General features: G+C 36.6%; 4 protein-coding genes across 8 annotated transcripts in view; 3 read left to right on the top strand and 1 right to left on the bottom strand.

Annotated features, from left to right (window-relative positions):
* The first annotated feature begins 4,462 nt into the window (after window positions 1-4,462).
* On the top strand, window positions 4,463-8,182 carry has1 (hyaluronan synthase 1). Its single transcript, XM_051865907.1, has 5 exons — window positions 4,463-4,606; window positions 4,820-5,521; window positions 5,653-5,878; window positions 6,429-6,561; window positions 6,724-8,182. The coding sequence occupies exons 2-5, from the start codon at window positions 4,835-4,837 to the stop codon at window positions 7,397-7,399; spliced, it is 1,722 nt and encodes a 573-aa protein (XP_051721867.1). The 5' UTR covers window positions 4,463-4,606; window positions 4,820-4,834; the 3' UTR covers window positions 7,400-8,182.
* A 6,359-nt stretch (window positions 8,183-14,541) lies between these two features.
* On the bottom strand, window positions 14,542-59,683 carry spaca6 (sperm acrosome associated 6). Of its 4 annotated transcripts, XM_051865910.1 has the most exons (11): window positions 59,151-59,683; window positions 57,099-58,018; window positions 43,535-43,639; window positions 22,337-22,423; window positions 21,549-21,620; window positions 21,233-21,256; window positions 18,059-18,136; window positions 17,418-17,518; window positions 17,031-17,187; window positions 16,754-16,934; window positions 14,542-15,167 (listed from the first exon to the last, which is right to left on the bottom strand). In XM_051865910.1, exons 4-11 carry the CDS (start codon window positions 22,404-22,406, stop codon window positions 15,068-15,070), a joined length of 783 nt encoding a protein of 260 aa, XP_051721870.1. In that variant the 5' UTR covers window positions 22,407-22,423; window positions 43,535-43,639; window positions 57,099-58,018; window positions 59,151-59,683; the 3' UTR covers window positions 14,542-15,067. The 4 variants fall into 4 exon arrangements, with proteins under 4 accessions (XP_051721870.1, XP_051721871.1, XP_051721872.1 ...); XM_051865911.1 differs by lacking the exons at window positions 43,535-43,639; window positions 57,099-58,018; window positions 59,151-59,683 and adding an exon at window positions 25,075-25,235; XM_051865912.1 differs by lacking the exons at window positions 43,535-43,639; window positions 57,099-58,018; window positions 59,151-59,683 and adding an exon at window positions 23,827-24,467.
* Window positions 59,684-63,704: 4,021 nt separating this feature from the next.
* Window positions 63,705-69,087, top strand: si:dkey-79d12.5 (maternal B9.15 protein). The gene is made up of 5 exons (XM_051864549.1): window positions 63,705-63,943; window positions 65,789-65,969; window positions 66,712-66,849; window positions 66,940-67,240; window positions 67,468-69,087. Exons 2-5 carry the CDS (start codon window positions 65,797-65,799, stop codon window positions 67,660-67,662), a joined length of 807 nt encoding a protein of 268 aa, XP_051720509.1. The 5' UTR covers window positions 63,705-63,943; window positions 65,789-65,796; the 3' UTR covers window positions 67,663-69,087.
* Window positions 69,088-70,668: 1,581 nt separating this feature from the next.
* kcnn4 (potassium intermediate/small conductance calcium-activated channel, subfamily N, member 4) overlaps window positions 70,669-72,089 on the top strand; it is a 29,507-nt gene continuing 28,086 nt past the window's right edge. Inside the window, exon 1 of one of the 2 annotated variants that reach the window (XM_051864548.1) lies at window positions 70,669-71,490. In XM_051864548.1, coding sequence (XP_051720508.1) covers window positions 71,206-71,490 — 285 coding nt within the window. In that variant the 5' untranslated portion in view covers window positions 70,669-71,205. The remainder of the gene's footprint in view (window positions 71,491-72,089) is intronic. The other variant, XM_051864547.1, reaches the window with a different exon arrangement.

Genomic DNA, 72,089 nt, shown 5'->3' on the forward strand with positions numbered 1-72,089 from the left:
CTTTCTTCTAAAGTCTACACATTTTTGAACAGTAAATAACCATTGCAGTCCTGAAGACAGAGGGGACCAAAAAAGACCATTAAAGAAAAAGAAAAGGAAAGTTTATTTTCATCATTATACCAATGCCCAGAACTTCTTACCATGTCCTTTGAAGTTCAACAAATAAAAGCAAGTCAGCTGTGACTTAAAGAGCGAATAGAAGAGAACTTGCCCATACTGGATGGGAATGCATTATATTTAAAAGTTAAGTACATATAATCATGGGGTTAGTGAAATGTACTCTTACATCTGTTTTTCTGTCTGCCACTGATAAACACCTTGGCACATGTGTTTATACAGAGTACCTGACAATCTGCTGCCTGAAATCTACAGCCATTACTTAATAGGCTACATGATTTAACAATTGTACACACAAGACTGACTAACTAACTAACTTTATTTATTTACTGTGGCATTAAAGCAAACCCTCTATTCAATTTTCCACTGAGACTGCTATTAGGAAATAGTGAGAGATAAGAAAATGGAAGAAAAATAATTCTAGAAATGTCTAAAAAATAATCAAAATTGCACTGTTGCACTTGAGTTGAGCTACATGGTTCTCAACTCGTTATTAAAGATTGAAGATTGCATTAAAGTTTCTCAGGAGCTCAATGTGGTTTCTATTTTTTATAGAAAAATTGAAAGAAACGAATATGAAATTTTAAAAATAATATTGTTTCTTGTGTCTGAGAGCTCTTGAAGTGTTGTATATCCACATTAGTCCTACACTAATAACAACCTGCTATATAAGCTATACAATTAATGTCATCTGCCACAAATTAGTGTTTTGAAAGATAGATTATTATGACAAAAATTAGATCACTTTTAAAAGAAAAAGGCATTAGTCACAAACAACTCACGAAGATGAATATAAAAAGAAATAAGAAAAGCACCAACATTGCAAAACATTGTCATAGGAGTTTCTTTTATGTCATAGCCTATATAGCATAGGCCCTATTTAAAATCTCTTGCAAGTTCCTTTCCACAGCATGTTATGAAATAGTTTTTTTTTTTTTTTTTTTTTTTTTTTAAATCTTGCCTATTCCAACTTCCCCACTAAGTCAACTATCTAATTTGCTGATCAAAACAGCTTGTGGGTGCCCTTTAGATCCTTTGCTATAAACACATATAAATACCTTAGGTCGAGGGACAAGACTGCATTGTTTCATTTTCTTATTTATGATCTTGTTTGTTCATATACACTTAGGCTATAGAAAGGCATTCGGAAACAGAACAATAGGGGGCGACCGAGTCACAGAGAAAACAAGACGATGTGGTGCTGCCCTCTGCTGGTATAACATGGTGATGCGAAAAACGGGATTTGTTCTAAATCAAATTTGAAGATCTGGGGCCGTATTCACAAAACATCTTAAGGCTAAAAGTAGGTCCTAACTTGCAGATTTAGGAGATACTCTTAAAAATAATGGGCGTGTCAGTCCTAATTTTAGCTAAATTTTTGCTCTAAGAGTATTTCACAAAGCATTTTAGCGCTAAAACTAGCTCCTAAATCTGTGAAATGTTAGGAGTAGTCAAGAGGACTCCTAAATCACTAAGACTAAATCACAAACAATCCTAATCCGCCCAAAGACACTGTACACCATGAGACAATAGCGATAGAGCCTTAGGTGCTGAACCTTTTCTTTCATAAATGCAATTTTGATTTATAGATTTGAATCTACGATAAGACGCCAAAAATAAATCTTTAATAAATAAATAAATAATGTCTGATAACCTGTGGCAGTTCTTACAAATGATCGCATAGAGTAAAAAAAAAAAAAAAAAAAAAACTATTATAAGTGTATGTGGCGTGATGTCCAAGGGGATCGAGGGCTCCGAGCTTGGTGGGGAACGGGGTGGTGGAGGGATGCAGAAAACTGTTAGGTAATAGGTGAGTCGGCTCTCGCCTGTGTATATACAGGTATACCTCCACTCGAGCTGATTAGATAGACCGTTTGAACATACTCCCAAACTTTGCATCATTTGTCGCTTGAATTCTGCGTTCTCTCGAGACGCAGACATGTAAGAGGCTGACAATTAGCTCAACATATACTAGTTTAATTAGGCTTTAATTATTTAATTAGGCTGAGCCTACATTTTAAAATCTTTATTTGAATATGGCAACATTTGTATTTTAAAACCTTTATTTTAATATGGAAACATGATACCTCATTCTACAATATTTCTATGATTAAATCACGTCTCCTCCCCATCAGCCAATCACTGTCGGCATAGTTAGTAAGCGTGTTGACATCATCCATAGCAACGAGGTCAACCCCGCCCTTACTCTTAGCTTCAGACTTCAGTCTATTCCTTAGTAAATGTTGGTCTCAGCAGCTTTGTGAATAGGTTTTAAGAGAAAACTCTTAGCTAAGAACTTTTACTTCTATTTAGGAGAACTCTTAGTGGTAAGATAAAATATTTTGTGAATACGGCCCCAGTTGTATAAACTTAAACAACTTTCATACCTAACCCCATTAAAAAAATTCATCTTTGGAACTTTAAAAGCCAAAATTAGGGTTATCCAGATAAACCATTTTTATATAGGCCTATTATCCTATATAAAGATTTTAATCTCTGACAACTATATAATACTTAGAAATGGTCAAGTCAACTGAGCAAGCCTTTCTTCTGCCTCTTATTTCGGGGAACATCCCAGAAAGTAACAATAGCAGTAAATGAGTATAAGTAGGCCTATATAACATTATTGAATAATGTGGCAGAAACCCTGTGCATATGACTGGCTCGATTAATTAAAACTACGTTTGTAAAATATAACCTGTGCTAGTCAAGAACATTACAGCAGGTGTACAGACAAAAATTCACATTGATATCAGGAGAACACAATACTGTACCACAAGAGGGCAACATTCTGTTTTCTTAAATAGAGCCAGTGGAGTCGTATAAAAAGATCAAGCCGTGAAACTATAAAATATGCTCTTTAGAAAAGCCCTACTTATCTCAGATAAATGGAGAGTATTGATATTTTTGCGTAAAAAACTTATCTAATGAGGTGAAGGGATAGTTTTTCCTTTCTTATTATACACCCTCTAGTTTCCTCGATAAGATACTGCAACAGTGACATCACTGACAAGCCCAGAAATTATTTATAGAGTCAAATACGCACATTTAGCAAAAAAAAAAACTTTGAAATCTGTGTAGGAAACCAGGATTACAGGTCCTGTTTGCATAACTCCAAGGATTCAGAGAATGAATGAATGAATGAATTAGGTTTATATAGCGCATCTCCTATGTACTACTGTACACCCAAAGCACTTTACATTCATGCCAGGGGGTCTCCTCAACCACTACCAGTGTGCAGCATCCACTTGGATGATGCGACGGCAGCCACAGTACAACGGCGCCAGTGAGCTCACCATACACGAGCTATAGGTGGAGAGGAGAGAGTGACAGAGCCAGTTCAGTGGATGGGGATTTTCCCAGGATGTCTGACATCCAGGTACTGACCAGGCTCAACACTGCTTAGCTTCATTGGGCACCAATCTTGGGCGATATGGCTGTGTGAAAGCATCAACTTGAACAGGACACACACACACACACACACACACGCACACACTCACTGATTTTTCATGTTTTTGTGATTTATGAGGACACAAATTTGTATAATGACATGGGTATTACACTGGTACTACGACGTAAACATGAAATAGGACATTTCATGAGTCCTCATATTTAAAATAGCTTTAAAAACATAGTAAACAATGTTTTATTAAAAATGTAAAAATGCAGAATGTTTTCTGTGATAGGTAGGTTTAGGGGTAGGGGTAATGTAGGGGGATAGAATGTACAGTTTGTACAGTATAAAACCCATTACGCCTATGGAATGTCCTCACTAAGATAGCAAAACAAACCAGTGTGTGCGCGCGCACTCACTGATTTTTCATGTTTTATGGGGACTTTCATTTTGGTTTTTATACTGTACAAACTGTATATTCTATCCCCTAAGTCTATCCCTAAACCTATTTAGTAACATTTTCAAAAAACATCACTTAGTATGGTTTATAAGCTGTTTTTCTCATGTGTGTGTGTGTGAGTGAGTGTGTTATTTACATTACAATAAAACAAGAGGAGCAGCCCCTTCTACAATTTATCACACACACACACACACACAAACATTTATATATATATATATATATATATATATATATTCTTGATTTATAATGATTTTCATCTTTAAACATAAACGGGAAAAAAGTGCAAAAATCAGTGTGATACTCTAATTATCAACAGTGCACATCTTGTGAACCCTGACTATTCCCTAAGATACTCTGAACTTTAACCAACAAATATTCATCTTCTGTAAGTCTCACATACCCAACATTAAATGCAATAAGAGGAGTACCGAGTTTTGACGTACTGTGTTGTGTGAGTCATGGAAGTCCTTTGAGTGGGGCGTGATCTGAGCTAAGGCACATTTGTAGCTCATTACACATCTGCAGAAGGGATGTTTCCTGAGCTTATAAGAGAGCCTATAAGGTCCTGAATGAACAGTTAGATCTGGAGGTCAAGGAAAGGGTGAATAAACCTGGGTGAAGATTTGTCCGAATAGGTATGTGAATAACAGCTGATTTATTTAATTCTATACTATTTACATGTGTGATTACACATTATATTAAAAGTGTAATTTTAAAAAATCACACTCAGTTATTTTACCTGATGTTTATTCCAGGTTACATTTTTGATGATGATGATTACTAAAATAGTGTTTTTCCTTCCAAAAGTAATTCTTTTTTTCATACTTTTCTTTTTCTATTATTTCTAGCATTTTGATAATAAAATGGATATCAAGCCAGTATTAAAGAGTTTTGGCTCTCTGATCCGAGCCATTCTTACATTTCTTTTTGCTCTCCTGGTCCTTGGGGTGATGTTATGGGCGTACATTTATGGTTTCCAGATAGCTACATCTCCATTTAACATCATCTCATTGGGTTTCTATGGAGTGCTGCTAAGCTTCCACGTCCTAATTCAGAGCCTTTTTGCCTTTGTGGAGCATCGGCGCATGCATGCAAGACGCAAACCTTGCTCCTACACAAAATCCATTGGCTTCACAATATCAGCCTATCAGGAGGACCCCGCTTATCTCCGAGAGTGCCTTCTGTCAGTACGGGCTCTGCAGTATCCATCTGAGCTGCTACGCATTGTCATGGTGGTGGACGGAAACTCAGAAGATGACCGCTACATGATGGAGATGTTTCGTGAGGTCTTTGCAGACCAGGATCCTGGCTGTTATATATGGCAAAACAACTACCACTCTTGGAACCCCACTGGCCAAGAAAAAGATGCAGCTGAAGCTGATGGTCTAGAAGGAAATGATGGGGTGATGTTTGAAGACCCTCAGCGTTTAGAGGTTGAAGAACTCATTAGGACCAAGAAGTGTGTGTGCATCATGCAAAAATGGGGAGGAAAGAGGGAAGTGATGTATACAGCATTCAAGGCACTAGGATCCTCTGTGGATTATATACAGGTTAGTGATATTTACAAGCACATAAGCTTATACTAAGTACAAATTGAGCATTGAATTTTAGGGTAACAAGTAACGTGTATGAAAGAAATACTCCATAACTCTTCCATTTTCTTCATATTGTACTTTTTTAGGTATGCGATTCAGATACAAAATTAGACCCCTTGGCAACAGTAGAGCTCTGCAAGGTGCTGGAGAGTAACCAGAAATACGGTGCCGTGGGAGGCGATGTAATGATCCTTAATCTGAAAGATTCCTATATCAGCTTCATGAGCAGCCTGCGCTACTGGATGGCGTTTAACATTGAGAGGTCCTGCCAGTCCTTCTTTGACTGTGTCTCCTGTATCAGCGGCCCCTTAGGTAATTCAGAACCTCTTAGAAGTTTATGTGAATCAAAATTGACCTTTTGTACTATGTATAAATGCATGTTCTTGGTCTTATATTGAACGAGTCATAGATGCGCTTATTTCAAATAAAAAACTTTGTCTTCATTTAATATTTAATCAAAATATATTAAATCACATAACTTGTGTTGCCTCTGAAACAATGTTCTTTTGCCACGGATGTCACGACAGTCTATTGGATAATATTAAGCCACTTTGCTATTTAGCCATTGCTATAACATTCGGCTACATTTTATAGCAATCTAATCAATTCAAGATGGATAAAATCAAGTCCCGTTCTACAAATTTTCCTCATTGAATATTCCGTTTCATTCAAATACACTCAAAAAGTAAAATGTGTTACAAACAGCATGTTTTATTAATAAGTATTTAAACTATCTTTGGTTCACTAATCAAACACTGATTAAAATGTTGTTGTATGATTTTGACCCTAGTAGGCGTATTTTACTTGTTACTCTGATCCTAGTTTTAATAGGAATAACTGAGTATCATTATTTTTGCTTCAGGTCTTTATAGGAATGACCTTCTGCAGCAGTTTCTGGAATCCTGGTACAACCAGAAGTTTCTCGGCACCCACTGTACTTTTGGGGATGACCGGCATCTCACCAATCGAATGCTAAGCATGGGCTATGCTACAAAGTAAGTACTTACCGTATGGCCAAATATGATTCACCATTGATGAATTAGAAGTAAAATCGTTAATGATCGTCCTCCATAACAAGCATGACAGTCTGTTGAATACTTCTAAACTGTATTTCATTTCAAACACACGTTTTAACATTGCGTTTCTGTTCCTATAAGGTACACTGCCCGTTCTAAGTGCTACACAGAGACTCCTGCACAGTTTCTGCGCTGGCTCAATCAGCAGACGCGTTGGACCAAATCCTACTTTCGTGAATGGCTCTATAATGCCATGTGGTGGCACAAGCATAACCTGTGGATGACCTACGAATCCATTGTCTCAGGCATCTTTCCTTTTTTTGTTACTGCCACCATTATCAAGCTCTTCTGGACAGGCACTCTGTGGGACATTTTGTGGGTTTTGTGCTGCATCCAGTTGATTGGTCTGGTAAAGGCAGCTTATGCCTGCATCCTACGACAAAATGCAGTGATGCTCTTCATGTCCTTATACTCTGCCCTCTACATGACCAGCCTCCTGCCTGCCAAATACTTTGCCATTATCACCATGAACAAAAGCAGCTGGGGGACATCGGGCCGTCGTAAGATGGTGGGGAACTATATTCCCCTGGTACCACTTTCAGTGTGGGCAGCTATCTTGTTGGGAGGCCTGGGGTACACAATCTACAGGGAATACAATGAGAAATGGACAACAGATGGAAAAAAAGAAGAGATCAAGTTTTTGATATTTGGATCTGCAGCTTATGTCTGCTACTGGCTTGTAATGATCTGCCTCTATTGGATGTGGTTTCGGAGATTACTCCGAAAACGCTCACAGAGTTACACTGTGAATGTATAAGACAATTAATTGCACACATTTTTTATTTATTTAAGAAAACTTGCACTTTTTCATGTTTTTCCATGCAATTTTATTTATAGATTGTTTTTAAACTTGCAATTTTATTTATGATTTTTTTTATAAATTTTAGTGTGGTACATTTTTATGCAATTTATGTTGTCCATTAATACCATGAATTTAGAGTTCAGAAATGATGTGGAAACTACCTGTCTTTATGAAATACAATGATTATATTAAATGTGCAGAAATCAACCATATACAGTCAACAAGGATGCTGTGGGGTTTTAAATTAAACAAATATAACAGTGAACCAAATTTTACAGTTATGTTATTTTTAGTGAAGAAATTCTAACATTACATCTAACATCACTTTACATCATTGAGCTTACTGAAGTGATATTGATTTATGGTTGAGATAACTGAGGACAAACTAAGACCTCCTGTTACAACACTTATATACATATTATTTAAAGAATGCAGATAAAGAGATACATACCCGACACAGTGAACAGCACTGACCATGTGCTGCTGATGATATTTTAGCATATGTTGAATGACTACTAACACAAATATGACAGAAATATTTCATGAGAAGCAATTGTGATGTGTGCTGATTTACAATGCTTGTAATTCTTTCTGATGTAATGTGACAGGGCATTTTGTTGTCTTTTAGCTCTTGAACAGAGCATGTTGAGTCAGTATATTTATTGGCAGCATTATTTTGTAAATGTGAACTGTTATGTAAACAACACAAGAGAATAAATAAATTATTTTTTAATGGAAGACGTGCTGAAATTATTTCAAATACTGCCGTTTGACAAAATTAGTCCACCATGAATTATTATCCAATTAAAATAACAATACGTACAACATAAATATTCCTCATTTTGCACTGCTGGAATGATCTCAGCATTTTAAACATGGCTCTTGTTTAGAGTAAAAAAAAAAATGGACATTTGATGAAAAATTGTTTGTTATACTTCGATGGACAAAAATATATAAAATGACACAAAACTTGAATTTGACTACATTTTAAACTGCAATTTAAACATTTTCCAGCAATGTAGGATGTGGACTGCACCTCTAAACACAGTTTTTTGATTTATCTGAAAAAAATATATAGGGAGGATTCCCTGACATTTGTACATCCAGACCAGCACTGACATAAATCAGTTTGAGTGTCATTTAACAGCAGAATCAATAACACTGTAGGATAACAGCCCACAAATAAATTACGTTGGCCCATAATTTACCTATGGGATGGATAATGTATGCATGATCAAGTAAATGATTTATCCTTTTGTGTGATTTAAAGCATCTAGTCACACAAGAACACAGAGTGAATCAGAAAGGGGTGGGTGCCATTTGGGGGTAATTGCTTCATGCAAAACATTTTATGAAGAACGTTTGAGTGTTATAGCTTGTTTAGACTGTTACCAAAGGCAACCAAGGTGGATCCCAATTATAGGAGGTTAAAAAGCTGGTAATGAAAAAAAAAAAGCTGTAATGATCTCTTTAAAACAATATAAGGGTCATTGACGAATAAGGTTTTTAAAAGTGTAAAAAAAAAAAAAACATAATGGAGATATAATTAATTTTGAAGTTTTAATACATGTTAAGAAATAGATTATGTGGTTTTTATAATCAATTAACACTGCTTTTTTCATTTTTTACAAAAAAGTCATTCGGTTTAACGAAAATAACAGTTTTACCGTATGACACTAGGTTATACCGAATGACGATATTTTCAAACAATGCTAACAGGATGATATCTAGCTAGCTAGTTAGTTAGCTTGCTAGCTATCTAGCAAAAGGACAATCAAATTTGGCATTTGGCATTTGGAAGGTTAAACCGAATGAAGTTTTGACACTTTAAAATCTTTAAAATACCAAAATATATTTAAGCAAAATATAATTAAAACCTTTTGGATTCAATAAAAGAGATCTAGTTGTACTACCTTACATACTTTGGATGTCATATCTTCATTTTTTATTATTATTTAGGCCTTTGGACAAAAAAATGACCCATCACATCATTGACCTTTATACAATATATAACAACTGCTTAAATAGCAATATAAGCTAAAGAATTTTATACAGAACCAAAGGAAAATTACTTTTTTCCTTTGGTTCAAAAATGTAAAGATAAATTACAGTAGCAGTAAAAGTGCATCAAAAATGATTACAATGCCATTTCCATTTCTGTCATGTTCATGACTTTCAAACAAAAAACGATGCATGAAAGAGTGATGTGACTGAAAATGACCCCTTAATATGTCATAATTATCATGAGAGGGTGTGGTATTTAATAAACCATTTATCATTGTAAGAAAATTACCAGCAAATACACAAGTCAACCACATGTGTGTTTTAGGTCATTCAGTATGTTTCAACATGCAAGTTATTTTTTGTAATCTAGAATGGGTTTTAAACAGCCTATAGAATAGATAAGAAATGTGCATGGGGAAATGTTTCATCCTCATGCAAAATTCCCGATTGCCAGATTTCTATTGAAATTATTGGATTTTACCACACAGAGCAAAGTTAAATGTAGGTGGGGTAAAATCAAAAATCAAAAAAGGTCCATTGACCACTGTCAATAGTGTAGTGATGCATGAAGCACAGTTCACAAAAAAGTCACTTCCAAACAAAGCAGCTTTTTATGGGTAAGCATGCCAAATTTGCGTGACCAACTTGAAAACGAGTGAAATCTGCGTGGGGAACTTTTTTGCCCTCTATATATAATATAAAATATAAATCTTCTGTTGGTCACACATCTTCACGTGATACGAATTCATAGTTCAGAGTTCACCAAACTTGAATGTTGGAACGTAACAAAACGCAAAAAATTTTTCGCTTTAGCTTCCTGTCTCCCGCATTCAAATGCGTATAAATGGAAGTCAGTGGAACAAAAAGTGTAGTGTGACCACCCCTTTACTATTGAAATGATAAATGTGACCAAATATTTAGGCATTTAAAGCACATATTCTATGTGGAGTGACCAACTTGAACTTTTTTAAAAGAGTGAAATTCCAGTAATGGACCTGCCCTGTATCATTCTTACTCATTTCATCAAGAAGTCAGTTACTACTGACATCAACCAGAGAATTTCCAACAAGGGGTTTCTGTTTTCTCATGTTTTATTTGGCCTGACATACATATTGGCGCTAATAAAAAGATGCAATGACCTAAAACCTCAATGTGATAACGCTTGAGAAAAATGAAGAAACCTCTGTCTGTTACTGGTAGTCAAGCCATGGTAAAAATGACGCTTCACCCTCAACAAATGTTTGCAATTATATGGATTCCTGCCCACCCTGTCTCTTGCGTCAGAGGGTCTACAGACCCAGACCGCACATCTGGGAATGATTAAAAGAGGAAACAGAGGTCTCTGAGTAAGAGGAACTGTGTAGGCCTCATACAGCATGTTCATGCTCCTGTCATGTCTGTTTCACTTCTCACAGGGCACTCGATCACCACAACAGAGCTACATCACAACAGCAACCACAAATGAATCAGCTTCATTGATAAAGTAAATGCCTGTAACAGCCACCATTCACTGTACTCATATTCGTATACTACAACTATACAACAAATAATAACTGGTAATGTGATCTTGTACTTAGGTTAAAAACTAAAAATAAATATTAATACAAATAATAAATAAAAATCATTTACTCATCCTCGTATCATTCCAAACCTGAATTACTTTTTTCTTCCACAAAGAAGATATTTTGCCAAATGTTTTTTGTCCATATGTGGGGTCCAATGTTTTGGAGCCGATTAGTTTTCATTGTATGGACAAAACAGCTGAAACATTGTTCAAAATATCTTATCTTTTTATTTCACAAAAGAAAGTAAGTCATACAGGTTTGGAACAGCATGAGGGTGGGTAAGGCTATGTTCAGACTGTCAACCCAAATCTGATTTTTGTGTATATACGACTGAAATCCGATATAGCAAGATATATCAAGTGTGAACAGCAAAAAAAAAAAAAAAAAATCACATGAAATTTTTAGAAATCAGTTTAGAGCTACATTCATATGTGGTTTGAAATCCTATTCAAATCGCATTTCTGGAAATCCATTTCAGTCTGATTGGATTTTGCATGGTTTGTGTGACTTTCTCACGTAAACGTCAGACATTGTTATAGGAAACATGCTGAAAGTCACTACAGAAACAAGGTTGTGTTGTTGCAAAGTGCCGGACAAGCAGAAAATGACAATACAGTGGAGACATGTTTTGAAACCGGCCATACCAGCCTCCTATGTGTCTGCCGCTGCCTCGTAATGCAATAGTCCAGCGCACGGCGGCTGCACATTGTCATGTTGTAAATAAGACAACACGTCTACTGCAAACCCTCCATGTTGCGGTACACAATGTGGACAGTCAATAATTTTAGATTAGATTCCAATCGGATACACAAATAATCGGATTTGGACTGACATTGTGAACGTAGCCTAAATGATGACGATGATGAGTTTTGAATCAATCCTGTTTATCAGTTTACTAGATAACCCTAAATAGATCCCCCTTAATATGCAGTCTACAGTTTAGAGTATATAATAATAGAGCCCTGAATGTAATAAAAACAATTTAAATGAAATGGAGGAAAATATTTGTCACGGTTTGAGTTCTGTTCATGTCTGTTTCTATGTTGGGTTTTTTGTTCTGTTTGTATCCATGGTCACTGATTGCTTTAGTATTCTGTTCAGGTGTGTCTTGTCAATTATCTAGTTAGTTCCTCAGTTCACTGTGTATTTAAGCCCTGTGTTTAGTTCAGTTCAGTTGTTTTTTATTGTTGTGTTTACCTGGTTGTTCTGTTTGTGTTTCTTAGTGTGTTTTGTTTCTAGTGATTTTGTTCAATAAACGTTTGACTGCTGCACTTGGATCCTCTCTTTTTTACCTTGCAACCAAGGTGTGACAATATTTACATATAGGTATTATTTCTAAATACTGATGAAGTGACAGACGATCAACAATTACTTTCATGTTTGGACAGGTGAAACCCTTTTTACAAGGCATTCACATTCCTTTTGAAACACCATTGTAATATCCTCTGATCAGAATTGTGGGGTACATATATGGGAAATTAGCATAAACTTCTTAGGTGGTGTCCAGAGTTTATAATATCTTGATACTTACTGCCAAATAATTGTTTAAATCCTATTTTTGTCCATTTTGATCAATATGCTCTTGATATTGCTGCCTGTAGTTGGCAGATTGTTTGTTTTCACAGGACAGTTTCTATAGATGAAATGTTTTTCCCCCCTTCAATTGACATCCAATTACAGACACATTCTGCTGGACTCCAACAGTGTTTTAAAAAAACATTATTTGTCTCCACAGTTGCTTCATGATAACTGTCACCAAACATTTTGACAGTTTTTTTTTTTTTTTTTTTTTTTTTAAACTTGAACCGTTCTCATTAACATCTTTGAAGACATGACTAAGTTTCAAAGTCCCATCTGATATCTGATAGTTAGCATCACATCTGATAGCAAGGATAGTTAGTTCTCTCTGGGAAACTCTTGAGAGAGAGAGAGAGAGAGTAATTTCAAATAGGACATGTTTACTTATTTAGAACTTTTTAGAACTTTGTAATGGTTATATATACACAGATCAGGCAAAATATTATGACCACCTTCCCAATATTGTGTTGGTCCCCCTTTTGCTGCCAAAACAGCCCTGACCCATCGAGACATGGACTCCACTAGACCCCTGAAGGTGTGCTGTGGTATCTGGCACGAAGATGTTAGCAGCAGATCCTTTAAGTCCTGTAAGTTGTGAGGTGGGGGCTCCATGGATCGAACTTGTTGGCCAAGCCAACACTTCAAACTCATTGTTGTGTTCCTCAAACCATTCCTGAACCATTTTTGCTTTGTGGCAGGGCGCATTATCCTGCTGAAAGAGGCCACCAGGGAATACCATTTCCATGAAAGGGTGTACATGGTTTGCGACAATACTTATGTAGACGGTACGTGTCAAAGTAACATCCACATGGATGGCAGGACCCAGCAGAACCCAAAGCATCACACTGCCTCCGCTGGTGCCATGTGTTCCCCAGGTAAGCATAACACACACACACACACACACACGGCCATCCACGTGATGTAAAAAAAAACGTGATTCATCAGACCAGGCCACCTTCTTCCATTGCTCCGTGGCCCAGTTCTGATGCTTATATGCTTTCGGCGGTGGACAGATGTCAGCATGGGCACCCTGACTATGCAGCCCCATATGCAACAAACTGTAATGCACTGTGTATTCTGACACCTTTCTATCAGAACCAGCATTAACTTCTTGAGCAATTTGAGCTACAGTAGCTCGTCTGTTGGATCGGACCACACGGGCCAGCCTTTACTCTCCACATGCATCAATGAGCCTTGGCCGCCCATGACCCTGTCGCCGATTCACCACTGTTCCTTCCTTGGACCACTTTTGATAGATACTGACCACTGCAGACCGGGAACACCCCACAAAAACAGTTTTGGAGATGCTCTGACCCAGTCGTCTAGCCATCACAATTTGGCCCTTGTCAAACTTGCTCAAATCCTTACGCTTGCCCATTTTTCCTGCCTCTAACACATCAACTTTGAGGACAAAATATTCACTTGCTGCCTAATATACCCTACCCACTAACAGGTGCCGTGATGAAGAGATAATCCGCGTTATTCACTTCACCTGTCAGTGGTCATGTTATGCCTGATCGGTGTGTATATATAAAAAAAGAAGTTTTGTAAAACAATATTTACATCATATAATTCAGTATAAATGTATTTGTTGCATCATATATGCACCAATTATTTTAGTTTGTGATTGAGACTTGGCTGACAATTGTTGCCGGTTTTGTAGTTTAAAGCTCGTTTTAACAGCCAGTGAATAAAGTAGCACTTTTTTAAAACTGTTCATAAAACTGTTCAGGCACAGGCAAGGATTGCATCTTTGAATTAAAATAAACTACTTTCCACTTTACGTTTACACCATGTATTCTTCTACTTTGGGTGTTTTCTCTGCCATGACCTCAGCATTGAGTTGGCGGACATCTTATCTCAGAGAAGATAAGTAGAGGTAAGGAGGTGCCAAAAGAGACGAGAAGCAGAAATATGACCAGTGGAAATGATGATAATCAACAGAAGTCATCCCTAAAAACCTGCTTATTTAAATGTATTTGTAATTTATGAAGAAGAAAAAAAATACATTAGGTCTTTAAATCTGAAGCACTGTGATAAAATCCAGACAATGTAATAAAATTTGCAGGTCTAAAATACACATTGTCCTAGCAAACATTATGGAAAATTGCAGTGCTGTACAATGAAGTATTTCCCTCGCCCAGTTTGGTCTTAATGGGTTGTTGGGACAACAGCAGAAAACACTGAGTAAAGACTGTAAAAAGAGTAACGCCTTGAGTCATGTCTGGCTATATTTAGTAGCATAAAGAAGGCTTTATAACTTGAGTTAGTGGTACACCCTCACTCATACACTCAGATTCACTGCCTCTACTATGTTCTCCCAGTCATTTACAAAAACTCACTTCGATATAAAAAAATTACGTTATTTATTACGTAAAGTACGTTATTCTTAAATAATTTGGTCCTGATTCAATAGGGAATTGCCTTTACCGGTGAAAAATGCGTTTGCCTTAATAATTTATTGCTTTTCCCATGTTCAACAGTGAATAAAATATTTATTTTTTTCTGTGGATTTTGTTTCTTGGACTGGATCAGAATCATTGATCACAATCTGATTGGATAACCAATACAGCACCCTACGGACAAGGAGAGATAAAATAAAACAATAAGTGAAAATTTTGAATTTCGAATGGAAACATGTCCAGGTCACATTTCATAATGTGACCAAAATGAAGAGAAAATATAAATAAATCATATTGAGCATAAGGAAAAACTATTTTTAGCAGTATTTTGTGCATACATAAGTCTAATGTTAGGACCACTAAGATTTTTTGTATATTGACATAAATTTCATAACAATATCACAGTCACATTTCACTCCAAATTTCAATTACTGTAGATGAGGTTTGTGAGGGAACTGCAGGGGGTTTGTGAGTTATAATTGATTAATGCATAAAAACATAAAATTAAGATACATAATATAAAAATAAAAACAACATATAATACTTACTAAAAAAATTAAATATTTTATTTGTTTACCAGCATGTCACGTGGCCATCAGTGTTGGATAAGTATGTAACAGTACATGTGTTTGTCCTGAAGCATCTAAAAATAAATAGCAACCTTTTTTTTTATAGTACTGTGCATATGTCCCTGTATACAGTTTGCAGCATTAGCTAAGACAGATTTTTTTTAGAGAGAAAAGAAAATGTTAATTATAATAGAATTTATTTAAAGAGAGAGAGACATTTTGTTTAGTAAACCACTGTTTATTAAAAAAGAAGAAAAGAGAAGCAATTTTATGTTTTGTTTTCTCCCCCTTGCTGTACCGAATCCGTACCAAATCAAAACTTCAATACCGCGGTACATACCGAACAGACATGTTTGTGTACCGTTATACCCCTAGTGTTGGGGGTAACGCATTACAAGTAACCCAAGTTACAAGTAACGCATTACTTTTAAATTTGCAACAAAATATCAGAGTTACTTTTTCAAATAACTAACACAAGTTACTTTGTTTTTCCTGTTATTGACTGACCCCATGTTGAGAGAAATCAGGAGTGAGGTGCAGAGGCATTATGTACACTGTGTGAGCATGATGGTTATTGTAGTTCTACTAAATGTGAGCATTTACCTATCTCACCTGCACAAAACAGAATCAGTATTTATTTGACCTGCACCCTCTACTGCACAGGCGTGAGTTTGCATTTCCTTCAGCCTGAGGATTATTCATTTCACTTTTGGTGTAAAAGGGCCTTTACATTTGCCAAAAAATAGAACTTTGGGTTCTATTCTTAAACGCAAAAGTAAAGTAACACATTACTTTCCACAAAAAATAACTAAGTAACGCAATTAGTTACATTTTTAGGGAGTAACATTATATTGTAACGCATTGCTTTTAAAAGTAACTTTCCCCAACACTGGTGGCCATTAATCGATATCTGTGAACATGCAAATGTGTTATAATATTTGAAATATTAAGTTAAAACTCAGTGGTATACTTCAAGTAAATATTTTAGGGGTTCGACTAACAAAAAAAGCTTGGGAATCCCTGTTGTAAGACTGTTCTAATGTTTTACTTTTCAATAAAATATAATATAAAATAAAATAAATAAATAAAACAAAATTAAATTAAATTAAATTAAAAGAAATGAAATAAAATAAAATGGGAATTATAGGAACTACAATGAATTATTACTGTGAAAATTAAGAAAATTATTACCCTAGCATGAGGAAGACAAGCAGAAACATTGCAGTCAGACAGGTGGTGAGAAGGGCAGGACTGGGCACCCACAAGGTAAATGGATCCTTAGGGGACAGGGGACGGAACTGGCCTCCTGGGAGGAGAGCCTGTTCAAATACATCCTGTAGTTCTACATGGCCTAACTGTGCCAGAGGGACCACTGAGGTGGAAACCACAGACATTTGGTATAAAGGGAGTGAGATCAGTAATAGCAACAGCACAGGAATGTTATTCTTTTTCATATGTGCGTGGTCACCTGTGAGGTAGTAGTAGATACGGACCAGAGAGTGCTCCTGAGAGAATATTTCACACTGGTAGGTGCCTGAGTGCTCTGGCCGGGCAGAGGAGATGAAGTAAAGTGGATCCACTCCAACCGTGACCTCATCAAACCGATCCATCAACATCGTTCTCTCCTGTATGTCAAGTTCAGCATTTGTAAGTACAAAAAAAGAATGGGAAGGAAAGGTTTAAATTTTCTGATTCTTAATATACTATCACATTTAGCAAGTGTATTTATAAAAAAAAAATAAAAACAAGGGGAATGAATGAATGAATGAATGAAATAGTAATTATTATTCATTTTGCTCATTGGTCATTTTAAACTTTGTCAGCCATTCATGATTTGAAGTAATTTCCTCCTCACCACTGCATATCTCCAGACAATCTCTGCATCTGTGGGCAGCAGGAAAGGGACCTTACACCACATCTGAGTCATGTTGTTTTCCTGTACAGTGATTTGCTTCACTGTAAAAGCACATACATTACACACACAGAAATACATTGGACACAGATCTGTAACACTTCACCTTGCAATTGAATGCCTTTTGTCAACAGAAGGACAGAGGCAGCACAGTCTGCCCACCATTCACCTAATTATAATATTTAAACAGAGCCTCTGGAGAGAGCAGCCAAGGAAAAGATACGTTGAGCAGTAATTGTAGCTGTGCTGAGTGGAAATGAATACCACAGTGTGTGGGAGAGGGCCTGCCATCTTAGATGACCCACAGGGCTATCTGTGCAAAATGATATTATGTGTGAAAGTGTGTCAGGGCCCAAGGTTTCGTTTAACAACTTTGCTGTGCTCTTAAGTAGAGTTAAAAGCTATAGATGTCTGCGCTGTGTAAATGCCGTTACATAATTACAGAGGTGGTTCTGTCAGGTTGAGTTATAACATATCCATCATGTCAAGTGTGGAGAGAGTGGGTGGGTGTGGGGCTGCATAGAACTACATATCATAGTAGACTGAACAGAAAACTGGATACGTGAAGGAGCCTGTCAACTCACCAGGGCAATCCAGCGGGAACTCACAGGAGTCGTACTGACAGGTCATGCAGTTATAAACAGCACCTTGCGCCTGGAAACCTAAACAATACATTTTATCCCATTTATATTACAACCCGAATTCCGGAAATGTTGGGACATTTTTAAATTTGAATAAAACGAATAAAATTAAATAAAATGAAAACTAAAAGACTTTCAAATCACATGAGCCAATATTTTATTCACAATAGAACATAGATAACATAACAATTTTATGCACAAAATGAACTCATTTTTGGCACAAATCTGATGCCTGCTACAGGTCTCAAAAGATTTGGGATGGGGGCATGTTTACTATGGTGTAGCATCTCCTTTTCTTTTCAAAACAGTGTGAAGATGTCTGGGCATCGAGTTGATGAGTTTCTGGAGTTTTGGTGTTGAAATTTGGTCCCATTCTTGCCTGATATAGGTTTCCAGCTGCTGAAGAGTTTGTGGTCGTCTTTGACGTATTTTTCTCTATAGGTGAAAGATCTGGACTGCAGACAGGCCAATTCAGCACCCGGACCCTTCTACGACGAAGTCATGCTGTTGTAATAGCTGCAGTATGTGGTTATGCACTGTCCTTCTGAAATACACAAGGCCTTCCCTGAAATAGACGTCGTCTGGAGGGAAGCATATGTTGCTCTAAAACCTTTATATATCTTTCAGCATTCATAGTGCCTTCCAAAACATGCAAGCTGCCCATACCGTATGCACTTATGCACCCCCATACCATCAGAGATTCTGGCTTTTGAACTGAACATAGAACACTTTTCCACTTTGAAACAGTCCATTTTAAATGAGCCTTGACCCACAGGACACGACGGGGCTTCTGGACCATGTTCACATATGGCTTCCTTTTTGCATGATAGAGCTTTAGTTGGCATCTGCAGATGGCACGGCGGATTGTGTTTACCGACAGTGGTTTCTGGAAGTATTCCTGGGCCCATTTAGTAATGTCATTGACACAATCATGCCGATGAGTGATGCAGTGTCGTCTGAGGGCCCGAAGACCACGGGCATCCAATAAAGGTCTTCGGCCTTGTCCCTTACGCACAGAAATTTCTCCAGTTTCTCTGAATCTTTTGATGTTATGCACTGTAGATGATGAGATTTGCAAAGCCTTTGCAATTTGACATTGAGGAACGTTGTTTTTAAAGTATTTCACAATCTTTTTATGCACTCTTTCACAGATTGGAGAGCCTCTGCCCATCTTTACTTCTGAGAGACTCTGCCTCTCTAAGACATCTCTTTTATAGCTAATCATGTTACAGACCTGATATCAATTAACCTAATTAGTTGCTAGATGTTCTCCCATCTGAATCTTTTCAAAATTTCTTGCTTTTTCAGCCATTTGCTGCCCCTGTGCCAACTTTTTTGAAACCTGCAGCAGGCATCAAATTTAAAATGAGCTCATTTAGTGGATAAAAGTGTAAAATTTCTCTGTTTAAACATTTGTTATGTTATCTATGTTCTATTGTGAATAAAATATTGGCTCATGTGATTTGAGAATTCGGGTTGTATAATACTTATTTTAAACTGTACTTGAAAATCAAAAAGCATGTATGTTTGGAGAAGAAGTGTATGGAAGAGCTTGAATATTGTTATCTAAAATGAAAAGATCGTCACACTGGCGCAACCCTTTGGAGTTTTAAACATTTTGGTGCCATGGACCCCCAAACATGATAATCCCCTTGCAAAAGGATCCCCTTTCTAAAATATAAACGCAGCTACATATTTTCATGTACAAAATTTTCATGTACTGTGAAAAATAAAACTATTATAAATATTTGTAAAATATGATCTGGACCCGGACTTCTTTTTTGTGTCAATTTTGTGTCAATAGAAAAAGTTTTCTGATCAGTGTTTGCAATGTTACAGCAGAAAGAAACAGTAATAATGTTTGTTATTATTATTATTAATTAATTTTTTTTCAGTGAACGCCCTAGCTTAAAAACCCTGTTCTGAAGAACCAACAAAGAAAAGATGGAATTTTCTACAAGAATTCTAAAGACGGTCAGTGGTTCTTAAGTAAGCAATAAGGTACGAGAGGCTGTGCTGTATCGTGAATAAATCACGGCTGAAGGGCGTTGTTAGGCACATCGCGAACCCTTCAGCCGTGATTTAATCACGATTCAGCACTAGCCTCGAGTACCTTATTGCTTTTATAAAACGGTTACCACACAATACAAATATTAAAGCCAAAAATATGTATCAATGCAACTTTCATGAAGTAAACTTTCACTAAAGCATTCCTTCCGCAGGAAAAAATAGTCCCTGACCGTGAACAGCAACAGAAGTTACATTATTACGCCATTAAATGGCGGCAAAGACTGTCTTTATGAGTGTATCAGTCAGTAGCAAAGACTTTTACATTGAAAAGACTGAATTGTTGTGAACACGGAACAAGACGCAACTGACAAATGCTTTGACTAGTGCTGTCAGTCACAGGAAAACCCCTTAATTGTTAAAAGAACAAGATAATACATCGGACATTTAAACAGATTTTTTATTATGAACATAGGACTGACCTGAAGGAAAATGCTAAATCTGAATACAGGTAATAAACTCACTCACTCGATCTCTTTCTCACAATACTCTTCTACATAATACAGTAAGCTTCAATTGAGAACACACCATTTTATGTTGCTAAGAGTTGTTGCTGAGGGTGTTATGTAGTGATACACAGAACCATTGGGTGAAGCGTTCATAGCCATGTTTTATCGTGAATAAAACACAGCTATTGACAAATCAGAATCAAGGACAGGAACTGTTTTATAAGGCAAATTTACACCACACTGACAGACGGCGTCAACGTGGACAAACACCAGATTACAGTACGTCAGACATTCCATGACCTGACAAGCGACGCTTCAGCATGTTCAATCTGCGAAAACACGCTCAGACAGACACCAACAGGGGCAACACACTGATCCAACAAAACCCAATGAAGTGTCTGTTGGTGTGGTGGGAACTGGCCTTTACAGGAACACCATCATAAGGGAAATGAGTTTCTTAAGTACTCAGTGGGATATCTGGGACACCTTAGATGCCTAAAGATTCTCCAAAGGTTTCTGACAGTCTAGCAATCTGAGAGACCTCAAATTACATTACAAGCACTTTTTCCATCAGGAGGGTCATGACATAGAGGTAACTCACCACATGGGGGGAAACATCCAGAGGCTGCAAGAAATAGAAATAAAAATAAAAATAACAAAAACACTTTAAGATACTGCAATATCTATGTGCAAGGAATGTATAGTAATTTAATAGTTATTAATACTGAGATGGCTGGGATGATGGCTTAATACTGAGTTGTAAGGCAAGAGAAATTATGAAGATAGAGAGAAATAAGAGGAAATTGTGACAAAACTCAGAAAAAAAATTGAGAGCTGCAGTTTTGAAGATGAAGGCTCAGGTCCAGTTTTTCATGGTTTACCAAGCAAAAGAAATGAAGTGATAATGTGAGTCTCACCTCTGGGCAGCCTTGAGGCTGCTGCAATGAAATTGTTTGCTGCAGCCTGTAACCTGAACTCATACACTGTATCTGAAAAAAAGGGAGGAAAGGGGAGGACAGAACCATTTATCTCAATTCCACTCAAAGCGTGCATGTCAATGATTATATATGTCTGTTCTATCAGGCTCTCTCCCTGACATTTCATGTCAGTCTCTGTCTGTCTTTTCCGCTTTCCACAGTTTGAAAGAAAGATGGACTCTGTACTTAAAATGCTGCATCAACAACTTAATTATTGAACAATTAGAAATCACCTAAAGTAAGCACTTCTTTTTGAAAAGTTTCAAGAATCTGTATTTTCTCAGAAGCATATAGATCAATTATTGTTGTATTAGGTAAAACTTGTAATCAAACCACTGGAACGGACAGGTTTACAGCTTTACCACATCCAGCTTGTCATAAATACACTGCGTTTCTGGGTGCGGAAAGTGTAAGCAATCACTTCACATTTGTACACATCAGTTTTCAGAATATGTTATGTAAGAAACTGAGTCTCTAGGCATGTTTATCCTTTGTAATCTAAGTACTGTTGGAGTTCACTGATAAAGAGTATCAACACATTTAGCCTACTATTTCAAATGAATCACATCTGAAAGTAAATATTTAGCCTACTCTGTTGTCTCCTGGTAAATCCTTCTACAGGTTGTTGGTTATAGACTAATTAATTGTCAGAGCCTAGGTCTGGTCTCAAACAAACAGTTATCACTTGGTTGCTGGATATATGTAAATGAATTAGATGAATCTGTTACCATCATTTGTCTGCTCGTCAAATTCCTCCACTATAGGCATAATTTCAGCTATCAAGATATTCTTCAGCATCACGTCATAGCCTCTTCCTGAGAAGGAAATACAAAACAATAGCTGTACAACAACAAACTGTAAATTTCATCAAATTTAATTAGGCTACTGTTTAAGAAAACCTAGCTGAAATTCATAAAACAGAGTAGAAATGACAGAAATTAGTGACAAGTTAATTAGGACACATCTTACATATTGAAGAAAACATTGTACTACAGTGTGGAAAACCGTGAATGTGACCACTTCTTCCAAACGATGCACATTGATGACATTTTTATACTTTACATTTTATACAATGGAAAATATAACAGATAAAACCGATCATGGATTTCAATAACGCAAAACTCTTGTAAGAAATATAATTGCGCTGTAGCTTTCTTGCATAGCAACTTTGTGTTACGTTAGGAACTAGGCCTATGTAAACCAGCAGAAGGATAACATTCATGAATTTGGGTAATAAAACATCATAAAACAACATTTAATAATATTTAGGTTGTTAACATTTTTATTATAAAAAATAAACGTATTATAAAAAGCAAAACGACCCTCGAGGCCGTGCCGTATTGCGAATATATCACACTGCGCATCGGTACTCACAAATCCTTTAGCTGTGACGACACTACAGCACAACTTCTCGTACGGCAGGCATTGCTTAGTAGCATAATAATAATAGTATGTGATTTCTTAATTCTTACCTACTTTCCCTGCCTCCGTTACTCTCGGTTCATTGTTGAATATGCGATCCAGTGTTTTGAAACAAGAGTCTACATTCCTTATATTATATTCGGTAAGAATATGGCCCCAACACAAACGAAGACTGTCATCGACATCGATAAAGCACTGATAACAATTCAAGGCTGTGCTAATAAACGAGCTGAAAAGCAACAGCTTCACAATCAACACAAACATTTCTGTTTTTACTGGAACTGTTACTGTGTTATTTCTCAACGTTCTTGAGGAAATATTATGAAACTAAACAGCTTGAGAAAATTCAGTTGAATGATTACATCATCATGACGAAATAGTTATTACATTAGCCCAGTATATAACCGTTGGAAAACGGTTTTTAACGGCTCTGCATTAACCCAGCAAAGGCATCTTTACACAGCCGAGTTAAGCCGGGTCTGTACCTGCTCAAAATTCTGTGTAAAGACGCAATGCCACATAAAAGCAGACCTAAAATACGCCGGGCCTGACCCACCTCAGCCCCTAGCATCAAAGGCGATTCTGATACTGTTTTGGTTCAGTGTAAATGAACGCGAGCTTTTGCCGCACTAAACTATGTCATTGTCATGACAACCAAAAGCACTGTCAGCTCAGGCGGCGCGAGAATCAAAATCGGGAGACAAAATATAGACCTCGCTTCATATTGTTTTAGGAAAATTTAAAAAAAAAATGTATACCAACAAGAGACAGTGAAGTAAAAGTGTCCTGTACTCACACCGTGAAGTCTCCGTTTATAATCTTCCTTTGAAGGGGCAGATCACTGCGCTGCTACATTTCTCTCAGATACGGTAAATGCTTAACACAATCAGCGTCACTGTAATTGTGTATTGTTATGTTATATTCCAAAAATCCTCTCTTTGAGGAAGATATTTTCACCCACACACGACGGTCTGGTGACATCTGCTATTCTGCCTGAAATGCTAACGCTAGCATCAATGTTCGTTTGTTGTGCCAGTGACTTTATGGCTCTTTGAAAAAAAAAAAAAAAAAACTTTCGCCCTCTTCTGCGGTGATGTACCCGGTGTAAAAATTCATCATTTTTTGTAGCACTTGATCCAAATGTAACAATTTTATTAAGAAATAGAAGATAACAGTACCACAGAATTATGACAAACATCAAAGCGTGAGATAGCTATAGCACGCAGAGAAAATATTTTTTTTATTTTGAGTTTTATTTCATTGTTTATTATTTGATTATTTTTAAATTCATTTTGTTAAAACTGTAGTTTTAAAATAGTAATGTTCAAAGCATTGTTTCCCGCTATTTTAATTTCTGTGTAAATGCATTTATGCCGCTTCAGAGAAGCATTAAACATTCTGTGTAAATGCACATTTTTGTGATTTTATGCCGTTACAGAGTTGGTTTCTGTGCCGCTTTTTCTGTGTAAAAATGCTTTAATATAGATAAGATGGTGATTATTTGTGTTACAATTAAAATATAACTATTAAAGTCTAATAATGCAGTTTCAATCAATTATAGCAGGGGTGTCCAATCCTGCTTCTGGATGGCCACATGTGACTGTTCTGAAGAGTTCATCTCCAACCCCAATTAAACACACCTGAGCCAGCTAATCAAAGTCTTACTAGCCATACTAGAAACTTCCAGGCAGTTGTGTTGAGGCAAGTTGGAGCTAAACTCTGTAGGACAGTGGCCCTCCAGGACCAAGTTTGGACACCCCTGGGTTATCCACCTGTTTCCGCGGGGCGCTACTGTAAAAAAGAACGTGGGTACAACTTCCGGTGAGGCGGCGGAGTTAGCATACCAATGGTATTTTGTGTGCTAATTAGCGAAGAGGCCAAGTGTTTTTCGGATCATTGTTTACTTTGTAAAGTTGCAAACCTTAATGAGAGATGTCGCTACGGCACTCAGGGACAACATTTCAGTTTAGTACATTTATTAGTTAATAATATCACAATACAATAAACAGTTTTCGTGCCCTTAATTGTCCTTTACTTTACTGACCTTCCACAAAAGTGCTGCTGCATGTCTACAAGAGCATCCTGGCCCTGAAACACATGAAGAACCCGCTGTCTGTTCTTCACCTGTCACTGATGCTAGCACCAAAGCCTTATGATGTGATATTTTACTTCTACTGGTGCCGTGCGTGCCAGAGCCAGTCGCATTTCCACTGTCATATATGCGATGCTAAAGGCTATTTATGTTAACCATTGCGATAATAAATACACACGTTTATGGAAAATACCAGAGACTGCTTGAGGAACGTAGACATTTCTTATATGATTATAATCGTGTATTTATTTGGTTTAATGTTTTATCTCTCTCTTCCCTGTGCCTTTGTTGATACCGGATGCATGGGCATATCTTTCACAGATTCACACACTCCGGTTAACTCGTATAACTCATAACTCCTGTTTTCCTCTCATGAGCTCCCTCTGTTGCTCTGGCTGAAAGGATCAGGATAGATAGACAGGAGAGATCGCTCAAACGTCCTCGGATTGCAATCATCACATAATTTAGAGGAAAATTAATAGAAATGCTCAGAAAAATGACGTAAACATAGGGTATGTTATCAATATATTTCTAAATGTGTAAGCCTTTGGACTTAAAAACCGTAATGGAGTTGTTTTGTGCATTCTTGTGATCGTAAATAAATGGAAGCAGGTGCAACTGAATAGGTATGTGTTTTCTTTTTATGTCAATATAAATATCAGTTAGATTTAGCATGATTGATGTGCACTCCTAACATAAATTAATAAATTACTGTTACTGTAAAAATTTGTATTGCAAAACATTGTTCAAATATTGATGCTGGAATCTTAAATCTTTAAGTTAAACCCAAACGTTCGCAAGTTTGGATCGCTAAATCTTGAATGACTGTCAACTGTTGAATGAATGAGTGTCACGTCCAGCTTGTTTACTTCGAACCGGAAGACGCTCCCACTTTTGACGCAAGGCCTCATGGGGCGTAGGAAACTTGTGGATAGGCTTATGTAGTTTTCTTGAAGGGCTAGTTCACCCAAAAATCAAAATGATGTCATTTATTACTCACCCTCATGTTGTTCCACCCCCACAAGTCCTTCGTTCATCTTTGGAACACAAATTAAGATATTTTTGATAAAATCCGATGGCTCAGTAACGCCTGCATCGCTAGCAAGAACACTCTCTTTTTCAATGCCCAGAAAGCTACTAAAAACATATTTAAAACAGTTCATGTGACTACAGTGGTCCAACCTTAATATTATATAGTGACGAGAATACTTTTTGTGCGCCAAAAATAGCGACTTTATTCAACAATATCTAGTGATGGGTGATTTCAAAACACTGCTTCATGAAGCTTTGAAGCTTTACGAATCTTTTGTTTCGAATCAGTGGTTCGAATCGCTCTGAACCACTGATTCGAAACAAAAGATTCCTAAAGCTTCGAAGCTTCATGAAGCAGTGTTTTGAAATCACCCATCACTAGATATTGTGGAATAAAGTCGTTATTTTTGTCACACAAAAAGTATTCTCGTCACTTTATAATATTAAGGTTGAACCACTGTACTCACATGAACTGTTTTAAATATGTTTTTAGTAGCTTTCTGGGCATTGAAAAAGGGAGTGTTCTTGCTGGCGATGCAGGCCTTACTGAGCCATCGGATTTTTATCAAAAATATCTTAATTTGTGTTCCGAAGATGAATGAAGGTCTTATGGGTGTGGAACGACATCAGGATGAGTAATAAATTACATAATTTATTTACTTTAAAGAGTCAGTCCACCCAAAAATGAAAATTGTGTTTCACCTAAAAATGAAAATTCATCATTTACTCACTACTACTTTCCAAACTTGTATGACTTTTGTTTTTTCTGTGGAACATAGAAGATATTTTAAAGAATACTGGTGGGTTCCGATTGACTTCCATTATATAGAAAAAATACAATTGAAGTCTATGGGAGCCGAAACTGTTTGGTTACCAACATTCTTCAAAATATCTCCTTTTGTGTTCCACATAAAAAAAGAAAGTCTGACTTAAAGATTTAGAATGACATGAGAGTGGGCAAATGATGGCAGAATTTTAATTTTTGGGTGAACTATCCCTTTAACATAGGTGAGGCTAGTTTGTCTTGATCATGCAGTGACTCCAGACAAAAGCAATATATCCATGTGATGTTCATGGTGGTCTTGTGTAGTGTTCTACACTATTTCTTGTTACTAATTTACTCCATTGTCTTTCAACCCTCTTCCTGCTCCCATTATGCATCATTTTGCTGCAAAGTGAAGAGATCGGGAGTGTGTGTGTGAAAGAGAGAGGGGAAAGAGAGAGAAGGAAAATGGGAGGGAGAGGGTGATGCCTGTGTGCCTGTTGATGATGGTGGTGGGGTGCCGTGATATTGCAAATGATCCAAATTGACTGGAACAAAGGGAAAAGAAAAGGCATTCTGTGCATGTGATCGATCACTGATCTCTGAGCAGCAGACGAAAGAAAGGAAAAAGACAAAACATCAAATTACAATAATGTGACATTAGAAAAAGCATAATTGCCATTTTAAATAGATCAATATAAAGGTTGAAACATATTAAACAAAAAAAAAAACTAATATGGTAGGATGGGGAAGGACTCCCAACATAGTCAATGTGTGTGTGCCTGAGAAATAGAGAGAGGACTACCAATCAAGACCACAAGCTCATTGCATCCCATATCCCACACCCCTCCCCCCTATTCCATCACCCCAAAACACCCTCTCCTCCCTCCACCCCCTCTTCCCTGTCTTTTCCAAAGTGTCGCCATGGTAACGAGACAGGGTGCCTAATACATGAAGTTAATATATTTCCCGTGGCAGGAGCGACTTGGGTACTAATGCATTCATCTGTCTCTGCAAAGACAAGCCAATCAATAGTGAGCAGGAGCCCCACCGCAGGCCTGCCAGAGACGGCCTATAAGTAATGATCAGAAGACAGGTAGCATTGCGCCGCACTGTCCTGAGATGCTTATTCTACAGCTGGCCTTCCAACAGGAGGCCATAAAGTCACAGAGGGTGTGCTGAAAAATTAACATATCATGGAGTGTCGGTGTCCCTTTTTCTTGGGTTCATTTTTCAATGTGTGAATTCGAATGTGCGTCACATGTGGGACAGTGACATTTTTCTACAATATGAAATGTTATATTTGGGATTTATCGACAGCCATGATAGAAACCTTTGCGTCTAACATGTTTCGATGATGCTTTGTGGGATGTTTCATTTCCATTCAATTCAAGTTTATTTGTATAATATTTTTCACAATACATATAGCACATAGCAGCTTTACAGAAAATGCTTGTTTCAATATACAAAATGAGTTTGTCAAAGTAATGTCCATATGACAGTAATATACAGCTATAATATAATACACATTATGTGGTTAGTTAACACCATGTATTAATTTAAGCAGTCACAATATACATGTTATGCAGCAATTACAACTTGTGCTTGAATTTCTTTTGCATCAGTTTAAAAGAGGACTATTGATAAGTATTACAAATTATACCTGAAAAAAGGGGTTTGGACTGCATTGCGCCGCTCAGATTCAGTAACATTTTCACACTCACTTCATTCAAGCTGTCAAGGTGAACAGAGAGCAGTAAACACATAATTGCACCAAACAACTAAAAATTCTCTTTGTGGGATGTTTAATTTCTCTTTCATTAATGATTAAAAAAAAAAAAAAAAAAAAAATAGCTTCATTGATAAGCATGAACCAATTACGCACATAAAAGTAAGAAAGCTCACTGATATTTAAAAACAAGGTACTATGAGAGCATCAGATGATAATGCATATTGACATATTTGCATCAACAACTCTGTACAGTATGTCCATAAATATATCTGTCTTGTCTTGTATGCACCGAATGATAGTATGAGTGTTGATAATATTATGGGGTCACCACCCTTGGCTGTCTTCTCATTGGATCATTTCTTTGTGTAGAAAATAAAGCCAGCCAATAGGGTGTGTCCCCAGTATTCACTACCTCATCTGGAGCACAATCTAATAATTTACAGTGTAAGAACTCCAAATCTACACATAAAACTGCTCTTTTTCAGCATGTTTAATCAGGTTCTGATAATACAGTTAAAATTGATTTAAAGACACAATAAAAAGGCAAATGTTTTCCCTTTGTTTGACTTTTTGGGATGACGGCGCATGCAGCCCTGTTCCTGAGGACCTCACCTGTGACCTAGTTTGACCTCACAGGTTAAGGGTCTCAGGGACAAAGAGACATACTGTGAAAAAACAGGACCATGTTGCTGGAATTAATGCACAAATACGTCATGCTTTCAAACATGTTTTCTTTTTACTGATGCCTTCAAAACATTTAAAGCACCTGGAAAAAGGGCGCCGACTGCATTGCGCTGTCCAGATTTTCACCCTCACTCTGTTCAGACAGTGAAGGCACACAGAGAGCAGTAAACACATAATGTTTGCACCAAACTGTGTTGTGTCAGTCATAATAAAACCATGGGGTGTTGTTGATGGGTACTTTTACTGCAATATGTTTCACCGCAGAGGCTGTAAGCAGTGGCATCATCCTCTGCACGAATCTACAAGGAGCTTTAGGAAAACCTCATCCGCCTGAGGAGCTTTTCCTTTGGAAAAATCAAAGGTACATTCGCTGACTCCTGAGACGAAGATAGAGGATTTCTCCGCAATATTACATAACAACCATTAGAAAAACTGATCAAATAAAATGAACTTAGAGTGTGAAGTAATTCTTAGTAAATCATTAAATAAAAAGCCATAAATCATCAACAAAAACAGCCAGAACCATGTTAACACTTGAACGGCACCTTCAGCTGTCACCAGGTAACATGAGGACAGGGCTAAATGGAATAGCGACAGCAACAGTATGTGGAAGTAATCCAATTTCCCCCCAATGTCCAGGTGTTTGGTTGAAACCTGTTAAGATAAAAATAATACAAATATGAATATATCCAATATTAACATTTTAGGAGGCTAAACAAGTGGATTCATGTTACACAGTGCACAAACTGCAAATGGGGACCCGAAGAAGATAAAATGGTGCAATAGTGCCCCTTCTTGGCAGACAGCTGGTACAACTGACACAGTGACTGAGTGAGTAGAGACACCAAACTGTTAAAATTCGTCATCCTGACCATCACTAAATGGGGAAAGATTATCAATAATAAAAATGTTTCTTTAAAAAAATAAAATAAAATGTGTGAGTCGACACTGATTGAGACTAGGCGGTTGTAGACATGCAACACTAGACTGTATACAGATTCAAAAATACTATGATGATAAAATATTTCTCAAACATCACAGTGTCATGAATAATGAAAATGACTGCAGTAGTAGTTAAACCCACAGTTCTATTGTCTTTTTAAAACATACCAAAAAAACACGCTTTTAATAAACCAAACAAGCGTACTTCAAAGCATCACTCCATCTCTGCATTAGAGACACATCATCTGTGCACAGGTGTGTCAATCACAAGTGCCACAATAAACTGTCTACGACAAATACAAGCCTCTGCTGTGCCCCAAAAAAATGCATGATGATGTAGCAAAGGTGAATGGCAAAAATCCAAAAGGAGATACACTACCTTATCATGGCATCTGGACATGCAGACTTTGACAATGTCAACCTTTGTGGCGAAAAAAAGTGCATGTCGACATACGAAGTCTGTCGAAAACTAAGCAAATAAGACGAAAAAAACAGCTCACGTGCAGCATGAAGGATGCGGAAATGTGTCTGACTCCGAAAAGTTAAACCTGATGAGACAAAGACAAAGTGAAAGAAAACGAGAAAACGTCCATCCTTTCTACTCTCTATAGGTCCAATCTAAGTGTCTGGTCATCTCTCCCTCTTTCTATGGAAAGAGAAAAACAGTCAGACAGCCAGTCAGACACACAGACAATGAGCTCACAAGCAGGTAGAGCAAAGACAATCACACTGATCCCATAGGTAGCACACAACCTACCTCCCCTACAGCAATCCTATAGTCTACAGCACCACGAGCCCCTCAGACTGTGTCCTCCCTGTCAGACAGACACTCACGCACACACACATTTTCTGCCTTTGCCTTTGAGTCTTCCATCACTCTGTCTCTCTTCTCAGCATCTCAAGCACTCACATGCCTTGTCCCCAATCTCAAACTCTCGCTTTTTTCCTCTCAGTCCCTCCCTAGCCTACAACATCCCTATTCTCTCTCTCTCTCGCTTTCCCTCGCTCACGTTTTTTCAGGCATCGTGTCTCCGTTACTACCCCTGCCCCCCTTCTTTCGCAGTCTGTGCGCTCGTGTATGCGTGCGTCTGAGAGATGAAATGTGTGTGAGAGACAGAGGGAGCAGGGAGGGGGCAAAGGGGAGAGGAGAAGAGAGTCGAGAGTAGGAAGGAATGGGAAACGAAGGGGGAGGGTCAGAATCTCAAACAGGGTGAGAAGCCACAGAGCATCAGGCTAGCAAAATGATAAAGCGCTAGAAAATATTACTCCCCGCGTTTGCCGCAATCTTCTGTTAATCAATCTGCGGGTACGTCTCATCAGATTACGCTCAGTCTTCCTGACATGCCGCACGGCTACATCAGTACAGCAAAACGGCTATAGCTACTTGTGCACTAATGTGCTCACACAGTACTACATATATTTTTCAGCACCTGAAGCATCGCATTTTGTGCATTTGAATCCACTTGCAGCAGGTTAAAATGGACATTAAAAGGATAGTTCATGCAAAAAAATATATATAATTCTGTCATTTCCAAACCTGTATGACTTTCTTTCTTCTGCAGAACACAAAAGAAGATACTTTGAAAAATGTATTTTATTCATTTAGAGAAAGTTGATGGGGTCCAATGTTCTAGGGTCCAACAACATTGAACCCCATTGACTTTCAATGAATAGACAAAACAAAGTATCAAAATATTTTTGAGCCACAATATTTTTTGCATGTTTGCATAAGAAAGTAAGTCAAACAGGTTTGGAATGACATAAGGACCAGTAAAAAAATGGTAGAATTTAAATTTTTTGGGTAAGCTATCCCTTTAAACAACAAATAAAACAATATTGTCAGGGATATTGTGCGTCAAACTGTATTATCCACTTAATGTGACATGCCATATATATTAATGGTACCCTTTGGAAAATAATACTATAATCAGGTCATGTGTCACAGAAATGCATTGTATGTGTCTAAAAAAAATGTATAAATTCACATTTATAGACATACACGCACTTATGCATCTGAGAATGATAGCAAAATCATAGCACATCAACAGTTATCTGGAAAAATCAAAAGTTAGAAACAATTTAATCTGCTTCAAACATTCATTTCTAAGACTAAATGCTGCATTGTCCTCACATGGCCTCTTTAGCCAGCCACACTCCAGTCCCACAGCCTCAGTGGAGGTGTAGCGTTTAAATATGATTTATGACATGCTGGTACAGTGAGTGGGGGTGGCTACTCGTTTTGCTTTGAGAGCGAACAGTAACAAAGACAAAGATAGGCTCAAATAGCAATGAGGAAGAGCTAAGAGGGAATAGCCCCTTTTCGTGCCATCGCAACCAGCGGGTATGAAAGCCCCTTGTTCTGGAGCCAAAATGTCTGCTGCAGACATCTTTATTAGTACAGTCTGAGATAAAGACGTTCAGACATTGATGCGCAGGAACATGAAAGGCCCACTAGTATGGATCGGCTGTACATTAGCTTTACAGCAGCTTATTCAAAGGGAATGCTTAATAACCTCCATTTCCACAACACAGAGGGATGGCAACAGCTGTTATTAGTGTTGCTGACTGCAGGCAGTCTAGGTGTTATTTGCAAAAGCTTGTGCTTTATCTGGTTCTCTTTCATGTTCATTTCTATGCTTCTTCTTATTTTCTCTAAATATCTACCCCTCCATCTCCTTTCGCCCTTTATATTTTCTAATGTTCTCCCCTTACTTCTTTTGTATTTTTTTTACATCTCTTTTTTATTTTTACTTTGAGCTGCTTTGTGCGGTCTCCGTGTGCACGGACGCTGCAATGCTGTCCAGTGTACTGCATGCCTGCAATAAGGGAGCACAATGAGACAAAGCACTGAGGTTCTTGCTGGAGGAATGACGTCACCGTGCTTGGTGCAGGTCCCCCCATTTCAGGGCCCGGGTGGCCACACTTCTAAGTCACTCTCAACTGAACCGCTCATCACGTGGCAAGACATCCGCTTCCTCGAGTCACCAGACAAATGTCAGGAAAATTTCCACTCAGGTTTGAGTTGGAGAAGGATGGTTGTGCTACAAAATAGGAAAGACTGGGGATAGTTAGCACTCTAGGTAACATTATTTTTCAGGGTAGGTTTTATATGGATAGATTTATATATATACACTTGCAAAAGTGTAAATGTTTGTGGTCTGTAAGATTTTTAATTGTTTTTGAAAGGAGTCTTTAATGCTCACCAAGGCTGAATGTAATTGATAATACAGTAAAATACAGTAATTTTATAAAATATTATTACAATTTAAAATAAACATATTTTAAAATGTAATTTATTCCTGCATGGCAAAGTTGAAGTTTCAGCATCATTACTCCAGTTTTCAGTTTCACATGATCCTTCAGAAATCATTCTAATATGCTGATTTGCTGCTCAAGAAACATTTCTTATAAGATTAGTTCACTTTCAAATGAAAATTACCCCAAGCTTTACTCATCCTCATGCCATCCTAGGTGCATATGACTTTCTTCATTCTGATGAACACAAACGGAGGTATATTAATAAATATCCTGATGCATCCGAGCTTTATAATGGCAGTGAACAGTGGTCATGAGTATGAAGCTGAAGAAAGTGCCTCCATCCACATCCATCATAAACATACTCCACATGGCTCCGGGGGTTAATAAAGGCCTTCTGAAGCGAAGCGTTTGTGTAAAAAAATAAAAAATAAATAAATATATATATATATATATATATATATATATATAACAAGTTATATAATATATAACAAGTTATAAAGTAAAATATCTAGCTTCCGCCAGTCCGCCTTCTGTATTCTACTTACGAAGAAAGTGTAAAACTCTTGCAGTTCAAAAAGCTTACGCTATGTCCTACGCCTTCCCTATTCAACTTACGGAAAAAGCTTAACTGATGCAACGCCAGTTCCGTTTTTTTTCGTAATTTGAATACGGAAGGCGGTCTGGCGGAAGCTAGATATTTTACTTAATAACTTGTTAAATATGGATATTTTTTTTACACAAATGCTTCGCTTCAGAAGGCCTTTATTAATCCCCCGGAGCCGTGTGGAGTACACGTTTATGATGGATGGATGTGGATGGAAGCACTTTCTTCAGCTCATACTCGTTGGTCCCGTTCACTGCCATTATAAAGCTCAGAAAACAGTTAATATTTGTGGAAACTGGAATTTATTTTTCAGGATTCTTTGATGGATAGAAAGTTCAAGGAACAGCATTTATTTGAAATATAATACTTTTGCAGCATTATGTCTTTACTGTCACTTTTGATCAATTTAATGTGCCCTTGCTGAATAAAAGTATTTTTATATTAACTCAAAACCCAAACTTTTGAAAGGTAGTGCATATATGAAAAGTGATGAATATATAGAAATAAATATTAAATGCACCATTTAAAAATATCAGCAAATATTTTAATATTGTCTAAAAATTAATGAAAATAATAAATTGTATAAAAGTATTACATTTAATATGAGCAGCTCCAATAAAAAATTTGGATCCAATAAAAAAAAAAAAATACCATTGTGCTAAAACCACAGATCAACCTTTCAGTTAAAATCTACCTTAATTATATAGAATGTATAGTGTGGTTAAATTGTGCATACTGAAGCTAATAAAATAAAATATAAAATTATAAAATAAATATTTAAGACTAACAAGTTTAAAACCAACATAAAAAAACACTGCTGGAAAAACATATTTCAGTAGCTGGATTTTTGACTCAAAAAATAGTTACTAAGACACATCCATTGTGACAACTTGCCCTGGTTTCCCCAATACAAATACACTCAACCACAGGACACACACAACTTTAAATGCACAAGCAAGCGTTTGCAAGCACATACACACACCACATTTATCATAAAATTGAGATTCTGTAACAAAACGTGCCAATTATTTGTGTGAATGAAGCTGATCTGAGCAGCAGTAATAGAGAAGCAGTGGAAGTGGGTGAAGGGTATGAAATTAAAGCAGAATATGAGGGCAGAACTGGTCCAGTCTGTGTCGCAGGCACACAGCAATGGAGAACAGACACCGAAACATATCATTTTAACACATACCATTATGGTGTGTGAACTGAACACTGAATCTTCAATATACAACAGAGAAATTATCGACATCTGACCACAGAACAACCTCTCAGCACACCTCCAGTAGGATATATGCTGATACATGCCCTTTTTCCCACCCTATAGAGGTGAAAGAGGAAGAAAGAGACAGAGTGAGGGAGAAAGAGAATAAAAAGAGAGAGAGAGAGAGACAGAGGGGGAGTAAAAGAGAGCTACAACGCAATGCGGATGCTGGCTGTCTGAGCCACCAGCCAGACACACAGGGGGAGATGGGGAGGAGGAGGAGGAGGATGGGGATGACTTGGATGGCGATGCAGAGATAGGAGGCACAAACAAATAAACACACAAACACACACAAACAAGCAGCAAAAGCTTTTTGCTTTGTTAACTGTTTCTGCTGTTTCTGAGTGAAAAAATGTTCACTCATAATTTCATATCAGTATTCTACAGTTAAAAATTACTTAGTTAATTTAGAAAATTTATTAGAGAAAATAAATCATTCATCTGATATAAAATATGTAATCTAATAAGCATTTAATTAAAAAAAAAAAAGATTAAAAAAGCATGATCTGAAAGTCTTGGTTATCAGACATTTTATCTAATTGGATGCCAGTGGCAATATATCAGTACTAAAATGTTCTCAGCATTTCTAACGCCAATACATACACGACGCCGCATACCATTGGTCTGACAAAAATTCATTTTCACGAATGCGTTGCTTATCAATCTTTATATGATACAGACTACGAAGGGCTGCTGCTTTTGTGTCATTTACATTCCTCTGCCACCACCAGACAAAGAATGACTTTGACTTCACAACATGCACACTACCTTAAACTACCTGCTGCTGAAGTTTCCAATGTATAATAAAAAAAGCTTGTCTTTGGTATTGCATGCAGCAATAAAGGCCCTGTTTACACTAGTGCGTTTTTGTTTTAAAACTGCGTTTTAAAATGAAAACGATCCTCGTCTGCACTGGCATTTCCACAGTGTTTCAGAAACGATCTCCGTCTACACTACACGGCCGAAAACGCATGTCACATGACCGTTAATGCATACTAAGCATGCGCGTACACGTGTAAACAGTTGCTTCTTGCGCATGTAGGCAGCTGCAGTATTAAAAAAAATGCAGAGTTTAACTGCACAATTGCTGCTAAAAATGACAACAAACCCAGCAAAGATTGCAGTTCATTCTCCATGTTACTGTTTACACGGTCGTCAAGGATACGCAGAGCAAACGTGGGCAGCCACGCCATCGTTTTCAAAAGTCTCCGTTTTGGTCCGTTTATACTAAAATGTAACCCCGGCGTTTTCAAGCTAAAATGGGGTCTGCAGCATTTTCGAAAGTCTCTGTTTTCAAAGTTCGAAAACGCCGGCGTAGTGTAAACGACAGGTGTAACCGTAGCGAAACGTATGCATTTTAAAACAAAAATGCACTAGTGTAAACGGGGCCAAAGTACAGTCAGATTTGAACATCATGTGTTGCATGACATACAGTGGGGTCCAAGAGTCGGAGGCTAGTGAAAGTGCTTCTGTTTTGCATTTCATACAACTTTTTCATCATTACAAATTATAAAATCCGCACAACAATTTGTGAAAAGTTGAAATGAAAAATTACCATTCCACAAGTTGATGATCATGTTCTCCTGCATGATTTGACAATGATCCAAAGACCATCTTGAGCTTCAACAGAAGAATATCTGACTGTCTGTAAAAAGTGTTTATCTCACAAATTTGCATATTTGATTAGTGACCTAAAAATAGTGCAGATTCTTTAATATTTATGAATCATTCTAGATCACATTGTTTTATTGTATTACATTTTTCCAATATCCTACAACTTGGTTTACTTCCAGATTTTAAATGAGAGTTTGAATCTCTGATGGCTCAATCTGGGACCCCTAGCAGGTCTTTAACAAGTCACATATCCACTACATAGACATGCTGTAACTGAATCATTGCTCCTGGCTGTCCACATGAGCTCATCCCATGCTGCTTCTGCCATCATAGTTGGGTCCTGATAGCCGTAAGCGTGCAGCCGCAGGGAAAGCTAGAAGGTTGTACAGTTATCTCCGGGCTGTTTATTATGCGAAACCATACAACCAACTACCTCACACCGCAACGCACATGCAGGGCCACATACTTCTCCGTGAAAAGCCCAGTAGAGAGACTGCCGAGGACCTTATTACTCCGTTGCCAGATAAACTGGTGCATCTTTTTATGTTACCATTACCATTTTTTTCCACTGTCATCTCTTGAATGTTGATGTTTCAAAGGCATTTATATGCATAACAAAGTTAATATATCCTCAAAAAGTAGAAAATGGGTGTGCTGCCAGAGCACTATATGTATGACCAGTGGTGCTCATTGGAAACATGAGGTAACTATAAATAAAAAAACAGTTAATTTAAAGGTATTCAAGTGGTTAAAGTTGAAAAGACTAAGCAAATTAATCAGGCTTAAATCATTAAAATTTTAAAGGTACACCATGTAAAAAAACAAAATGCATTTTGCAGAAAAACATTGTTTTGGTTGTTCTTCGGCTCTGTGTGACTGTGTGGATGAATATAAACCCTTCACAATAGATAATGCTTTACAATGAACTCTGTTAAAGAGCTAAATATGGCAATTTATCTGTTCAATAAAATACCCTACTCACCTGCTGCCATCTCTGCATCGCTTTTACAACATTTTTAAATCTCGCCGTCTCTGAAAAGCCAAGCCAATGTTGATTCTTGTTTATTACGAGCTCTGTTGTGTTCTCTTTTTGCCAACAGGCTCCATATCAACCTTTCTTGCTCATTGTGACAACTAACCTACTCCACTCCCACACAAAAAGTAGCCGGAGCAACTTTTCTAAACACTTATAATAGCCTTAGCATACACTCTAAAAAATGCTGGGTTGTTTCAACCCAAATTTGGGTAAAATATGAACAAACCCAATTGTTGGGTTGAAGGGTTAGTTCACCCAAAAATCAATTTTCTGTCATTAATTACTCATCTTCATGTCGTTCCAAACCCGTAAGACCTTTGTTGGTTCAACCTTCATGTTATGAAGCGACAAGAATACATTTTGTGCGCAAAAACAAAACAAAAATAACAACTTTATTTAGCAATTTCTTCTCTTTCCTGTCAGTCTCCTATGCTGTTCACGTAGTAAACACAGTGCAGCGCTTCCGGGTTCTACGTCAGAACGCCAGCTAAGTATTGGCTGACGCTGTGCTGTTTACAACATCAACAGCATAGGAGACTGCCAGGGAAAAGAAGAAATTGTTGAATAAAGTAGTTAATTTTGTTTCGTTTTTGCGCATAAAAAGTATTCTCGTTTCTTCATAACATTAAGGTTGAACCACTGTAGTCACGTGGACTATTTTAACGATGTCTTTACTACCTTTCTGGGCCTTGAAAAGTACGTAAGTAAATTTTATTTATAAAGCAGATTTAAACATAGCAGAGCTATCCAAAGTGCTGAACAGAGTGAGGAAACATAAAATGAAATTAAAACAGAAATAAAACAGAGCAAAAAACCAAACAAAACAGACAATAAACAGCAAAATAATATTAAAATATTAAAATGCTAGGGAGTAGAGATATGTTTTCAATTTTGATTTAAAAATGGTAATCGAAGGTGCAAGGCGGATGTCCAAAAGCAATTGGTTCCATAGACGGGGGGCTACAACGGAAAAAGGTGCAATGACGTTGTTGGTTCAGAAACCAGAAACCTCTCGGATTTCATCAAAAATATCTTAATTTGTGTTCCGAAGATGAACAAAGGTCTTAAGGGTTTGGAACGACATGAAGGTGAGTAATTAATGACAGAAAATAGATTTTTGGGTGAACTAACCCTTTAAATTTTTAAATGTCCATATTTGATCCAAATTTAGATTAAAAGAATCCAGCTTTTTTTTAGAGTGTAGTGAATCAATGTAAGACAAAAACATGTTTTGGAAGTAGGATTGATGATGTATTGAATGAAATTTCGAACAAAAAAAAGTTACTTAGTGTACCTTTAGTTATTAAAATATGTTTTAAAAAAAAAACGAACAAAAAAAAAAAATGTAATGATTTAAGCTTGACTTATTAAAGGCTTTTTTTTTTTTCCATAATCTATATGAATTCCTAGGTCTTTCTCTTAATTTATGTTCGCTATTGTATTAAAAACCACTATAATGGCCACACTTTACATCTAACCTAAAATTCTTTAATAATAATGTTTAGGTACACAACACATACAAATATGTGCAGGCAGACAACACAAACAACAAAAGCACCATCAACAAACTCTCTTGCATATTTAGCAAACAATATGAGCACATAACCCTCATCTAAAGCACTTTACAATCATTGTTGTGGCATTGTTGCCCTCTGCTGGTGATATTGCGCACTGACCCGACTCAGCCCTGCCTCCTGCATTGTCTCTGCTCATTAGTGGCTTCACATATTATACACACGAATCGACACACACACACACACACGCACATGCATCCACATGTACGCACGCAGTCTGACCTCCTTGGTGAAACCACCCACTCTCTGCAACTACTAAAATATTTATGCTGCCCTGATAATATGTTTTCTTTTATCATCATCAACCCCTCATACACTTATTTCTCTCTCTCACACATGCACTGTTCAAGAAAAATACATTTATTAAATTTATTTAATAACAACAAAATGCTACAAAAATCACTAAAATACCCCACTAAAAACATAAAAGTGTGTGTATACATGTACATATGTGAAGACAGCTGTGTAAATCACTGCTGTGAGCTTGTATTCCATCAGTCTAGACTGATTCTGCAGTCCTGGCAATATAGAGGCAGGAGTCTGTCTGCTAACAGAGAAGCTAGTGCTTATTCAGCAGGAAAGCAGTGGTGTAGCGCTCCTCTGAGACCTCTCATTTTCACACACAGACACCAAAGGCCTACGAGAGCCATAGGTTAAAGCCGTATCACTTTGCATGCCGACTATACACGTTTCACAGATGGCATACATGCAAAGGAATGCAAATGTGTTTATCTACACTAGCATAAGCCGCTCTGTCTACAGCCTAGCTTCTTTGTGTTTGTTCTCTACATTTGTTTACAGTGGTGTGAATTCATCAAAGCGGTTTTAGCTTAATGAGTGTATAGGTTCCGCTAATGAGTTTAAGACCTTCTGTGTAGTTACAGATATGGATGCTAGTTGAAAAAACAGGTTTAGCTCGATTAATTTGCGCTTTCATAAGGAGCAAGAAATGATTTTATTTTAGGAAATAACCGTGCATGTGTGGGTCTCGCTCTGTGTTATATGTGAACGTGTTAGTTTGTGTGGTTTAAAGCTGAAATGTATCATTTCTGCACCACTAGTGTCACCAATCAGTATAGAAAGAATAATTGTTTTCAAATGGGCACCATTGATATACTATTATACTATTATAAAAACTTTTTTTATTATTATTATTTTGTTTTCATTTTAAATTCAAGGTCCAGAAAAGTAGTAAAAATATTATTAAAATAGTCAACGATTTTATGAAGCGACGAGAATACTTTTTGTGCGGGAAAAAAAAAAAAAAAAGACTTTATTTAACAATTTCTTCTCTCCCTTGTCATTCTTCTATGCTGTTTACGTTGCAGCGCTTCCAGGTTCTACGTCAGAAAGCTGGCTCAGTATTGGCCGATGCTGTTCATGTGAGCAGCATGACGCATGCGTGTGAAGCTGACGCAGAACCTGACATAGAACCTGAAAGCTCTGCAATGTAAACAGTGTAGGAGAATGACAGGGGAGAGAAGAAATTGTTGAATAAGGTTAATTTTGTTTTGTTTTTGCGCACAAAAAGTATTCTTAACATTAAGGTTGAACCACTGTAGTCACGTTGACTAACAATGTCTTTACTACCTTTTTCATCAAAATTTCATCAAAAATTATGATGATATTTTTAGATTTCATCAAAAATATCTTAATTTGTGTTCCGAAGACGAAAGAAGGTCTTACAGGTTTGGAACGACATGAGGGTGAGTAATTAATGATTGTTTTTAAGGAAAGCAAAACATTTCAACCAAAATATTTAATATTTCACAAAAAGAATTTTGTCAGGGGAGTGGGGGGGGGGAATATATATCTGTGTTATATATTGATGTGAAAGATGAAATGTGTAATTTCTGTGCTACTAGCATCACAAACAAAATAGAAAAGGGTATCCCAGAATACTCTCTCTGTCTGCCATTGGCTAATAAACAGATAGTCCCGCCTCAGACTCACACCATTGTTTGAGCAAATTTTGCTTTGTCAAGCTAGGAGGGGTAGGAGGAAGTATTTTAAAGAGAGGACAGTTCACTCAAATATAAAAATTCTGTCATATTTTCTGTCATCACCCTCATGTCGTTCCAAACCTTGACTTTCTTTCTTCCATGAAACATAATGGAAGCCAAAATTTGATTACAAACATTGTTCAAAATATCTTTTTTTGTGTGTGTTTCACAGAGAGAAGGTCAAACTACACAAGCTCCACTAAAAAAAAAAACACACATTTTGTCAGGCAACCCCTACATGTACCTCTATGATTCTGTCTTTTTGCCCAAGAATGGAAAAAGATCAACGACACGTCAAAAACCTGTGACAATCCTGTGGCATGTTACCATGGCAATACTAGGGCCTCCTTTAGTGTGTTGCCAGGTAGATTATTTGGTCCTCTGTCCTTTTCGTCTCCAGACTTTTGCCCTTTTTACTTTCCTCTAACACCACCATGAATGTCATCAAGTTCCCTCCCTATTTCCGCCCCCAGCCCAATGTCCCTCTTTCTGTCACACTACTTTTGGACCACCTAAGTCTCATCCGCTTCTCATTCTAAAACCCTGCCTTTCTTCAATTATCCAATCCCTTTATTTTCCCTTCCTCTGTTGACCTCTGCACCCCCTTGTTCTCTTTTAAAATCAAATCATGCAGAAATACAGCACTGATGTCACAGCATCATCCTTTCAAGATGCGTTCCTGCTTTAATAACACCCCCTCTTCCAGTCTGGATTTTTTAAAATCATATCTCTTCTGATTTCTGATTTCCATCCGTCTCTTCCTTCCTTCTCTACACTCTCACTCACCCTTTTTCAGAACCTTTACGGACAATTTCCATATAAAACTGGATACAATAATCCTGAACACATTTGTGTTCTCTGAAGTCTAACTGTGTGACTCAAGGAGTGGGTTGAAATGCATATGTGTGAACACATGTGTGCACCTTAAACTTAATCAACTGAATGATAAGCCATGATATGAACAGGGATGTATAATATTGATCTCTGTGATTTTAAATGGATGTTTTTATACTCCTTCATGCACTGTTTGACTAATGTAAGCCAGTAATGGGTTCTTTCTCCACCATAAAGGCAAAATTAGATTTAGTTAAATCTGCTTAGTCTTACAAAAACAACAAAAAAAATCCTGCATTTAGCACTAGCAGCAGAGCTCCTCAAAAACTTTAAAAATAAATATAAAATTAAATACAATTCTCAAAAATCATATCACCTTTCCACACATTTTCTTCCTGGGCAAATTTCAGCAGTAATCCCTTTCTGCCTCTTTGCAAAACCTTCGCTACATTTCAAGGTGGCAAATAAAGTGGTTAAACGTGTTGCTATGGGAACACATTCCCTGGCAACCCTGGGCAGCCCGGCAACGTGCCAAGCGGTTGCTAGGGCAGAGTTGTCAATCACGTCAGAGGGGTTAGTGTGTATGCCAGGCATGTTGGTGGGACTGAAAAAACAGAGAGGTACACACACAGCTCTGGTCAGCTGCAAAATATTGAAGGTCAGCTGGCATTGTAAGTGCACAATGGAATGCCAATGATATTCAGGAACAATCAGAAATATTCAGAGCAACTTGACGTCAAATGAAGCCGCTTCTCCCGTTAATGTAAGAAACGAGCGAGAAGCGAAACACGAATGTGAGGTAGTTCAAAAAATATTTCTATGATAAAAGCTGCCTCATAAGGAGACCTAGAAACCATGCCAGAAATATGAAAGACATTAAGAAGATATGCAGAGAAGCATGCAACAGTAATAGAGATTTAGATACTAAATAAACAATAACAAAAGTTTTTGGAACTGCCACAAAGAGTTTAAAGTTTCGATTCAAAGGTGGGTTTCAGCTTGATTGTGTGAGCGCTGTAGGTTTAGATAACAAAGGGTAGAGAATGATGGTGGGAGAGAAAAGTGTGGTTACCTGATCACTGACCAGCTGGTCTCCTTTGAGCTGTATGTCGTATGAGGAGTGAACACCTGTCCCAGAGGAGGACCAGAGCGGATCTCAGGTGATGCGTCCCAGCTTCTGAAAAGACAAAAGAATGAGGGTTCCAAAGATATAACAATACACAAATTAAAAGCATTGTACATACAGTGGCCACAGAAACTATTTGGACACTTTTGGACACAAACTCAAAAATGTATGAATGCTGCATTAGATTTCAAAATAACAAACCAATTGGCATTAACTTTTTTCTCAGAACTACACAACCGTTCAAAAGCATGGGGTCAGTAAGATTTTTTTTTAAAGAAATTAATACTTTTATTCAGTAAGGAAGCATTAAATTGGTCAAAAGTGACAATAAAGACATTTATAATGTTACAAAAGACTTTTATTTCAAATAAATGCTGTTCTTTGGAACTTTCTATTCATCAAAGAATCCTGAAAAAAGTATCATGATTTACACAAATGTTTCATAACATTCATAACAATAAGAAATGTTGCTTGAACAGCAAATCAGCATATTAGCATGATTTCTGAAGTATCATGTGATACTGAAGACTGGAGTAATGATGCTGAAAATTCACAATCCACATTAAAATATACTTAAATCATAGAGCTAAACAAAAATCTTAAAATCTTTTTGTGGAATGATTTGCTTGAAAATAGTCTAATTTAAAAACGATCCCACTTTGTTTTAAATTCAAAAGACATTCGTACATTTTTAAATGTGGTCTGTCCGTCCAAATTCATTTTGGGATGATGATTTAATTAATAATTCTTATGCAACAAAATCAGCTTGAAGTTATTTTCTGCATTTTGCTTGTATGCATGTGTTCTCATTTTTATCCAGACTCCCAGGGTTTTCCCCTGACGCATCATCTTACCCAGATAATTGTGACATCAGGCCAAGAATGCACATAAGTGTTTAAATATAGACAAACTCCAGCCTCTGATCTCTGGTATGTATTCATATTTTATGTCTGTTTTGACAGGCTTCTGTGTTCATCTGCATGAGAAAAAAATGCACCTTTCTGCCTGGCAGTAATCTTATCTGCACACAGCGTATTAAACAGGTCACATACAGGTCAACGCTCACGATGGAAATAAAACTGAAATGAAAGGAGCCGTCAGATATCAAAGTAAGTTCATTTTCATCACCCATTATCTTCATTTATGCGGCTATCAGGGAGAAAAAAACCAAACAAATTCTCTGTTCCAGGCCAATTTCATAGTCTGAAGCATAACGTATCTAACACCATTAAACAGAGCAACATAAATTCCCATGAGCTGTTATTCTGTTCCACATACTTTGTGTCCTAGGGTGAGAACAGAACCCACGCTAATCTTATCAGTCCTGACGAGGACTCACAGCGAGTCACAACAATTCTCAGAGGAGAGGAGGAAGCATGCTGCAGTTCTGGCTAGAGAGGATTAATTTCAAAGGCTTGTCAGGCCTTAGTTCAATAGAGTCAAGTGTAAATAGGACTTATATTATGCTTGATAGTCCTTTTACTATCCATGATTGCCAAAGTGGTCCTTCTATATGCATATTTATATGATTATGTTAATAGGTTTGGTGGTATCTTTAGAGATCAGACAGCAGATCGCAGTAACACTGTCAAAATTAACCACTGAGACAAGATGGTCTGTAATAACTTTTTCTGCCTTTTGATTGGTGGAATATTATCCTGTTTTTCTCAGTTATGTTTATAAATCTTTACCAAAACTGAAATCTTCTAAAAAATACAATTGACTTCTAAACCAGAAATAATATCCATCCATCAATGCTTTCCTCATCTGCCACAATAATTCAGTGTCTTTGAATTATCTTCATTTGCAGCCTTTACTTAACAAATACTGATATGCATTTGAAAACAATTAATAATTCAGCATATATAATGTTTATACACTCTTATTCTTAAAATAGATTACCATTTGAATGTTTCAATACTTTAATTTAGAAAAAGATGCATTTAATTGATCAAATGTGACAGTTGAGACATTTATAATGTTACAAAAGATTTATATTTCCAATAATAAATCCTGTTATTTTGAACTTTCAATTCATCAAAAAATTTGGGGGAAAAAAGTATCAATACTGCCACAAAAATATTAAGCAGCACAACTGTTTTCAACATTGATAAGAAATGTTTCTTGAGCAGCAAATCAGCATATTAGAACAATTTCTGAAGGATCATGTGACACTGAAGACTGGAGTAATGATGCTGAAAATTCAGCTTTGCCATCACTGGAATTAACTGCATTTTAAAATACATCAAAAATTTCAAATTTTTTAATGGTATAGCATATTTTTAAAATTATTTTTTATTCAATTTAATGAATTATATTTTTTATCCAATTATATTGTAATCAATTAACATCATTAAAATAAAATAAAGCGCTTTCATTTTCTCTAAAAGACCATTTTTAAGCGACCATTCTGATAATCAAATTGTCTAATTCCCATCTTTCCACTAAGCATTCGTCTGAAAATCTGCTGGTAGCTGCTCTTATCACGAGCACAAGCCCCGTATACACAAGGGACCTCATAGATCCTTTCATTTTTTTTCCAAGGCAGAACTGTGCCACGGATACATTCATCTGTGCCTTTTGTTTGTGTGTGTGCGCCTGTGCCTCCCCATAACGGTGCCGGTACCCCTGCATACAACGGATGTATAGAATCTTTTGTACCTCATTTTTAGAGAGGAAATGTCGCTCCATCTTTCCCCCTTTGGTTGGCCCCTTGTGGGTAATGCCTGATTGACCAAAGCACCTCTTAAAGGGGTCAAAGGGCAGACAAAACAGTCTGGTGTCATGGCAACCTGACTCTCAGCAACCAGAATGATAGGGTAGGCAGGGAGGGCTTTGAACAGGCTGTCCGTCAAATTATTCTCAAATCCCTCTGCTGGTTTTCAGATAGGAACACATAGGCAAACAGAAACACACAAATGCCAAAAATGTTATGATTGACAAGCATTTTTTTAAGCATTAAGAGTAAAGAGAATGAAGACTTTAAATAAACAAAATAAATAAATATAGTAAATATAATATTTAAAAATCATAAATGGCAAATATGACATCATATACATAACCATTATACATAAAAAAGTATATTCGTCACAATGTACAGATTTCCGAAAATAATATCTGCTCATTTCACTTTGTGTAAAACTGTCAAATTTTTAGTTTGTTTGATGTTAATGGCATTTTTCCAGCATCAAAATATTGTGCATGTGGCTCCTTTAACTAAGGCAACCAATTGCATCATTTAATTAATTTTTTTTCTCTCACACTCAGCACTGCATGATATACAGCTTTCCCATTTCCTGAATGTTAATGTCTTATGCTTGAATATTGACTTTTATTATCTAATTTATGCTTCTCTGCTGGTGTGCAGCAATATGTAATTTTGTATCACGCTGCCAAATAATGTGACCTCATAACACATGACTAACAGTATGCGAGATGTTGTCAATTAATTCAGGGGACAAAAGCAGGAAAAAAGAAAAACAGGCTAAAGCTGCTGCAGAGTACATTTCCATTGACTAACGCTTACCCTAAACCTATTTATGCATGTCTATGGCAAGCAAGTGATCCCTCCCTAGATGGATTTGGGCACAGTACCGGGTGAGTTCACAGTTCTTTGTGTTCAGTGGATAAATGGAAGGCAAATGCATTCAGATCAATACTATGCCATGAGAGGGGCCCATGAGTGTGTGAGAGAGGAGGGGGAATTGTTGGAATTGGACAATGGAGCCACTGATTAATCATTCCTGTGCTGTTATTGACTTTCTGTTAAAGGGGTGAGTCAGAACCGAATTTATGTGAATGTGTGCGTGTGTGTGTGTGTTTACTTTGCTATACGTTGGGTACAAATTTGTCTGCAGTTTGCTAAATCTGATAAAACCTTTAAGGATGCCCTCAGAAAAATTATGCATACACATAGTAAATAATATACAGTATACTGTATTTGTATATATATATTTGTACTCTATGTTATTTTTCAGGATTCTTTGATGAAAATGAAAAAAGAACAGCATTTATTTGAAATTTTTTGTAATATAAATGTCTTTACTGTGAATTTGATAAATTTAATGCGTCCTTGCTGAATAAAAGTAATAACTAAAAAAACTTTTGTCACAAACTTTTGCATTGTAGTGTATATATTTAATTTTTAGGTTAAAAAAAAAAAAAGACAAATATAAATATACAAGTAAAATATAAAAAATATTCCCAAATAATGTTATTTTTATGTGATATTTTGGAAGGCGTCTAAATGGTTTTTCACACAGGATGAAGAGTCTGACTGTGTGTTAACAGCACATGATAATGGGCATCCCATGGGGTGTTAAATACAGACACATATCAACCTACCAGACACAACACAGGAGGTCGTTGGTCAAGAGTTGGGGGAAGGGACGTGTCACATTTCCCTGGCTTTGACATCTGACCTTCAGGCTGTGACCTTGAACGTTGTCTGAGAGGGCAGACGGAGCACAGCTGAGCACAAAAAAAAAAAAAAAAAAGGATTCAATCCAGTCAGGATTCAGGCCCTATCATATCACAGACACTGTGCTCATTACAAATTACAAATCACTTACTTCTAGCTTCTGACCAAGGATGCATCTTAATACTAATTTTACTTGAACTTAGTGCTGCGTTTGACACTATAGATCATGACGTACTCTTAGATCGATTACAAAATTACACCAGTATTCAGGGACAGACATTAGGGTGGTTTAGATCATACCTATCTGACCGTTACCATTTTGTTTATTTAATCGGGAATCATCCAAGTTAATGCAGTAAATTATGGAGTGCAGCAAGGATCTATTTTAGGCCCTCTGTTATTTTCAATATACATGGAATTAGTTTCGACTGCTATGCCGATGATACTAAGTTATATATTTAATCTTGACCAGGTGAAATCTCTAAATTATCCAAGGTGACAGAGTGTGTTAAAGACATAAAATATTGGATGACCAGTAATTTTCTTCTATTAAATTTGGATAAGACTGAGGAATTACATACTGGACCAAAAACCTGTACACAGAATCTCTTAGAATACAATCTTGAATGATGTACTGTTACTTCATCCTCTACAGTTAAAGACCTGGGTGTTATTTTAGACAGCAACTTGTCTTTCGATAATCATATTTCAAATGTTACAAAAACAGCCTTCTTCCACCTCAGAAACATTGCTAAGCTACGGAACATGTTATCTGATTCTGATGCAGAAAGCAAGTTCATGTATTCATGACCTCTAGATTACTGTAATGGATTACAAGGTGGTTGTCCTGCATCCTCAATAAATAAACTACACAACAAGTTATTCCAAAATGCAGCTGCTAGAGTTCTTACCAGGTCAAGAAAATATTATCATATAACTCCAATTTTACCTTCTCTAAACTGGTTACCTATTACTTCTATATCGATTAAAAAGTATCACTACTGACCTATAAGGCCCAAAATGGTTCAGCTCCTATGCATTTAACCGATCTTCTATTGCCCTACAATCCATCACGCTTTTTAAGGTCACAAAACTCTGGACTTTTGATAGTACCTAAGATATCTAAGTCAACTTAAGGAGGGAGAACATTTTTGCATTTGGCTCCTAAACTCTGAAATAGCTTTCCTGATGATGTTCGGGGCTCAGACACACTCTCCCAGTTTAAATCTAGATTAAAGACATCTCTATAGCCAAGCATTCACATAATGCACCTCATACTGTACTATACTCCCCATTTGTATCAGATGAAATGCACAATCTTTTGGTTGAAATGTTATGAACAGCAGCTATGCTCATTTTTTTATTTGCTTTTCTGTCTCTACCTCAGGATGCCTAGAGATTACGCCGGCTCCAGTTTGGATCCAGCCTCTTATGAAAATTTCAGATGACCCAACACCTGTGAAGAGATGACGGCAACCCCTTCAAGGACTTCAGATGACGGCAACTCTGAATCAACATGCACCACTGCCAAATTTTCTATATATTGTAATCATTATGATCACAAATTGTAATAATTGATTTAATGAGATCATTGTTTCTGAGCTAATATGTAATATGAATACATGATATTAACTAACTGCATGATTTTTATTATCTTAGAACTGTACATTTTTGACATATGGACATTACTTTGACACAGTCACCTCTGATAACAGATTACTCTAAATTGTAATGTAAAAACATGCATTTTTCTGTAAAACTGGTTTGAAACGCTATGTATTGTGAAAGGCGCTATACAAATAAAGGTGAACTGAATTGAACAAATAACCTCCCTCACCAGAAGGTGATTCTGTATGATCATTCGTGCATCCAGATAATCTGTGACTCCTTCATTACTTCGCTACTGCTTTTGTTCTCTGTACTCGATAAACATCTATCATGTCAACTTTAACCGGTTAAGTTTGCATAACCATTCAAATCCACTGGCAGAAAATCAGGTCAGGCTGAAATCTACAGCTTGGTGAAAAGCCAACAAACAAGTTCACAGAGTGACTCTTTTTCCAGTATTCAAGTCATTAATGCACACAAATTGAGAGCATTTGAGAAGCTTTCATCATATTAATTAGGAAATACTACTGCTGAAGTGCTATCAAAAATAATTTAAGAGCCAAACATGCTCTCACTGTGACCAAACCAAACAGTGAAACTGAATACATCATACTATAGTGCAAATCTACTCGTTTTATAGAATTTTTACTCTACCATGTTTTCTATTAAACTTCACCTTGAACTTGAACAATGCACAAGTGTTTGTGCTTGATCCGTTTCCTGACCTTTCTTTGCTCTAAGTAAACATCTTGAGGAGGGGAACCATGGTTACGGCTTTCATCTTAAAGTGTAGTTCCTCTACACTGCATGCACCCAAAAGCCAAAGCTGCTTTTTAACCAACCATCTCATCACTTTCATTGCCACAGGACCTGTCAAAAATACAGTCATTTTCCTCATCTATTCCTGCATAAAAAGGCAAATGCAAACACTCCCATTACTGTCCCTCAAAGGTTCTTCCAAAGATTTTTTTAAAAAGAAATACATATTTTATTCAGCAAGGACACTTTAAATTGCTCAAAAAGGAGCAGTAAATACTTTTACATTTAAAAAAAAAAAATCAATTTAAAAAAAAAATGCTGTTCATTTGAACTTTCTATTCATCAAAGAATCCTGACAAAAATGCATCAAGGTTTTCAGCAAAATATTAAGCAGCACAACTGTTTTCAAAATTGTTTCTCTTGCGCACCAAATCATCATGATTTCTGTAGGATCATGTGACATCCTTCAGAATGTAAGTGTGAGTGATTGTGAATGTGAGATGTGAGTACTTATGCTGAAAATTCAGCTTTGTCATCGCTGGGAAAAAAATGCATTTTAAAATATGTTAAAATAGAAATATATACAGTATATGATAGATATTAATAATAATATTCCAAAATGTTACTGTTTTACTGTATTTTTTAAATTCAATCCCAAAAATTTGAACAGTAGTGTGAAATAAGAAAAATACTTTGAGACACTCTTATTTTATTTATTTAACATCTTTTTAAAATTAAAGCAAAACTTTCATGCATTCGATTTGCTGTTAACAGCAAACAAAAATGTTTAATAACCCCAAGACGAAAGACACAAATGATTACAGTCTAACTTAACCATTATGAAAGCCTAATAAAACTTGGTTTTACAAGAATGTCTTGGACTAAAGGTCTAAGCTGTAAGTTCAAAGTTCTCTAAAAAGGAAACAGCATAAATCTCCATAGTTTAATGAATTTTAAAACCATTTAGGCAACTGCTAAGATTGTCTTCTCATGTAATGAAGCTCAAAGCTTGAGTCCTAGATTTTAATATTGCAACAATAAACGCAAGACTAATAATGTAGTTGATAAGCCAAATCTAATTATAACCATTAATTCAGATTTGAAAATAAACCCACTTTCTCATTTAATTTTTTTTTTTTTCTTTTGAATCAGGAAAATAACTAAAATATCTTTCAAATCCTTTGAGACTCTGCTTCTCTTTTCCCTGATTCCCAGAAGGGCATAAAGACAGATATTGAGCTTTGGGGACAGAGTGTGACATAAATACAATTTTCTGGAAGCACACACCAACAAATAAGAGCAGGATAACAGCCTGGACAGTGTAGGATTAGTGGATAAGATAGCAGAGACAGGCAGGAGATAGGGATGCAGATATGAACAAGGAGCAGACACAGATGGGAGAGAGAAAGGCAAGAAAGAGAAAGGTATCTCCACAAGAAAGACAGGGATATACAACACAAATAAAAGAGCACTGAGGACACAGGAACAAAAGGTGCAATTGAAAAGTGGGTCCACCCTGAAGCTGCAGGCCATATGTTCAACTGAATTTCTAAAGTTAAAACCAAATATCGGCCTGCTTTCGCTGGTGAATGTGTACATAATACCCCAGTTTGCATATCTGCACGCTTGTGAATCAGTGCATGTGGTTACCTGTGAGGGTTAATGAGTGCACATGTTATGCGTGGCATATGTCGTTGCCACCTGGGTTATGTTTCCCTATATTTCACTTAAATTTATGAATATTTAGTAGATAAAGAAATAAAAAAAAAAGAATAGTTTACTTCAAAAAAGCCAGCCATAAAGTTTTGAAAAACAATGAGGACGAGTGAGTAAATTTTAAATTTTTGGGTGCTAGATACTTTTAAATGAGCAGAGCACATGATCCACTACCGTTCAAAAGTTTGGGGTCGGTAAGATTTTTAATGTCTTAGAAACAAGTCTCTTATAAAAGCTGCATGTATATGATCAAAAATATAGTAAAATACGGTAAAACGGTAATATTATGAAATATTATTACAATTTAAAATAACTGTTTTCTATTTGAATATATTTTAAAATGTAATTTATTCCTGTGATGCAAAGCTGAATTTTCAGCACCATTATTCCAGTCTTCAGTGTCACATGATCCTTCAGAAATCATTCTAATATGCTGAACATTTCTTATTATTATCAATGTTGAAAACAGTTGTGCCGCTTACTATTTTCATTGAAACCAGGATACATTTTTCAGCATTCTTTGACGAATAGAAAGTTAAAGGAGCAGCATTTATAAATGTATTTATGGACACTTTTGGTCAATTTAAAGCATCCTTGCTGAATAAAAGAATCTTTAAAAAAATCTTTGACCTTAAACGGTAATGTAGGTATTCCCTCTTTACTTTATCAGAGGTGAGTGAAATGGGCAGCATCTGGTAATAAGAAAGATCTTCAACATAAATCCTACACAAACACAAGCACCAGACGGCAAGAGTGAACAGTGCACGTGGCTACATTTATATAACACAAACACACACATACAGCCTTTCCTCATTTTCACCCAACCCCCTACACCTCAGTCGTCTTAGCAGGAGAGAGGGGAAACAAAGAAAGAATGAGAGGATGCGTAACAATTTCATGTCGGAAAAGTGAAGGTTGAAAAATGAAAATGAGACCTTGCAGAAGGAAAAGAAGGGAAGTGAAGAAGGTGAGAAAACAAGAGAGAATATTGCCAGTGAGGGAGTTTGCTGAGACAAGCAGCAGCACTGTGACCTACTAATGCAGAACTGAGGAATTCTCATTGCTGACCCGAAACACATTCCTCTGGACTGCAGATATTAACCCCCACGCGACCACTGTACGCACCCACACACATGATCGCTTTACACACACGTGCAATTATACAGTCAAGACATAATATAACTGTCACTTGGTCATGCATACTAACACTTCTATGTCACCTTGTGTAAACCAGCATAGCGCACACACACTGAACACACAATAGCAATGGTACCATTTCTTCTCCAGCAATTCGTAAGTCAGCACTCCAGGTAAACACACAGTACTACAGCAGTCAGGCAACTGTTAATTAGCCCCATACTGTCAGCACATTTTACTATGCAGGTGCAGATTATCACCAAAAAAACATCACCTCCACTACAGCTCCACAGGAAATACTGCCTCTGAATTTAAATGAATATTATTATTAAAGGGATAGTTCTCTAAAAAAAATTTAAATTCCTTTCATCATTTACCTTATGTCATTCCAAACTTGTACGACTTCTTTCTTCTGTGTAACACAAAATAAAATATCTCGAAAAATGTCTTACTCTTAGTGTCCTTTTGGCCACACAAGGGAAGTCAGTGGGGTCCAGTGTTTTGTTTTAGACCCAATGACTTTAATTGTGTGAGCAAAAATAGCTAAAACGTTCTTCAAGAAAGAAAGTCATAGATTGGAATGACGTCAGTGTTACTTTAGTATTATTTCTATTCTGTTATAGTATTCAATAATATTTTAAATTAGCTTTTCAATTTTTCAATCTTCATTGTGATTGCAGTTTAAGTTTTAGTAATTTTGATATATGCTTTTGTCATTTTTATTAAATTATAAATTTATTACAGTATTATATTTTAATTTTCTTTCATTTGTAGTTTTAATACATTTTAGTGCTTCAACTGATATTGATTTATTTCAGTTAGTTTTCATATAAAAACGTTTTTCATATAATAATCATCTTATATTTATTTTATTAGCTTTATTTCAATTACAAAAAATAATTTTTAATAGTTTTAGTTTTACTTTTACTTAACAATAACACTGATCAATATGCTGGGTGAGACAATGATGACAGAATTTTTATTTTTATGGTAACCTAGTCATTAAAATTTAGGACTACATTACAGACGAAATTAAGTAAATGAAACACTAAACTAAAAAATTATACTGCATTAGGTTTGCAGTTATGATCAACATCTCAGGAATCAAATTAATTAGGCACTCAATAAGAGCAGTAGCATTGAATACTTTTTTCATGCAAGAGTACAAGCTGTTTAAAGAAGATAGAAATGTTTGCTTGCCAGACTCTCTTTAATACATCTGAACTTTAGACCGGATCATTTTTCAGAAATGTACCAAAAAATCTTATGATACATTTTTGCTGAACTTACTGCACATCCACCTGTCATTTTATAAAAGCATCAGCTTTCCAACAAATGTCTAAATTCAGCCTAATTTGGATGGTGAAGTGGGCTGAGATTTGATGAAAGAGCTATTTAGACATTAGTCACTAAGGTTACCTAAAATGTGTACACAATATAACAACTACAATCTAGGCCAATTAGAAGTGTTCACTGACACATTTGATACCAGAAGAATGAGGCAAATTGTAATTTCTGTTCCATTTTAGTACACATGATATCTTTATATAGAACCCATAGGAAAAGTTTTTTCTTCACAATAACAAATGCATATGGCAATATATCAGTCCTGAAAAAATTATCAGTGGAGGTCCACTATGTTTGTGTTTTTTGTATTCACAGCAAAATGAATTTTCCATATTTTATTCCACAGCGAGAAATTGTAAGAGAGGAGGCAGCGCTGATGTCAAACCTATTGATTTCCTGAGCACTTCAGTAAGGGAGGGCTCAAGCAATCTGAGACACTTGAACATATGGAGAGTCAATGGCCATTATACTGTTTTGTACTGGTAGTAGTATTCAAGACTGGAGGCTCGAGGTGATTTATTTGATGTACTGAAACTGATGTGGTAGTATATAAATGCACTTGGGGGCCAATGAAGAATGCCATTGCAGTTGAGAACCAAAATTCAAGGAAATCAAGGAAAACAGAGATGGAATAGAGATTAAGAAACACAAAAAAATAATAAAGAAATAAAATATGCTACAGTATACTGTTTTGGTAAACGACCAAAAAAATAAACAAAAAGCATATTTAGTATGTCAGCCAGTGCTGCTTTCTTATAATAACTCTTAATAAGCTTACTGAATGTATTTTATATATATAATACACAAACATAAATGCAACTGGAACAGCCATTCCTTTGAGGTTTGCTTAACTCAGACCATGAAAACTTGAGTGAATCAGGGATGATCAAATATAATCCATGTTCTATATGAAACTATAACTTAAAACAGACAGTCGACCAAATAAGCCCAAAACTCAATTTTCCCCCTTTCTGGTGCCTAGCTTACTCTCTGTATGGTGCTGTACATAACTGACAGACATTAGACCAGTGGTTCTTAACATTTTTTACTCAACAGTTTTCAAAGGCCAGTTGTTTTTCAGTTGTTCATGATTTACTGGAAAGGATTAAGGACAAGGATTTTTTAAAATATTTTAGAGCTTAGCATAAATAGAAAAAATGCATATTCAATAAAAAATTGCCCATGACGTTACAAGATTTTACTCATTTACATTTTTCCAGGTCTAGAAATCACACTTTTAAAACAAGGATTCCTGCTGAGGCCCCCTATGGGCCCCGAACCCCTAATTGAGAACTACCCCTTTGGATTTATCCGTTTGCTTAGAATTTTTTTTTTTTACATTTTCCCATTTCTTGCATGAATTTCTGGCACGGACTGAGGAATAAAGTGTAAATAGATCCTTTTCAAGCATCTTTCCCATTATTTTCTACATCAACGCTCCTTTAACACTAAACCGAATTGTCACCTAAAGGAATGCACATTTGCGATTAAATGAGTAAAAAGTTCATGAAAATCTCATAGTACTAGTACACCATTTTAAAGAACATAAAACAAAAAAGTGGCTGGACAGGGAACTAAAAATAAATGTGCCAAAACACAAAAGCTCTTAAATTCATCTTCATAGATTTATGTTGAAAGCAAACATCATTTTAGTGCTGTTTTTGACTGCTAAACTGCCATTACGCTTTTATATGTCGACAGGTTAGCAGGAACCATGAGGTTAAGGGCAGTAGAGGATAATCACCGTGGAGACAGGTATGCAGTCAGATATGAGATATAAAATACATTGGAGAGACAGAGAATGGGATAGCACACTGTTACCAAATCATAAGAGAAGAAAAAAAATCGTTTTTTGAGGGAGGATATACAAAGAAAGAGAGAAACTGTTCATTGTTGTATTAAAACAAGCGGTAAACCTTTTCACAAGGGCGCAGACGGAGGAAGACAGACAGCGGGGATGAGGGGTGATGGGAGGAGCATGGTACGGAGAGAGAAGAGGGGACACCCCAATAAAGGGACTACGTTACATTTCAAACCGATTCAGATGAAACAAAAGTGCCACAAGCCGAGGAGGCCAGGATTGACTTTGTATAAAGATCGCACTCTCTACAAGTGCATCAGTGCAGAACTAATTTAACTGATGCAAACCGTGAGTACTAAACCTTTTATGCGATCAACTTGACCGGGCCTCATTTTAGCCTTTTGGAGGAGTCATGAATATTAGTCTATGATGTTAACAACAAAGTCTCGAACAGAAATGCACAAGCAATATGTGTCGCACAAGAAAACAGAGCGAACATGACTGCTGCAGGGATGAAAATGTGATGGAAGAGGAAGGAAAAGTACTTAAAGTCACCAAATGCATGGTTAATTTTGCACATAAAGAAGCAGAAAGCGCAGTTATAAGCTAACAAAACACCCGGGAAAGAGATTGGAACATATTAGCATGAAAACCAGACTAAGACAGATGAAAAATTAATGCAAGAAATGGTCAAAACAAAAGCAAAGTGAAAAGCAAAATACCAGCAAGTGTTGGAAAGGAACGGTGGCTTCCTTTCCCCCGATTTTGCCCACTTCCAGGTCAGCCATCCCTCGTTTCTCCTCTTACGGGTTCCTCTCCTACTTTACTCTTCTCCCTCTCGTATTTCACGTTTCTGCCAGTCCACTCTCCTCAGTCCTGCTCTCTTCTTTTACCCCCTCCTTTCTTCACTCTCTCTCTCTCTCTCTCTCTCTCTCTCTCTGCCTTTTCATCATTCCTCCTCACAGACACCACTCTCTTCCGCTTCCTTCCTTTCTTTACGGATAAGTGTAGAGAAGAGGGAAGGGGGAGGGAAACCTGCACCGTAAAGAGAGCAAGACTCGTGTGTTACAAGTAAAAAAAAAAAGGGCCTCTCAATGAGAAACAGGCTATCCCAGTGTGTGAGACACAGCTGAGAGAGATAGCGAGCCGCATTGAGCCGGTTTCTCCAACCACTGGGAGAAACACAAATACTAGAGGCTCTTAAAGCGGTGCGTTAAAAGACGACCTGATGAGAGACAAGCTAGGCAAAAGAAGAAAAGTGGTGTTTAATAGTATGTGCATGTGTAGGAGAGAGTGAAGGATAGGAATACAGGGCAGATCGAGATGGAGCGAGAGAGAAAGGGGGGTGGCTTCAGACAGAATATCTTAGTGGGAGGGAAAGAGGAGGAGAGTAGCAGTGAAGAGGAAGCAAAGGGGTGGATTTTTCTCCGTCTTCTCTTGTTCACTTTTTCTCTCATTCAGAATCAATGTGCTGTTAAGGATACAGCAGCATACAGATGACTCCTCTTGGCTTAGTTACCGCACATTTTTTCTCAGCTCTTCCACTTGGTCAGGAACATGTAATCTTGCACTTGAACTTGAAACTCTCTCCCTGGTCTGCAAGCTGCAACCCCATCCTGGCCTCTCCCTGCCTGAGAACCTCCTGCAGGAGAAACACAGTGAACTGAGTCTGGGGGACAAGAAAGGGAAAGTAAACATTGATATGCAGAGCAGCGAGGTGCAGGACAGCAGGAACGATATCCTGACATATTACCCCATATTACGTGAGAACATGACCCGCTTATGGTTCAAAATAACTTTAAAATTACAGTTATATTATAGCCTATGTGCCTACATAAAGTATGAGAAACATTTAACGTACTGGAGTAAAAAGTACCTGCCCCAATCTTCAACATATTATAGCTATCCTCTTTGTTTTGTGCCCCTTCAGATTTAAGAAACACATTCTCGTGTGTAATAAGAGTGGTTCACAGTGGTCTGGCGTACCAAAACGGATTGAATAGTTTTAACGCAACGTCTTGAAAACGCTGCGAGTCTGTGACAGTGGCTCAAAACTGAAAAAAACAATGTACGGCGAAAGTCAACAATCAAATCATTTGCGAATTCGGTCGTCATCAACTTCACGGTTGTTGTAAATATGTAAACAAGATGGAAATGGGGTTTCTTACCAACTGAATTACCCTGCGTAACGATAGTAAAAAAACTAACTAAAAACCACCAAATCATGTCAAAGTTACTCGATTGAATCTCTTACACTTACCTCTCAGTCAGATGACAATTTCAATATTTTTAAATCAATATGACGTTTTTACTGTGTCCAGTGTCAAAACAGCCTAAAAGTCATTCAAGCTCCACTCTTCACCACAATGGTAACCCCCAAACTCCAACATAACAGAAAAATTTCCAAATTCAAATATAACAGAAAAGTAAACATAAACAAATTTCATCTTATCTCATCGTGTATAAAAACATTATGCTACATTACGCTGCATTATGCTGAATGCTTGAATCTGATTGGTTGACGAACGTTCTAAGGTCAAAAGGTGTGCAATTGACCATTCGCAAAGACCCGCCCCTTTAGTTACTGTTACTATGTCCGACAAGCCATGCCGATCTCTCGCCACACATCATGATCTCGCGCAGTGAAAAATACATCGCGGAGCAAAGAGGACACTGACAACGCGTTACTAGACAGAGCAGGTTACTTTTGATATGAAACAAAGTCTCAAATTTCAAATTTTGTCATTTTTTATAGAAATTTAAACAATAAATACCGTTTTGTGGCTCTTTAATGTGTAGTGACAGATCGCTGTAGCGCCTCAGTTCAAGCGGCTCGTGAACCGATCATCTCTTCCTACGAGTTCATTTATAGCATCAAATAAACATGAATGAACATCATAAGGAATGTTGTTTCAATCGCGGAAAGACGTCAGTACACACCATTTTTCAAGTTCATGTCCACCTACATTAATCTGCTTACTCACCTGACTGCTTTGTCGGACAAAATGGCGGATTCGGCGTTATGATTGGTTAAATCGCCTGTCAATCAAACTCTTGAAACGCATGGCTAAAGTAGTAGTTCCAGTCAGGTCTTTTCACCGCATTACAGTTCCATATCCACAACTCACAACGACACTGACCAAGCAAATAAATATAGTAAACTATAGGTAGGCTTGGGATTAGATGCATAAGAAATTAGTCCTACAAGAGAGCGTTTTAAGGACAAAAACCTGACAAATGACAAATACATCATCTGAACAATGTTTTGAGGTGTGGTAACCATATAAGCGGAATAAGTGACTCTTCCCCATTGAATTATTTAAAAATAATGCACACCCGAGGTGTAACGTCTCATTAGCATCTTGGATGTGCATTAATTCAACTGCCCGTTGTGAATTATTCCTTACTTAAACAACACTTAATTTTAACATACCATCTTCTAATCCGGTCCCATGCAAAGCATGCTGGGAACTACAAAGTTTCTATACTTGCAGAGTTCACAGATTCCATTCAACAAATATAAGTGGATTGCACACAAATTATCATTCAATAATGGTGTTGCATTATCTATTTTTAATTAAGCAAATTGAACAAGACTCAAAATCATTTTGAGAGAATTCTGCTTTTTTCCACAATGAAATGCATGGTGATCAGTGGCTGCCATGTCAGTTGGTGAATGAAGCCCCTCGCTACTTGTAAATACACAATGTAAAGACCAACAGAGCTTTGCACTGTTGATGACATTAAGCAACCATTCAAAAGTATTCAAAATCACAAGTCTCACCTCTTTTGATTGCCCTCACCCAGAGTAACAAGGACAGATCACACCACACATTATCTCCACACAACCAACGAGGCAGATCTTTGAGCACACTGCAAACATAAACAACTATCGATCTGCTTCAGAATTGGTGAGAGCTGAGGTGGGATGGAAGGGGGAGAAAAGACAGGGTAGATAACAGAGGTCAAAGAGAAGTGTGCTGCAATCTCTTTCACCTTCATTATAGAAAGCAAACTGGCCCTTCATACATAACATCATTACCAGAGTGGGAGAACAATCCCATTAGGAACACTTCACTCCTAATGCAGACAAACTGTTCTTTTGCTCAAGGACAATCATTACCTGGGGGTGTGAGGGGGATACAGAGGGAGTGTGTGTGGCTGTGTAGAGGTAACTGTGCATGAGAGGATGGTATGCTTATACTGGAGCTGATCTTGAAAGGCCATCGCTATCGATTGCATTAAGCTTGCTGGGAGCCCGGGAAATCGATACATTTTTAAAGGCGAAGCAACTAACAGACAGCATTTGTGTTTGTGGGCTTCAATGATACAAAATGGATTCTAAAGTGGCTATTTTTAAGAGATAAAAATACACATAATCAAATAAATTATTAAAATGCTAAAATTTAAAATATTATTATTAAAATATTACAGTACATCCAGCTCTAATTATATTGCAAAAAATGATTGTATAATACAGTTACAATGCAAATCTTTATTTTAATTTTTGTCTGTAATTATTCAGTTTTTATACTTTTTTTATTATTATTATGCCCTGCCTTCAGATATTATGTGCCAGTGTAAAAATCATATATTGTTGCAAAGCTCAGGCTGGGCAACAAAGAATAGCCTTCATAATTTCCCGTGGCTACGAACAAAGCACCTGTGGTTTCTAATATGAGGTAATATGATCTATTTTGCCTTGGTAGCAATAAGTGAAAGAAATAACCTTCAAGCTACTTTTCGACCTCTGTTATTGTTGTGGATAATTATGGAGTGACTTTTGTGTCATGTGTATGCAATCAAATATACTGTGTTTGAGAGCAAAATTAATTATATTGTAATTAAAAAAATAAAAGATTGCAAATAAAAAGTCTTCTTAAAGGGACAGTTCACCCCAAAATAAATATTCTGTCATCATTTACTCACCCTCAAGTTGTTCAAAACCTGCATGAAGTTCCTTCTTCTGTTGAACATATAAGGTATGACATATGAATTTCTTTCTTGTGCTGAACACATAAAAAGATAATTTGAAGAATATGGGTAACAAACAGTTGCTGGTCCCCATTGACTTCCATAGTATAGAAAAGAAAAAAAAATACTATGGAAGTCAATGGGGACAAGAAACGGTTTGGTTACCTACATTCTTCAAAATATCTTCTTTTGCATTCACAAGAAAGAAATTCATACAGTTTTAGAACAACTTGAGGGTGAGTAAATGATGACAGAATTTTCATTTTTGGGTGAACTAATAACTTTAAGACTGTTTTTAATTACAATAAAAAAGTAATAGATAACAAAACTCTTTGCATTGCAAATATCATATTCTCTTTCCTTTATGCACTTCCCATGCTTTTCATTATTTGCATTTTGCTCTCTGTTCTGGTGTTGTTTTTTGTGGGTTCAAAATCTTTGCTTGTGAGTTTTTCTTGCAAATGAAGCTGCATCTTAAAACTTTTATTTTATTTGCAATCTTTTTTCTTTTTTTGAAAAAATTAGTATTGCTCTCAAACACAATATGTTTAATTGCATAAAAAAGACACAAAAGTAACTCCATAGATAATAAGCCAAGGACTTGTGGGCATCTGGGAAACAACAGGAATAAAAAAATAAAAAAGTTTCAGAAATTAAACACGTAGTGTGTAATTTCTATGGCACTATAGTCAAACTGGCACAAATTCTTACCAAAAAACTATATTATTATTTGCTAAAATGGCAAAAAATTATGTCCCCGCTTTTGCAATTGGTCAGTGAACCAGTTAGCCACGCCCCAAACTCACGCCATTGGTTGAGCCACTGTTGCTAGGCTGGTTAGGCTCACAAACAAACTAAATATTTTGATAAGACACAAATTTGGGGAAATTATCAAACGAATGGCTAAAATGTCACATTCAAGACGTAGTTCATATTGAACAAAAAGAAAAGAAAAAAAGAACCAAATGCAAACCAAGTATACATGTCATAACACTAAACTCTCAATGGCTGATCAAGGAGCCAGGTCAAAGGAATGCATCACACTCTTAATTCAAGTGGGATGCCAAATCACCCATGGCTCTTTGACCAAATTAATTGCTTGTTCAAACGCATCCAGGAAAAATCCAATCAGTCCACCAGCTGAGGACCGGAATTACCCACTGACAAGGAATCTGGAGCCAAGAATGTATACAGGTAGGAAAAGACAATAGAAGGAGGAGAAATCACACTGTTTTCCCATTTTGTTCTTGAATTCCTGTTACAGCATGGAGGCAGATTCATTATTCCCCTGACTGCACTGCCAGTGAAAAACTTATTGAATATTGGTAATGACCATCTGATCCTCTTTCTCTTTTTAAATCTGTGTCCACCTCCCTTTCTTTTAGCTATCATTTCCTCGTCATTTAGCATCTGGGACATGCTGTAGGATCTGACTGTGTAAAAGTGACTGACTGTGACTGGGAAGGAATGATGTCAATTATACCGTTTATCTCATGCTGTTTTCTAGGCTGTTCTCTAGAATTTATACCTACCATCGGGACGTTTTCCATTTTCAATATAAGCAAGCTGATCTAACATGCAGCCTGATGAACACGCTCTTACATCAGATCCTTAATACCCAGAGGGCAACAGAGGAGAAAGCAACAGAAATGACAGAAAAAAGAAGGGATCAATTCTGCCATCTGCTGCACATCAGGAGAAGTTCACACTCTATCAACAGTTGATCAGTCTTGAAGTCATGTAATTCTATTCCAAAGCGCTATTGCTTTTTATATAGTGCCAGTTCAATATAATGGTTATACAATACTATGATTCAGTGTTACTGAAGAGACTCTTTCCTTACACACCTTCAAAAGACATTCTCATAAATTTTATGAACTTGATTAGCAGATAATCATTTTATAACTTCTTAATATGTTTTTTTATATATATATATATAATTGTATATTTTTCTGGTTTTGATGATTGATGTAGCCTATGTTTATTTTGTTTTTGTGTTTGGCAATGTATACATATCCTATTATTGTACAGCCTTTCTTACAATTCTTACATATATAATTTAACATGCTTCAAAAATCAGGTTTAGCAGTCGCTACATTTAAAAAAGAAAACGATTATTATTAAACTAATCTAAACTATTAGCACACATACAACAATAATAAAACTATACATTTAAATAGATAATATTTTACAATGTCTTCTCAAAATCACCATAGGCCCAATAATAAATATTCTAGCCAGTTTGATTTTTATATTTTAATCCTACTTCCTAACACACTAGCACTGACCATATTTGGGTTTGGGGTGAATCAGCGTCATAATAACAGACATGACCGCTTGTAGTAAAAAAAGGGTGTAAAGCTGTACTGTATGGACAAGGAAGTGAGTCATATGCTAAGCACTTACGGTAAAATGACGCGCTTGTTGGTCGACCGAGCCCAACACGATTCAAGAAACGTGGAACACTGATGTACTACAACAAGGAAGCAACGTGCTTATTCAGGCTATCAGCCTATTTGGACATAACACTTTTGAGGAAGTAGAACTAAAGAGAGCGAAACACATCGAGTCGTTTTGGATTCAGCTTATATCGGTAAGGAATTACCTTAAGAACCATCCATTATTAGAATAATTGTTTAAGTTTTTCTTTCTTTTTGTTCTCTAAAAGTTAAGGGATCAAACTGTAAAACTGCCAAAACATAAATGTGATGTATATAAAATGTTAAACTCCGATTATCTTTATCGTACTTACTTCAGTTGGTTAGTAGCCTACCATTATTATCGTTATATTAGCATAGTATAAAAAAGTCTGGAAAATGTACATCATACAGTATATCATTCTATCATACATCATATCATTCTATTATTCATTCTACACACACACACATGATTTTTGGGGTTTTCTCGTTGGGAATTTCCGATGATGCACTGTCTCAACACTTGCTTGAACATCTTTAGTGTTGCATGTGGTGCTCGTGTAGCACGTGACTGAATAGCAGTTCTTTAGTACGTTGCGATTTTTAGTCATTTATACAGTAATGAGCTCATAAACTTAGTTTTTAAATAGACCTATCCGTTTTAATAGACTGTAATAATAGAGTAGAATATTTGATGCTGTTTGAATAGAATATTTGGCTGCTACTGGTTAATAAACTTTAACCAGCTGTCATTTATACTTAAAAGAAAACCTCTCCTCTTCAAAATAAATTCTCATACATGAATATATTGCTTGCCGTTAATATAGCCTAGACAAAACCTTCAGCACCTGTTGACCTGCTCACATTATGCTCTCCAGTCACCCATCTGAACCCATGCACATGACATTCTGCTTTACTTTAGTTTGCAGATTCTGTCACAAGTAGCCCAAGAGTTTGACATGTAGGTGGGAAATAGAATTAATCCGAGTTCTATTTGAGCCCCTTGTGCATTGTTAAAGAGGCTTACTCTTGAATGACTTATTGTGTTACTCAAATCAGCCTTCTGACTCATGTCTGAGTAGACTCACAGCATGTTGCTCAATGGTTGCATAATACAATAACCTTAGCCAGCATGTTTAGAATGGCAGATATGTATTTGATTTAATTAGTGTTATATAAATATTAGATGTAAATCTGATTTTTTTTTTTTTTTCTTGGAATTAACAAAGACTTGTCATAAGTAGGCCAGCATGTTTCGCAAGGTAAATAAAAAAAGTTTCATTTGGACAGATTTTAATTGAAGAATTTTTTTGTTTTTCTTAGTGAGAGTTTAGGCTAAAGAACATTAGTATATGACCTAATTTGAATTGTGAGTCCAAAGGATGCATGTTTATTTGCACTTTTATTTCTCTTAATTTGCAATTGTGAACCTTATTTAGCAGTACGCTGTTGGGAAAAGAGCGACTCTATTTCCTTATTTGTATCTTATTTCCCTTCAATGCAAATTATGGCTGTGGCATTCTGTCAGTTTAACAAGTCTTTACATGTGGTGGAGCTGAGTAACAGCTGACACTTCAGTTTCAACAGGTGTCAGAGGAAAGAGAAAACCGTGCTTAGGGAAGTTCCCCTATCAGAGATGCTTATAGAGATGACCTATACAAATGTGTAGATGTTTCAGGTTGTGGTTAAACATGGGAATAAATTTATTTGACAAGACACGTTTTATTGTTTTTTGGCTAGTGACTGAAAACGAATATGCTTTTTATTTAAACCTAAAAGCAAAACATGCTTTTTTTTTTCAGGCCTGTATATTTGCTTTATATTTTTAGTCTTTTTGCGTAGTTCACTTTTACACTAAATACAATATTCTAAATAAGAATGCTAGAACTTTTTGACTTAACCAATAGATGTCAATCAGAGATTATGTCCTAACTTTGGGGGTTTTGAATGTAATAAAGTCCCAAAGAAGAATTTCAGCTTTTGACGTTTTTTCTTCTTCTTTTTTCTGTTTTTCTTTGCAGGGACGAGAATGAAGAGAGAAGTGAGTGCTGGAGTGAACTTTCTGAAAGGTTTGGCAGTGGAGCGTGGGGGTGTAGATCAAATTAAAGCCAAACTTTTCGCTACTAAATTACAAGAGCTTCTGCTTGAAAAGTTCTCAAACCACTGGTACCCAGACAACCCCAGCAAAGGACAGGCATACAGGTATCTCCATAATGCCAGGTTGCTATGGCCATTGCAAGTTTGTTGCATTAAACTCATGGCCACGACAAAACTAAGTGAACCGAACATGTCCCTTCTTGTTATTGTTATAATGCGCTGATCAAAGCAATATTAAATAAATACTATCTGAAATAGCTTTGTCAGCATTATCTCAAAATACGCTATCATTCAAAATTTGGGGTTGGTAAGATTTTTTTCATGTTTTTATTCTTTTATGCTTGCCTTTATTTGATCAAAAATACAGTAATATCGTGAAATATTATTAGTTTAAAAAAAATTCTATTTGAATATATTTTAAAATGTAATTTATTCTGTGATGGCAAAGCTGAATTTTCAGCATCATTACTCCAATCTTCAGAGTCACACGATCCTTCAGAAATCATTCTAATATGCTGAAACATTTCTAATTATTATCAATGTTGAAAACAGCTGTGCTGCTTAATATTTATCTTAAAACAGCGATGCATTTTTCAGCATTCTTTAATTATTAGAAAGTTCAAAAGAGCATTTATTTGAAATATAAATCTTTAAAAAATCTTACTGACCAAACTTTTGCCTGCACATGCCTGCTTTCAGTAAAAAAAAAAGTGAAGAAATCATTTACTATGTTGTCAAAGTGGAAATTATTCATACTCCACATGAGGTCATATCTTGAAAGACCTACAAATGTACATAGCAACCATTCACAATATGACCATTTTTACTCTCTCTTGTGATTTCTCAGATGCATCAGAATAAATGATAGTACTCCCTGTGATGAATCAGTATCACAAGCATGCATGGAAAGCAGCCTAAAGCCAAGTGAGTTAGGCTTTCCTCGGGAGATAACAATATGGATCGACCCGTCGGAGGTGTGTGTGCGGTAAGTTCTTTAAGAACTGTTCCTATGGGCCTTTTTATGAATATGATATTTTCTGTGAAGTGCGATCTAATACTAGTTATATTCCCTCAGGTCTGGGGAGAACGGCAGATATTTTACAGTGGCTCAATTTGCTAAAGTGGAGGATGAGGAGAAGCACACGAATAAGGATGACACTTTTAGCCAAGTGGATTCTGTGAATCTGGATACATCGGACTACCACTCAGCGACCTCATCTGACTGCGGCTCGACAGTCTCAAGTGATACAGAAGAGGAGGTGAAAGAGGACGAAACAAAAAAAGTGGAGGAGAGAAGAACAGTGGAGAAAACAGTTTATACAACGAGATCTAAAGCAAGGGAGCCAAAAGGGCGACGCAAGTTTCCCACAGCTCAGGTAAATACCATGATGTATTGCTTCAAGTTCACTTCAGCAAACTACACTCAAGTTATATGAGGAAGGTTGAAATGTTGGAACTACTAGCAAGAGCAAAAAACCCATCCACCTCTGTCTCTATTTTTGAAATCAACTGTTCTTGCAAGATTTGTTTTCTCAGCACTTTTTTACCTTTGAAGACAAGTCATAAAACTGACATTGTAAAATATTTTTTCTGTCATTAACAGATCCCTGGCCCACAGTACTTTTATAACCCTGCACCGGTGTGGCCCCATTACAAGAAAAAGAGAGGCGTGTACTTCACGACCGTATGCGCACCGGCACCTTCTCCTCTGTTCACTTACTATGTTGTACCCAAAGCCCCTCCTCAGTTTATTGTGCCTCACGCTACCCTACAAACCTGGGGGACAGTGAAAGGGTAAAAAGCTCCAAACTAATTAGCACATACACCTGGTATGTTAGAGTATATTTAAAATGTGAGACGTATCTGCTACTGCAGGGAACTTTATAGCTTATCATAATGAAATTGTAAACTTGAGATATAGTGAAAAGCATGCCAACTATTTAACATATATATATTTTTAAACTTTTTTTTTTACCTATTCTATCGTTATTTAGGTTTTCTTTGGTCAGTCAATATATTCAAACTGCTCTTGCACAAAACACTGAATCTGTTATTACTTGATCAAAAACTTTTCAGGAATTATTCCTCAACTTTGCCAAAGTTGATTGCTGCATACTTGAGATTTTTTTATTCATAGATATAGAAATCACAGCTTTTCCACCAACTTCTGTAGTGAACATTTAGATGTTTTGGTAACTTTTTTTAATGAAAGAATGTTTGAGAGGTATTTTATGTAATAGAAAACCTTGAGTGAATGTAATTATTGTTTGAAATACTCATTCAGTCTATTTCAAACAATAGTATTCAATGAGTATTCCCAAATATTACCAGCTCAGGTCTGATAGTTTATTAAGTCAGTAATGCCTCTGAAAACACCAAGCATCCTATACCGTTTCTATACCAAAAAAATCAACTCCTATAGCCAAAGAGGATGAGCTACAGTTCCTGACTAATGTAAATTAACCTTTTCACTTTCACTAAGATGATCATATGTGCTCAAGATGTAGAGATGACTGCATTAATAATAATAATAATAATAAATGTTATTTAATTAATTATACTAGATTATGTGCACAATTTTACCTTTGCTAAATGGTAATGATACTTTTATTGTAATTTATTCCAATACCACTAGGTGGTAGTATACATTGCCTTAAGCCATATTTCCATATTTCATTTTCTTTCATTTGCTGCAGTCTTGATGTTTTGATTGTACATATTAGATTTTCTGCTTGTGATAGTATCTGTTTTGTAAAAGTGTATTGGGTCCTCATCTCATCAGTGCTGTCATATGTTTTGAATTATTTAAAAATGTTTTTATAAACTACCTTTTTAGATTTATTTAGTTTTTAAACTGTCATGACTAATTGAAACTGTTATAGCATACAAGTGTCTTTCAACACTGGATTTTTACCTTTGTTTTATGTTTATTATTTTGTATAAATTAATTGTGTGCAGTTTTGTATGTTAAACGTCTGCCTGTTTTCTTTGCTCAATCTTCAGATGCATATTTATTTGTGCTTTTTTTCTGTTTTTTTTTTTTTTAAATAATGTTTTGTTGTTATGCAATCACTGTAAATATTGCTTCTGTTTGAGCAAAAGAGTAATGAGATCTGTTTTCAATCTATGTTCAACTGATCTCTTACAAATATATATTTTATTACTGAAACAGTAACAAACGCTTTCTATTTTTATTTATGATAAAATATAAATATTTACCCAACCCAATTTTTATTGGTTTATTTGATTCTGGAATTATGTGCTTTATAGTATTCTTCATAAGATTTTAAAAAACTTTTTAAAAATGTTTTGGAAATGTTTTGTTGAATCTTTCCATAATGCTACTCTTGATGGGCTAGTTGAAGATTTTGGAGTTTTAGGACTTAATTAGGTCCTAAAAATTGTAGGATCTCTGTAACCTCTCTTAAGATCTTCTAACCTCTGAAATCAGGCCAAATATGTGGTGAAAACTTCCCAGAAATGTATTACTCTTCGTGAGCTCCTAGAGTGTGTTGAACTAAACACTTATTTGTATGGTTGTTGTAAGTTCTGTGCTACAGGATGCCCTGGCGGAAGGATCCACATGGTGTGAGTGCGTCACATGGCCCAAGGTCATTACGTCATTCCTAGAGGAAGACAGGCAAGGATTTGAGCATAGAAATAGAATCTGCTTCAGTTCACTGAGTTTGAAGTAGTGGGATTGTAAACGAAGAGGAGAAATCAACAAACTTTGTGGCCATGCTTGTCTAGTTTCTGAGTTCCTGTCCCTCCTGAGTTCATAATGGAAGTTGCAGTTTTATATTTCATCTTTCAAATGGTCTATCTGCTCTATTCAGGACGGAAAATAGTTATCAAATGCTTTAAATCAGCTGTCAGTCTTTAAAAATGTTACCTTTTCTTACCGTCGAACAGCATCAACTGTTGTGAGCAGTTGGTTCTGTCCCCATTTTGAGGCTTGTCCCCCAAAAGCAACTATAAACAAAGGTTCCCGAGTCTTAAAGCATATTTTTACAAACAAGTAAACAATTTACGTCATATGTTTCAACCTCAAAAAGTGCAACTTGGCAACCATACACTCAAAAAAAAAAAAAAAAAAAAAAAAAACGAAACAAATTTACACAGTAAAATACCGTTTTCCATTGAAACAGTAATATACAGTAAAAACAATTCATTCTGGGTAATATTATTTGTCTGGGTAATAGCCTATTACCCAGAATGCATTGTTTTTACAGTATATTACTTCTGTATTACAATGCATTCTGTATATTACAGTGCATTATGAGTGATATTATTTGTCGTTTTCAAGAAAGTAGCCTATAGTCCTCTTTTCTTAAAACGACAAATATTACCCAGAATGCAGTTTTTATGGTATATTAATCTTTCAATGCAAAACAGTATTTTACTGTGTAAATTTTTTTTTTTAGTTATTTTTTAGAGTGTAGTATGCAACTTTCTCGCTTTCCGGAAGGTATTGGAAGGTACACTAACAAACATACTCAATGCTGTCAGTAGCCTATTTATCACTTCGTTACAACTAACAAAAAATATATTTTGTGCGGTGGAAAAAGAAAGTTTATTAGCGCCAAATGACAATTTGTGTCACGCGGGAACAGACTGTGCCCCGAAAATAGGCCTAGGCCTACCTATAAAATCATTTAAAAAGAAAAAGAAAAAAGTCTACCATGGTGTAATTGTAGCACTGGACCTAGACAGTTAACTAAGCCTTTAGTCTTGCACTAAACGAGTCTCCCACTAGAGGTACCCAGTGACTATATGGACTGTACTTCTTATGGCTTTGCTGAGAGCGCAAATATGAGATATTAAAACTTAATTCTAACACTTGACAGTGTGGTGATTTGTTCGAAACTTCACTCTGCCACATAACTTCCATTTAGTCACGCGTTTCCACTGATCTTGTATTGTAACTCTTATGGAACACTGACAAATGTGTGAACGATAGTTTTCTGGAAAAAAACAAAACAAAAAAACATTACAATTGCAACAAACGAAGAATAAACGTATGTCGCACTCATCATATGAGGAAACACTACTTCAAGATGAAGTTGCTGTAGTCCATCCACAGCATACGTAAGAGCGCTGCTTCATAGTGTACAGATTCAGAGCGCCTACCCACAGACCCGTGTGGCTGCAGTCAAATGTTGAAGCGCGTACAGTGTTAGTGAAAGATCGCAGGTAGGAGCGCACGCTTCACTTTGTGCTTCGTAATACTGCTCGAGTCCAACGTGCTATGCCTTCCGAAAGTTTCGTTGGAGAGGGGGAAGGATAGGATGGAGAACAAGGCGACTGAGGTCTGTGTGGACTGAAGACAAGAGCGCGCGCTATGGAGATGACCGCTCGCCTCGCGCACTTGGACACCAAGGTGGATGGCAGAAACTGTGATGGGCTTGTCAACCATAACGGAGAGACGACGGAGATAAGAGTACCGCTTTCTCACACGGGGAAAAGACTTAGTCCGATCGAGGGGGGGAATCTTTACAGACTGCGTGACAGAAAGTTCCTGTTGGAGGACAAGAAGCGCCTCTGCGCGTGGGCACTGGGAACCGCGTTGTTAGGCATTCTACTGATGGTATTACATGCTGAGCTGTGCCCAGTAGTGTACAAACCAGTAAGTATACAGCAATACTGAAATACAGGTAACGGTAGCGCGCTTGAGACAAATGGTGAAATTTATGAATGGAGCATCAGCTCTGGACTTTTGAAGGTAAAATGATATTTAATAAGAGGAAATATCACCCAAATTTAAAAGAAAAGTTTTTTCTTAGTTATTTACAATAATTTATTTACACAAATAAAAAAAATCTATTAAAAAATTAGTTTTAAAATTTAGTTGAAGTAAGGAACTAAATGTCGTTGCTGAGGTAATATCTTAAAGTAATATCTTGGTTTTATGTGTTACACTGTTTTACACTGTGTTTCACTGTAAAAAGTAGATAAATGTTGTTACCTTAATGCACTATTGCTACCTGGGTTGATTTAGTGATATACCTATTAAATCATGTTTTGACTTGGATAAATCCAGTAAATTTTTTAAGATACTTGACAAATTATATTCCCAGTGTAGCAGGTTGAACAAAAGAGGAGACATCTCTTAATGATAATTTTGACTCTATGTAGCAGGTCTATTTGGTCAAATATGTTCACAAGAAAGAGGTTCATTAATAATGTTAAGGTGAAAACAGAACATACAAATAAAGCACAATGCAA

The sequence above is a fragment of the Ctenopharyngodon idella genome, chromosome 16 (genome assembly GCF_019924925.1).
Source record: "Ctenopharyngodon idella isolate HZGC_01 chromosome 16, HZGC01, whole genome shotgun sequence".
NCBI classification, from domain to species: domain Eukaryota; kingdom Metazoa; phylum Chordata; class Actinopteri; order Cypriniformes; family Xenocyprididae; genus Ctenopharyngodon; species Ctenopharyngodon idella.

Bases quoted from the DNA above. Each gene is read 5' to 3' on its own strand.
- spaca6 (XM_051865909.1), bottom strand. From the start codon at position 23,294: ATGTTTGTGTTGATTGTGAAGCTGTTGCTTTTCAGCTCGTTTATTAGC. The intron at 21,621-22,336 runs GTAACAGATTCA...CCTTTTTTTCAG, and splicing joins TGACGAGCAGACAAATGATG to ATACAGTGTATGAGTTCAGG. The intron at 21,257-21,548 runs GTGAGACTCACA...TATTTCTTGCAG, and splicing joins AGCCTCAAGGCTGCCCAGAG to CCTCTGGATGTTTCCCCCCA.
- si:dkey-79d12.5 (XM_051864549.1), top strand. From the start codon at position 65,797: ATGAAGAGAGAAGTGAGTGCTGGAGTGAACTTTCTGAAAGGTTTGGCA. The intron at 65,970-66,711 runs GTATCTCCATAA...GTGATTTCTCAG, and splicing joins AGCAAAGGACAGGCATACAG to ATGCATCAGAATAAATGATA. The intron at 66,850-66,939 runs GTAAGTTCTTTA...ATATTCCCTCAG, and splicing joins CCGTCGGAGGTGTGTGTGCG to GTCTGGGGAGAACGGCAGAT.
- has1 (XM_051865907.1), top strand. From the start codon at position 4,835: ATGGATATCAAGCCAGTATTAAAGAGTTTTGGCTCTCTGATCCGAGCC. The intron at 5,522-5,652 runs GTTAGTGATATT...GTACTTTTTTAG, and splicing joins CCTCTGTGGATTATATACAG to GTATGCGATTCAGATACAAA. The intron at 6,562-6,723 runs GTAAGTACTTAC...TGTTCCTATAAG, and splicing joins AGCATGGGCTATGCTACAAA to GTACACTGCCCGTTCTAAGT.